Source organism: Abramis brama, assembly GCF_963993115.1.
Source record: "Abramis brama genome assembly, chromosome: 1".
NCBI lineage: Eukaryota > Metazoa > Chordata > Actinopteri > Cypriniformes > Leuciscidae > Abramis > Abramis brama.
In genome coordinates this window covers 32,264,959-32,325,906 of record NC_139963.1, presented here as the reverse complement: position 1 = coordinate 32,325,906, position 60,948 = coordinate 32,264,959, and the positions used below count along the sequence as shown (strand labels likewise).

The following is a 60,948-nucleotide window of genomic DNA, read 5'->3' as shown; positions in this document are numbered from 1 at the left end:
AGTGCTTCAGTACATTATGAGGATTGAGAAACATCAGATACCGCTGCCCGAGGCTAAAGCAACATCCTCCTACCGGCTGAAAATCTTTAGTGATTGGATAACAGCAGTGTGATAATGCTAAGTGACCATTTCAATATACAACAGTAAGAGTAATTTATAACAGTGGAGAAGTTAAACGCGGATCGTTAGGATTTCAGATGGTTCAGCCTCTGCCTGAAGCAAGCCATAGGTCTTCTCTCATTAATACTCGTCTCGAGTGACATGCAATATTTCTGTTAGGCATTTTGTAAATGCACCCTAATGACATTATTATTTCAACATTGACTGTAGCGGGGTTAAGTTACACACAGATAAGCCCCTGCAGTCTGCCACTGTTACATTATTAGAAACGTCTTCAAATGGGCTCCTACACTTTCATTAGTGTATCTTAAGTGCTTTTCATCATTAAGTGTGTATCATTATTTGGCCTTTTACTGAAAATATGATCTTGTCTAGTTTGACATGAACGAGTCAGCTCTGCATTCACATGCTTTATTGCAGGAGAACTGCACGATCAGAATGAACAATCCTCTCCAGGAGCTGAGATACCAATCAGAAAAAAAGAGGCGAATGCTGCTCCGTGAGCCAGTGAATCAATACCAACCATCTTAGAAAGGACTGCATGGGGGAGCGAGCGAAAGACTAATGGAGGAGGACAAGCCTGAGAGAGGAAGAGTAAAGAGATTAATGGAAAAGAGGATTTCCCTTGAAAATGAATCAAAGTCAGCCATTGAAACAGAAGGTCAAAGGTAATGGGATTAATGGAGATAATTAACCCAACTCTTTTTTAAATTAACTCCTTTTAAAAGGCAGCAAGAATATTATTGGTTAGTTACAAAGAAACCATATGCTCACCAATCAAAAATACAGTAAAAACAGTAATATTGTGAAATATTATTACAATTCAAAAGAACTGTTTTCTACTTTAATATATTTGAAGTATATAAGTACATGTATATATTTATTTTTGTAACTTATTTTTTGATGCTACTTAAAAGAAATTTGACAAAGAGATATATTTTTCATCAGTTTATTTAGTGTTGTGCTATTCTGTCATATAAAACAAGGTCAGCATGTTTTAATGTATTTGCAGTCAACCAGTCACACTTATTTGCACAACTTTAGCAGTGAAGTAACAGACTACAATATAATGTTGCTTACTTCCATAAATACATTATAATAATGATTCCCACTCACATTTTTTACTTTTCAATTCTTATCAACAGCTGATTCTTGCAAGCATGATCACTGGGGTCATTTGTGAGATACAGCATTAAATTTAACATGCTCATAAAGAAGTCTGTGCTTTCTATGTTGTGTTGCTTTCCTTTCCTTTAACAGAAATGTCCAGGTCTTTTTGTATACCATCTAATTCATTGCTCTCATTCTCCATCACCACAGCTTTCCACGATTCCTGATGAAGCTTTTCATTCCTTTCAGTTATCTGGGGAGACGGGGGGGCTGTTGCCACCAGAGCAGGAGGAAGATGTTTGAACTCCTCCTCATTTATATCAAAATCCTTCATTTTATGATCAAGCACCCACCAGCGTCCCACAAAGCCCACATCCAGCACACGTTTGGGCAGCTCTGTCCAGGGCACAGAGATTGCTGAACAACATGCCTCATACAGGCTGGACTCAGAGTTGTAGTCTGTGTAATAAGTCAAAGAGGCAATGCCCAGACTGGCATAGCGCAGCTTGCCCTCGTTTCGCAGTTTCACGAGGGTCTGGACGTGTCCATCTGAGGTGCCACTGCGTATCCATGGTGACAAGAGAGCCAGGCGGTTGGAGGTTTCTAGCAGGCTGGTCTCAAAGGAACCATCATCAGGGTTGGTGTAATAGCAGGCGTACATTCCTCCTAGAAGACCCAGGTATACTGAAGCTTTGAGGGGTCGATCCCGAGCACCCAAAACTGCCTCGCGACAAGCTTCCTTATAATCGCTTAAAAGACTACGGCACCATGCACCTGAAAACAGTGAAGAAAATAGCAGATCTTGATTAACATTCAGTTAATAAAATTGTTCTATTGACACATTATACATAAAATAATGCAATTAAAAAAATTATACATGTAATACGGAAGCATCTTCTTCTTAGTATCATTATAACAGACAGAGTTAGAAAAATAGTTTTCTCTCTGGTTTTTAATGCCATTCCATCTCCTATGGTTGTTCATGGCGAGCCAGGTTTTGTTATTCAAAAAAATAACAAAAGATGTTTAAGAATTTTTTTTTTCTTTCTAAAAACCTTAAGACTACATTTGGATTTACTTGGTTAAAAACCTTTTCGAAAGTATCAACAGATTCCCCAGAAGTATTACAGCCCAGCAAAATAAGTTAAATCGACATTAGATTCTGACAGGATGAACACTGGTGATTTTTCTCCTGATAGTTAAGAATTATGTGTGAGCCTTGAGTGTCCTGTCCGTCATCGTGTAAATGACTTGATTCCAACAATTAGGCTATTGCAATGGAATATATGTTTAATACAAATACAGTTGTATATCTGTAGATACAATTAACACGCCTGCACTTCAGCAAATTCAGAGAACTAAAAGAAATGTACAAATGACTCACGTGACTGACCACCTACAGGCAATATGAACATGAATTATCTTTCAACTTATGTATGAAGCAAAAATAATAAGCGTGTCTTAGTCCTACCTGCGCGACTGTTTATCAGTCTTTGCCATCGTGTGCCCTTGGTTGTCACTGTGGCTGCTGTGGAGCACCATCTCTTCAGCAGCCACGAGGCGGCCATGTTAGCAAATGAACTCACAAACTGTCACAGTTCACAGTTCACGGTGGATATAGCACAGGAAGAGCTTTCAGAATACAGTTTCCAAACAGTCTCGACGCAGCAACGGTGGCGAAGTTGAAACTGAAGAGCCAAAATGGCGAGACGCACGGTACGTGAAATGTTATTAGTCCGGTGGGGAAACACAAAATGTCCTTTTCCGTTCCACCATAAAAAACTAAAAACAATAAAACAAAAAGAGGGGAAGGGGTATTATTTGTCAGTATGTTTTGTTTAAATAATGTTTTTAAAGCGTTTTTTTTCCTTATATTTTGTCCTTATATTAACTGAGTTATTGCTCAGTTTCTTTCATAAAAAATAAATAAAGAGGTCTTTAATTTTGAATATCTGGCTTTATTCAAATTAAAAATCTGTCTTTATTAATAAATATGTTTGTCAAAAGTATTTAATTATTACATAACAGTCAGAAACTTTAATTTATTTGATCAAAATAGTCAACAATGAAAAAAAAAAATAGGACAGAGGTTTTATTTAATCAAAACCCTTTTGGTCTTAGATGTAATACAACGTGCCTTGACGGTCCCTCATTCTGTGCCATCAATATACTGGAAAAAATATGAACAGGTTAAAAAAAAAACCAGTTTTAATTCCGGCTTTGTTCCGGTCACGTGGTCGTGTTTTGACGCACCGGAACCCTGCAGGTGACGTGGAATATGGGGACGATAACGTTAAATCCCTGCTTATTAAGACGGTATCAAATCTATTCTGGCTTCAATCGAATCGGTCAATGATTTTTTTAAATATCAGTTGATCAAAGTATACTGTTAAATAGCATCCGCGCTGACGTAACACTTTTTTTTTTTTTTTTTACCTGCTAGCTTTAAACAATCTAAATAACGTTAGTTGAAGTTGCCAGAAGGAGTCAGCGTTGGCATAACGTTACGGCAGGATTAACGTTACCATATTGTAGCAGCCAGGTGAGTGAATTAGTGTAAATCTGATCTGATTTTAGTACTGACGGCTGTCGAATGATTTTGTTATGTTTATTCTCTTTTTCCCTCGCAGATATTATTCTAATGAGAACTCCCTGAGAGACCTGTAATCTCCAGTCATGACTAGCCCAGATGATTTAAAGTTTCAGGGTAAGTTCATCTGCCTCTGATATGTGCCACCTTGTTCTTGTCTCTGTCTCTCTGCTTTAATCTTCGTTCTGCTCGTTTCCAGAGTTTGATGAAGCCGCAGATCTCCTGTCTTCAAATCCTGGAGCCTCAACCCTCAGCATCTCCAGCCCAGCTGCTGCAGCCTCCTCTGAAGAGGTGAAAGTTGACCTGTCAGACGATGAAGACAACCAGCAAGAGAGTTCAGAGGTGAGCTGCAGGACAAAACGGCAAATAAGCCAAGGGCACACGAGTAGCTGATTGCTTCACATGCCTCTTAGTTAGGATCAATGGTAAAGCCAGTTTGTTCATTATTCCCACAGTTGCTTGGAGGTGAAAAACAAACTGGTGGTTTTTGGACGTTTGAATACTATCAGTCGTTCTTCAATGTAGATACATTGCAGGTACGTTGTTTTCTTACTTCTGGCTTTCTTTATAACCCTTGTATTATATTAAAAATCTGGGTATGATCATTATATGTGGGTCAAATTGACCCTAACTGGATTCAGTATGATTTACCAAAAATCACACTATGGGGTTAAAACAGTAAACCTTTAACATTTAACCACACATTAAAAAAATAAAAATAAACATCTGATTTAAAAAATAAAATAAAAAATTCCCACAAACTGTAGCCTATAATATTTTAGTATTGTAACTATTTTTTTAAAACTATTTAAAAAACATTTTAAAATGTAGAAAAGGACTTATTCTGTGCTAACAGTAGAAGTATGGCACTAGCAATGCCAAGATCATGGGGTCGATTCCCAGAAAAATGCATATGCATGAACTGATATGCATCAACGCAGTGAAAGTTTCTTCAGATAAAAGTATCTGCCAAATACGTGAATGTAAATATAAGGGGAGTTGAGAAACTGACATAACAAAATGCATCAAAAATAAGTTTTTTTTTCTTTGTTCTTGTGCAAACATTCCAAATTAACCTGCAACATAATACAGTAGTACTAGTAACTATACATTTTAGTCTTGATATCTCATATCTTGATATTTTAAACTAAGGGAGATCCTGGTTGCTTGGTCATGTACTTGGAGCTACCACATTCAAGTGTGAACATCAACAACTCGGGTGCCCTAGTTATTGTATGTGCTGTTGTTATCTTTATTATTGTAGGTGCTGGATAGGATAAAGGGCTCAGTTATGCCTTTACCAGGACGGAATTTCGTCAAACACCACATTAGAAGTAACCCTGACCTATATGGTAATGTACCATATTATTTTTAACCACTTTACAACACACCCAAACAATTTCTTTATATTTGAGTGTATTTTTGCTTTGCTGGATTCTCAGACAGTTGATTTTTTTTCTTTTTTTTCCCTTGCTCTCTGTCAGGTCCTTTCTGGATCTGTGCGACTCTAGTGTTCTCAGTGGCCATCAGCGGAAATCTCTCCGAATTTCTTAGTAAGATGGGAAACACAGATTATCACTACAGACCTGAATTCCACAGAGGTGAGAGGGCAGTAGGGATGGGAATTTGTAGAGAATGATTCTGCTTCTGATTTGACCTAACAATATACTTTACAAATATATAAAAAAATAAAATAAAAAAAAAGAACTTATTGCTAACATTTGTTTTTATTTTATATACATTAACTACACACTTATATGAACCTCCAATCAGATTTTAGGTTCAGTGAACCCACAACTAATTTGAGTCTTTTCAAGTCATGTAGCGGTTTTGTTTCTGTCATTCGCTTCTGAATATACTAAAGGTTTTCTTCTGTTTTAGTCTCGATTGCAGCAGTTACCGTGTTCCTCTATGCATGGCTGGTGCCTCTAGGAGTTTGGGGCTTCCTAACGTGGCGTCAAAGCGTTGAGAGACAGATCAGCGGTTACACGTTTTTAGAGACTGTGTGTGTCTACGGTTACTCTCTCTTCATTTATATCCCTACCTCGGTAAGTTTGAGATCATGTTCAAAAACACACAATCAAACTTCATCATGTTAGACCCAATAAGTCATGATCTCTGTTTTTTAGATATTATGGACCATTCCCTTCAACTGGCTCCAGTGGCTGTTGATTGTCATTGCCATGGTGATCTCTGGCTCTGTGTTGGTCTTGACATTCTGGCCGGCTGTTCGCGATGATACAAAACTAACGGCTTTCGCTACCATGGCGGTTATAGTGTCACTTCATGCTCTTCTGGCTGTCGGCTGCAAGGTGAGAGCAACTCATCAACTGAATATTCCAGGTCAAATACACCTTAAAAGTATTTAGCTACATCACAGAAAATATTTTTTTTGGTGCAACTACTGGTTATTCATTGAAAGATTGCAGATTATTTGAAACAGTCTGATAGCACAGGGAATAAACATTTGAATATATGCTTTGTGCTTTCTTTCAAGTCTGTTACTTTTTACAAATCAAAGGATTGAGTCCATATTATTTTCTGTGATATTTGACAACAGATGCTGTTATTAGAAGGTCAAGTGATTTATAATCTGGCATACACTACTATTCAAAAGTTTGGGGTTAGTATTTTATTTTTTAAGAAATTAGTATAAATTCTTTTTAGCAAGGACCCATTAAATGGATCAAATGACAGTAAAGACATTTATAATGGTACAAAAAATTGTTTCAGATTTGATATAAGAAATATTTCTTGAGCATCAAATCATCATATTAGAATGATTTCTGAAGGATCATGTGACACTGAAGATTGGATTAATGATGCTGAAAATTCACCTTTGCATCACAGGAATACATTTCAATATAAAATTTTGATCAAATAAATGTAGCCTTGGTGAGCATAAGAGTTCTTCTGTTAAAAACATTCAAATATATTACCGACCCCAAGCTTTTGAACGGTTGTGTGTCCTTTGAGAATGACTGAAATACATATGAAAACATACATGAAAAACATAAACTCCCCTTTCAATTGTACATGAAGTGTCATTTATGATTTCTTCTGGTACAATTACACCATCCATTATGACAAACGCTCAGCTTTAGTATTTAATACATTTTCTTCTCTTGTTTTAGCTCTACTTTTTCCAAGTGGCAATGCACACGGGACCATCACACTCCGGAGAACAGATTACCCCAGCCTCAAATCACACATCACTTACCTCGGGAAAACCTCAATGACCAACTGAACTCAAGCGTCTTTAGATTCAAAGGACATGGAGAATGCAATGAAGTATGCAATGAAGTATGAGTTCTTATAAGTGCAAAGTGTTTCTAGTCTGTAACTAACCCAGCAGATACAATAACCTCCCTCAGATCACAAGTAAACTGATTTACTGATGACTTTAGTTTGTACTATTTTTCTTGAATACATATAGTGACCTGCCTGATATTATTTTCCTTGAGTGTTATGGTCACTTATGTCAATTTTTGTGTTTCTTTTATTCAATATGAAGTAATTTAAAAGTGATCATGCATTACTGTGAACTGATTTGAGGTTTGCCTTATAACCCCTGACTGCTTTATTTCCTTTCAAGGCTACTTTCTCTATTTTTTCTGTAAATTGAGAGAGGAAATACATGTATTAAGTATTTAATTTTGCTTTCCTGGGCAGTTTTCGGTTTGATGACACTGTGGAATAAATAATTTTTGTCAGGGTGGACCTTTTCATTTTGAGCTTGTTTGGTATGCATGGATATTCAACCAGAATATCCATTACTCTCTGTCATTAACTCACCTCATGACTTTCCAAACACATATGACTTTCTTTTTTCTGTGGAACATAGACTATATTTTGAAGAATGTTGAAGTTTGGTAACCAAACTTTTTTCACATTGTGTGAAAAACAAAACAAAAAAACAAGACATTTCTCAAGATATATTTTATGCTCCACAGAAGAAACTCGTAGTTTTGAAATGACAACAGGATGAGCCAAAGACAGAACTATACTTTTCAGAAAGAAGATAAAGGAATAGTTCACCCAGAAATAGTTCAGATCATTCCCAAACCCTCATGTTGCTCCAAACCCGTATGACTTTCTAACAAACTAATCCAATCTACTCTTTTTCATACAACAAATATGGACAAAGACCAATGGCTGACAAGCAGAAAGGGCATAAAAGCACCTTAAAATTAGTATTCTGAAAAAAATACAATAGCTTTGTGTGATAGACAAATCCATGTAGTTTTAATTACATAGAAAAGAGCAGCTTAAACAGGCTGCAAAATTTCTTTTTTTGCGTTTCATGAAAGACAAAGCTAGAAAGTCATAAGTGTTGAACAACATGAGATATTAACACTTTACAATAATGCTTTGTGTTAATACAATAGCTAGCATGAACTAACAATTAACTCTTTTGAAGCTTTTATCTTGGTTAATATTAATTTCTACATATTTCTACAACATTTCAAGTTGTAGGCTACGAATGAACAATATATTACCAAAAAACAAATGAATTGACAATGAACAATAGTATATGTATAAACTGACATTAACCTTGATTAATAAATACTGTAAAAATTGTTAGTTCATAATAGTTCAAATGTATATTAACAAACAGAACATCAATGTAAAATGTACTGAATTTATTTAATTTTTAATCTGTTTAAGATCTTCTTCACTGGAAAGCAGAAAATTAATCTTTAGCCATCTACAACCTATCCAGATCACGTGATTCCTCAAACCATCAAGTCTGATTTTATACTTTTTTTTTGCACACTCATCCATAAAACATAACAAATGCTACTGTAAGCAGCCACACGTAGGGACTTCTCCATCAACATTTAATTTGCTCCTTTTTTTGTCTGTTGCTTTTTTTGTGAAAGAAAACTGAAACAAAACGTTAATTCTACAAACTAACAGACATGGTTGTTTTCATCTCATGAAAGTTGCTATTTCAAACCAAATGAACAGAAAAAAAAATTGACTGGAAGCGGTGCATACGACTTCAGAGTCTTTGATGGGGTTTTCGTCATATCCCCGGTGTGGGAGGGGAAGGAGGGAGAGAGAGGAGGAAATGAGGAGGAAAGTTATAGCTAGTCGGGCGTCACTTGATCTCCTCCTTTCCTCAACGAGTCTCACAACACACAGAAGTTGACAAAATAAAGGTTCAAGGGATGTAAACTAGGATACTGCCATTCCAAACAGTTGTCCTGCTGCAGCGGTCAGTGTGTGTCCACGGACCTCACGGTTTATATCATTTATCCTTCCGTCTTCTTCCCCCAGTTGCCGACTGTCCGTCCCAGCACTCCGCCGTCCTCCTTGGCTGGTAGTGGAGGGTTTGTTGCTGGTCTTTTTATTCCTGAAACCTTTTATGTCCTTAAAATTGACTGAGAATGAATCCGTCAATTTATAAGTCAGATTTGCTTCGTGTTGGAGTCGGGGGGGCGACAGAAGCGGTCTCGATAAAACCACGCTCAGAATTCACCTCAGGGAACACCAAGCAAAATACATAAATCTGGGACTGCACTACGTTAAAACAGTCAGAAATGGAATGAAAAGTAAGACGATCTCTATCTACGCTATGTTTGTCTACAGGCAGGATCCAGCGGTACTGTGCTAGTAGTCGTAATGAACTCTGCGAGCCTACAGCACGTGTCAATCTCTTCAGGTGAGCGATGAAAGGTTGTGAACATTTTAGGTGAGTCGAGGCGGCTGTCAAAAGCCCATGCTGAGAGAATCGAGATGTGATGGCCAGTCGATGGAAATGTAAAAAAGCCAACAGTGAAGAGTAGGTTCAACGTAGCTGGGCTTGGGCTTGGAACAGTAGCAAGATCCTGTAATAGATCTCCAATTCATATCAATAGTCAGTCGATGATGGCGTATGTGCGGCTAAAAAAAAGTGGGAGTTCATGAAGGAAGGGGGAACATGTGCAGATTTGTAAAGCGTTTATATATTTTTAAAAAAAACGTGTCCCGGCGACAGCGTTTCTCGGACCGAGTCCTTTCTGTTGAGTCTTGAGTCTCTGGTTTGTGCTTTTTCAGCATGCTTACAGACAAGTGCTGCCTCCTAGTGGCTGGTGTGGAGCAGGCGCTGCGTGCGGCTGGGGAGGGGAAGAGTAACAATGACACACCTCAGACGTGTTGAACTGGCCGAATGCCTGCGCACAGGGTCGTGGGACGGATATGTAAGAATAAAACACCAGTGAGATAAAGAAAGAGTTTAGAATATATATATACGTATACATGTATATCTATATATAGAGATAGCGAGAGAGAAAGAGAGAGAATATAAAGTGATGGTCAGAAACTGGTGCACTGGTTTTGGTATTCTGAATTTGGCTGTGGTTGATCTTCAGGGGTGGGGGGTTGGGGGAATTGGACATGCAGAGGCCATCCCTTGGCCTTAGCTCCCGTAGTGCATGGTGTTGCTGGGGATGGCCATAGGAGATGCCATGGAGATAGCTGGGCCGCCCATGGTGAACTGGTTGGTGACGGGGTAATGAGGACTGCTGCTGCTGGGACCCTGCTGGGCAGTTGTGGCCCCTGAGAAGAGATAAAAGCAATAAGCAACATTGCATCCTTTGCATTTATGAACACTTGGCGTCCAAGATGTTAAAGTCCAAAGTCGGCTTGCTGCGATAGTCGGTGTTACCGGTAACGTGTCTGCTTAATGCAGCGTGAGCCGAACGAGACTTGCAGACCAGATCAGCGGCAGGAGACAGATTTGATTTATCACGAGTGAGGAGCTGACTGACAAGACGATGGCAGAAGATTTGGTTTCAAAGAGAAGCGCTTATTTGGCAATATTTTGGATTTAAATCCAATGCTAATAGGGAACCTGCAAAGGATTAGTTGTGTTTTTCATTAAGAATAATAATAATGAACCCACCATTCAAACAATTGCTGCAAACAATTTTGGTGCCAATTCAAAAAATGCGCAAGGACATACGGTGCGTGTCCACTGGGGCACAGCGAGCGAGTGTTTTCAGTTCATTACAAGCGGCAACTTTCGTGTCTCTCTCTTGAAACCAACACGCAAGTGACTTAAACTGCAATTCATCGACTGGCCACTAGAGACTGGATGCAAAAGAGAGTCAATCCCATGTTAATATGCCCAACTTTACAGCAGAAAAAAATATGTTTACAGCCTGGTGCAAAAAGTGGTTTTGGTCTATATAGCTAATTTTGCCCTTTATGACAACTGTGAGGGTGGTGAATTTTTTTATAACTCATCCGTTTAAATTATATTAAGCCTTAAAGTTCTGCATAATTAAGGCCGTGGTCACTTGGGTGACTTGTCGCTGCTGTCACTACTAGCCGTTTGTTTGCTGTCTGTTAGCCGTCACACGTCAACTCCGCTAATTCCAGCTGCTGAACTTTGCATCTCTGCCATGTTTGTGCTTTTTTCAGGATTATTAATTCATACAATTTAATACACGCATTATACCTTCGTCCACGCCTTTGGATTCCGTCGTTGTCGAGTATCGAGAGAACAACAGCGCTGTTTTTCAGTTGTTTTCCTCTGTGAACATGCACTAATGGATGTCTGACAATTTCGTTGCTTTTGTTTAATTTTTAGATTTAAAAACGTCTATAGATATAGAGGCTACACTCGTTCTGCGGTACCGTTGCTCTCACGGAACAGACAGACTATAAATGCTTATTAACTTTTAAGATGAAATCCCACAGGTGCTTCCTCCGTCCATGCAATTAATGCACATCCTTGAATGAGCGTGGATTTCGAGTGCATTTCCTTGAACTTCTTGGGTTATATCTATGGTTTGACCCATATGAGGGGCGGCCAAAATCAGAATTTAAAATGGACTGAATAAAGCTCTCTACGAACTATACTTTGGACTTAAGAGATCAAATCAAAGATCAAATCACCACTAGGGATGTGCAAAACTACCTTTTTTACTAGTTAACTAATTATTTACGAAAAAAAAAAAAAAAATCCAAAATGAAAATTCTGTCATCATTCACTCATCAGTCATTCCAAACCCACACGGCAAACGTTCATCTTTAGTCGAACACAAATGAAGATATTTGTAATATTCTTTCATCATCACAGGAGATCAAACCAATGAGGTTTCTTCTCAAGCATGAAACATCAACATCTCGCACATCAAGCGATGATTAATGTTCATATTTTAATAATAACACAAATGAAATCTGTTCATTATATAAAGCGTGTCATGTCTCTTTAGAAGACTTTGATTAAACCGCTCAATTCATATAGATTACTTTTACAATGTCTATGTAATTAACTGTGAAATTTTTGGTCACATGGACTTTCAATGAATGGACAAAAATATCTTCATTTGTGTTCTGAAAATGAACAACAGTCTTATTTTTTGTTTGATACAACATGGTGAGTAAATTACAGAATTATCCTTTCTGGGTGAACTATCACTTTAACCTGTAAAAGTGCAGGTCTTGTTTAACTCTGTGAGGACATTAAGAGAAGCGACACTCACCCTGGACGATTCCGGTGCTCATTATAGAGCCCATTCTGGAGTGAGTGTGGTTCACAATCCCCGTGTTCACTGATGGGGAAAAAGACAAGACACCTCTCTTCAATTTACACACAAGGAAAATGTGATTAACAAGAAACACATGAACACTTGACGGGAAGCTGACGGAGACTAACTGTACTGTAGTATAGAAAATCTTAAACTTTAGTATGGTTGTGTAGAAAACCTTTCAATAACAATTAAATTAAATTTATTGTCCTGTAAAGGGTTTTAGAAGACATACATAATATAAGCATGTAATGCATAGCTTACATTGAAGGGGTCATATAATACATTTATTTTTTTCCCTGATGTCCAATCTGTTTTCTGCACCAACGCTGTTTTAATGGCCATATTCAACCCTCTCCCAACCTTTATTATATACTAAGCTTTACATTACATAATAATCTTGTCTCAAATGATCAAGTTAAAGATCAAAATATGATCCTTCATAAAGTGGCCCCTTTTATATCACAAATTTTAATTTTTTTTTATTTTATCTCAGCCTTTGGTTCATAAAGGGATAGTTCACCCAAAAATTAAAAATCTGTCATTTACTCACCCTCATATTGTTCCAAACCTGCATGAATTATTTTCATCCTCAGAATATAGCTGAATATATTTTTAATATTCACTCATCATTTTTGTCCATCCACTAAGTTTTTGGTTGTGTGCAAAAAGACTCCTGGAACCAGCTAATCAAGCTCTTACCAGGCATACTACAAACATCCAGGCAGGTGTGTTGAGGCAAGCTAAACTCTGCAGGACAGTGGCCTTCCATGAGCAGGTTTGGAGACCCCTGCTTTATATAATGAACAGATTTAATTTAGGCTTTCATTCATATATAAACACTGATTGATCAACACGCATAGAGCGCATCAAATATGGTCAACACAGAAGCTCAAACTTGCTTGGTGCGTGAGAACCAATGAGGTCTGAGCTTCTGGATTACTTTTACCATGTCTTTCTGTAGAGTGGATTTGATGATGAGAGAAGATTACAAATATCTTTATTTGTGTTTCAAAGATTAACTAAAATTAAGGATTTGGAGAGACAGAATTTTCATTTTTGGGTGAATGGTCTCTTTAATTGAACCACACCAGAGAACATTTCACTCCACATGTGTGTTTATGTGTGAGTGTGTGTGTGTAAATATCCATACGTGCATGCGTGTCTGTACCAAGGGGGATGAGATTGTTGTGGGAGACTGTTGTTCCGCTGCCGCCGATGACAGTGCTGAGATCATAAGCTGTGGGCATCCCTGAGAGAGACAGCAAAATTTGAGTGACATTACTCCAGTTATGCAAAAGCAGTTGGATGGGAGGAATCGTGGCCAACTGCTGTAAATGTGAAAAGAAGTCAAGAATGATTGTGTAAGAGCTACCTGACACAGCCATGCCTTGGCTCATGCTATAGGTTCCCCCAGTGTTCCACATGTTCTCTGAGGGGGAGGAATAGTGTGACCCTGGAGGTGGGGTGGGTGTTGTGCCCGTGTACCTGCAGAACACAGCATAGCGTAAGCAACACACGTTTCAGACATCCTCTTATCGGTTTCCAAAGCGATGCGTCCTCTCACCGGAAGAAGGGGTTCTTGAGATCAAGTAGATTACTGGACTTGGAGCCTGTCTGGTCCACTTGAGCAACAATACTAATGTCATAGCTTTGTCTGTGAGGAAGTGGAAACAAATGAGGGAGTTAACCACCTAACGTTAACGACCTGAGGGTTAACACAAAGAATTGAGTGTGCTCACCTCTTGTTGGCGATTAAAAGTGCAGTGCCTGACATTGTGTCCCCTGCCTTGGCAAAGAGAGGCGACTGCAGCAGACAGCGCACCTGGTACCAGTGAGTGAGGGGTTCGGTTGGGGCCGTAGAGAGCCACACAGTCATCCTGTACACAGAGAGACAGCACAAGTCACAATACTGGGATTACAAAACATTAAAAAAATATATATATATCCCCCTCACATACAAATTTCAATTTCAAAATCACAAACATGATCATTGAATTAATGATTTAATGGAAAGAGAGGTGACTCAAGTGTGAAATCACTGTGAAGAGAATGTTTCGGAACATACGCTGATCCAATGAATGCGACATCAAACCAAAAAGCCAGCCCATGTACAAGCCCTGAATGCATCATGTGGAATTTGAAGGGGATTTCTATCCTGGGAAGAGCAAGAAAAGAACATATTAAAACATTTGACAGGCCAACACGCTTCTTTTATACCATATTTTAAAATAAAAAGGCTGCATTTAAATGCAATAAAATTATGCATTTGGTGGACCCATACTTGTAAAGATCGTCTTCTTTAGCTTCTAAAAAGTTGACCGTATATTTCACTGATTTGGCCATAAGGATCCTGATATCAAAAGTGTCCTGGAAGAAATGAGAGAATAAATGAGAGGTGGCAAGACATCCCAATATAACACTCAGATCAAACAGGACGACATGCTGTGAGGCCTCTTGTCAAGGACTGAGCCACAGTAAATCAGACTCAGTCCTAGCTCAGAGGGCTCTCCCGCCACAGCCTGAACTCTGGAGGATACTACAACAGCGCCCCCTAGAGCCAGACCACAGCAGGTCACTGTCCCAGCAGTGCAACACCATTACAGACACAACAAATGCCTGAACAGCTGACTATTGCTGGATATAAACCATATGCACAGACTTTAAACTACAATTATCATGTATGGAAATCAGTGGACTGAAAACAGAGCACACAATCGACAAGTTAAATTGGCCTCTCAAGGGCACGAAAGTGGAAATAGCTCTGATGGATTTCAAAACACTGAAAATCAACAACTAGAATTGCATGCGTTCTTGTTCACAAAGACATGCTTCATAAACCTTCCTTGATGGATAGAAATTTATTGCATACCCCCTGACCACAGGCAAACAGCGAGCTGTACTTCCATACATACTTCCCAGTGTCCTACATGAAACTACCATTGAATACATTTTCCTAATCCATGAAGCATGGTGCCTTTCTCCATTTCCTAGAAACATCCTCACTGTTCTCATTTGGGCTCAAGTACGTAACTCAATCCTGTCCGTATTTACCCTCAGGCCCTCTATAGCCAGCAAGGAGACAAATCTCCAGTTACCTTCATACTTCATACACTATTTATCAGTATAATCTTTCCTCTGAAGGCACAAACACAAGCTAATGTGTTTTTATGGCTTTCTGCTTCAAGAACTTTCCAAACCGTGGCTAACTCTAAAAAGCTAGCATGTACTTATGAATTAACTAGCATACACTCAATCTGCAAGTCATTCCCTCCCATTTCTCACCACAATAGGCTGTCTGAAGTATTCATCAACTGCAGCTCCTCTCAGCGCAGACAAATCCACCCCATGGAAAGATGGCTGGTACCTGAAAGACAGGAAATTTAAGTTTTTCAAGTATAAACAAAAGAAATCTTCCAGTTATGTTGAAGTCTTAGTCATCTGCTACTATCTGTTTATTTACACTTTGAGACTATCATTTGACATCTGATACATGCTTATTTACTCACACTCATAGTACATTTTGTGTCTTAACTCCCTCCCCACCCAATGTCTTATCCTCTTTTTAGAAAGCTCACCAGAAATTGGCCTTCGTAAACTGCTCCATGTAAAGCTGCTCATCTGTGAAAGGAGCGAGGTGAACGTCTCCAATGGTTGGAAACATTTTGCCTGTATAGAGAACAGAGGTGTGATATGTACAAATATTGATGAAATAGTAGGGGGTCTAACGGTATATGCATTCATCCTGAAAATTTCTGGTAAGGGTCTTACGGTGCGGCATGTATGTGTACCAAACAAATACAGTGTTGTTTTAACCACTGCACATGCAGAAGTTCTCTGTGTTGGCAATGTAATTTTAAAATGTTGAGTTTACCCCCAAAACAGGACAATATAGTTTATTTTCGATATACAGTGATGTTGCGAACACATCTGAAAAATAACGAAGGACACAGTGAGCTACTGCCAGTTAAGTGCACGATACAAGCGGTCTTAAACATGAGACGTACTTTATATTAAGCGCTTCAAACTAAATCATAAACCTGCGTGGTTTGCCCTACTGTCAGATGCATGCGTTTAATGCGATTGAGATTGTATACTTACTAGTAAATGTTTCAAATTAATGCAAGTATTTCCATTTTGCAAGTGAGTCTATGTTTAACTCAGCAGACTTTAATAAATTCTGGCGTACGTATGTGTGTCAAATGTAAGCACTTCAAACCCACCCAATTACAACCGCACCATAAACTGCAGTGTGTGTTGCTGCCATTTGTTCAGTAAACCACTGATTAATGATAATAAGAAAAACTTGTTATTTTTCCACGCGTTGTACCGAAAGCATACCTAACCGTCATTGTGTACCGTTACACAGCCTTATGACCTAAGCACATGTTAATCTTTTGTTGATTGGTTCTTTTTACTGAATAACCCTTTTTCTCTTACCGCTAGGCTTGAGGAATTTCTTGGCATGTAGATAGCTCTCCAGCATCCTTTCGTTGAACAACATGTAGCCCATGGGTTCAGAGATAATAATGTCCACCTGCTCGGGTAGGGACACTTCCTCCACTTTCCCAGGAATCACCACAACACGCTCTGACAACCTATTGCTGTTCACAAGAACCTGTGGACGCACAATTATTAGCACTACTATCACAACTTAGAATGACTTTCGATAAGTCAAGGTCAAAGGCAATCTTATAACCTCCTAGGGTTCTAACTTGTATCGATATTGGCTTTGGCATGATGGTATTTTTTTGGACACATTTTGGTATTAATACTAAATTATTTTTTTGTCATGCATTACCTTTTTCAGGAGGAGTAAAAATGACTCTATATTACTCAATACTTGAAATAAAGAAGTCATGAAATAAATACTACAATTTAAAACTTTGGGGTCAGTAAGAATTTTTGGAAAGAAATCAATAGCAACGATGCATTAAATAGATAAAATAATAAAATAAACAGTAAAGACAATGTTACAAAATATTTTTCTTTCAAAAAAAAAAAAAAATCACTTGCTATTCATCAAAGAATCCTTAAATGTATCATGGTTTCCACAAAAATATCAGGTATTTACTGGTTTCAACATTGATTAGAAATGCTTCTTGAGCAGCAAATCATCATATCAGAATGATTGATGAAGGATCATGATGTGATACTGAATACTGGAGTAATGATGCTGAAAATTCAGCTTTGTCAAGAGACTTATTTTTGTAAACTTTTGAATGGTAGTGTTTGTTAGTGATTGAGGATTCTGTATATCATACCTCTGCATGTTGAGCCATGGTGCTGGCCTCCACAGCATAAACTTTACGGGCACCAGCCTGAGCTGCGAAAAATGATAGAATTCCAGAGCCACAACCTACATCCAGCACCACCTGAGACAAGGACGACACAAGAGGGAGGAATGAGAACAAGAATCAATGCATTCAGATCATAATGCATTCAGAGAAGCATTCACAAAGGAATAACCTTTTTATTAAATGGAGTGTTTTACATAATTGTAATAAGTTAACTGTTCCAGTTTCAGATATTTAGGTCTGGATAACATTAAATCTAAAAGTCAAGGTCATAAATATTCAAAAGCCAATTTTTTTTCAAAAGAGAACAAGAAATGCTACGGTAAGCTCAGAGAAAGCATTTCTGAAACTACTCAACTCCATGCCAAGTCCTTTTAAAGTAGTAATTAATTGAATTTTCCTTGATCTTTTGACAAAAATATCCTTTAAGTTTCAGAATTCAGAAAATATCCTTGTTAGCTCAAAAACAGCTTTTATTGAAACCAAGCTCTTGTTCCGAATTTGGTCACATAGTGATATAAGAGTGTGACTAAAGACCGCCTCTGCAGAAGAAAATCAATGCCTACTTCTACATCACATTGTTGGCCCCGCTCACAGGTGCGTTAGTTAAATTAGAAGGAGAGAAGAGAGATACAGGACTAAAAATAACATCACCTTCCAAAGGATCCTAATACTAGGAAAGTGGTTATTTATTATGTGAATGTGTCTGTCTCAGTAGAGCATTATTTGTTTGTTCGGAACATTTCACCGTGGATTCTTTAGTAAATCAATTGCAATTTCAGTGCTGGCTTTGCAAACAGACTTTTACTGCAAGATATGAACCCAACAGAAATGCGACAAGTAACTGACCGTGTTAAATTCTAATGCCTGATCTGTGACAAGTGATTTCTAATTATGTAATGATTAATGTACAGTCAGACGTTCTTTATTGTCTTAAAACCGCTTATTGCCGTTTATGCGTCAGTAAATCAAGCCAATGACTAAACGATCAATTTCACATTGTTTCTCTTAGTAACATGAAAACAATGTTATTTTAATTGTGAGTAAATTATATACAGAAAGTGATCAAAGAACGCTCAATCACAGCACAAGTTTATCAGTGACTGGTTCTGGACTCTCACCAGAACACCCGTTATAATCAATGACGCTGCCTACGCTGCACAATGAATCTCTTACTGTATTCACATCGTGTTTACACTGTTAGTTATGATGAAAGCATTGGTGAGAGTGCAGAAATAGAGTTGCAATGATGAGATCACTGCATTCACACGCTCAACAGACTGTCTATCATCGGCTAATGCTTGTTGCTGCAATCTTTCATGCGATGGGAGTAGATCTAAATATAATGCTGTAATCAACACTTTTCACAATTAGTTAATCTTGACAGCTGTAATAGTAAAAACGTAGTAAAAAGATTTTGAGAGAGTTCCACATGTAATATTTATTTCATATGCAAAGATGAAAATCGTAAGTGGGCATTTAAACTAAAGTCTCACTGCAGACACACCCCTTTCCAACAGGATGGTCAAATCAGAAGTGCTTAAGTATAAAATGGGCTTTTATTTCTAAATTATGACAATATTTGGTCTAAAAATCATATTAGGAGGGTGCCCATCTGATGACTCCAATGATATTCCTACCCTTCCCTTGTACCACTCAAATCTCACTGCTGACATTAGGTATGCCAACTTTCCACAGGGATTGAAACATCAAGTCCTATTAGCTCTATCTATATACTAACATTATAACTGCACCTCAGGACACATTATATTTATAAAAAGAAAAAAGTTCATGACCCCTCCCTTTAACAGTACAAAGAGAGAAATAACAGTACTTTATCCTTGAAGTCTGTATGATTCTGGAGGATGGCTCGTTGATATGTTCCAGTTCGCACGTAATCCTGCATCATGTTTTGTTGCTGAGAGAGGTAGCCATAAAACTGAGAGAGAATAAAAATGAAAGACATCCAGAACATGTCACTTCTGTCGATGATGGACCATTAGAATACAAAAGAACATTAGAGATTAAATGGTAGTCTGGATTCCTGTTATAACTCATTTAAAATGATCTCTTAAGGTTTTAAGATGAGTAAGAACAGGTACATCAAATGTCGCCTTTGCATATGCATGTCAATTTGTGGCAAAACAAACCTGAAAATACTGTACAGCTGAGGACTCCTCCGTCCTCTCACTGAAGACCGAACGTTCGCCCCTGTGTCCACGGCAATTCTTCAGGAGGTTATAGAATGACGAGAAATCTGGCAAACAAAACAACAGTGGACACATTAGGAGATTACATGCTTCATTGCACCATCTCTTTATTCAGGTTTGCCTATAATCATTTAAATGAGTTTGTACACTATGAGTGACTGCAGCTGTGCTTGTCTGAATGTCTCAGCGAACTGATAAATCACCGTAAAGGGTGATGCGCTTGTAAAAGGAGGTGAACTTTACCTGCTGGAGATGCAAACTGCAGGAGGACACTGTTACAGCCCAGAGTAATGATGAAGGACTGCTTCCCAACACGACTGCATTCGGTCTCCCTTGATACTGAACACTTAAAGACACATGTCTCCTCATCTGTGGAGAAAAGCAATTACACGGATATTAATATTCATGTATGATAATCAATTTATACTAATTAATATAAAACAAACAGAAAGTCCTGCCCAAAAAAGATCAATGTTTGATATTCATTGAAGAAAAACAGAATAAATGATTTGACAAATGATATTTAAGAGAGAGGCACAAATTCTTCATAAACAAACAATTGTGTTCCATAGGGAAAAAAAGAAAGTCATACAGGTTAAAAGGTTTGGAACAACATGAAGGAGAGTAAATGACAGAATGTTCGCTTTTTGGGTGAACCATCGCTTTAAGATGGGTCAGTAGAAAGTTCAACAACAACAGCAACATTAATTTCAGCTTTATTTGAACTACACTAGCTCCTTAAAGGTTACTACTGCAACCTAAACAAAAATGAAGCCAAGCAAACCAAATTAGTCCTGTTCAAAGACACCCTGGCCTTCTAATCACTGCAGCAGTAATCGGTAATGCCAGGATGAGGGATTTTGTCATTTATTTCCCCAGCTGTTGTAAGATTAGGTCAGGCTGTCCACAGACAGGTTAGGCTAGTATTAATTTATATAATTGAGTTTAAAACAAGTACAGTCTCTCTCTCTACAGTCATTTAAGAAAATACCTCTGAAATACCTCAGGGCACTGAAGCCATGAAAATCTAAGCATTAGAACAGGAGTGGTTCTTGGCATCCACTGTTCATAACGAACATCCTAAAAGACTGTTTACAACAAGCTAAAGACACAACAGGTGTACCACAGTGAAAGTGAAAGAAACAAAGTGCTATAAAAACATGAATTAACAAGTCACAAGAGTGTGGAAGAGAGGAATTACTTCCTTAAAGTTGTACTCAACATGTTTTATTGGCTAAAAGTACAGTACAATAGTATCAGTTTATAAGGCCATTTTATTTTCCCAACCCACTTATTCTGTTTGGAATGATGAATTTCACACAATTTGTTTTGTTTAAGCTTTGTAAAGCACTGGCTAAAAGTACAACACAAATACATTATCATCATTATTAACCCATTCAATTGCACATTCACAACAACATGGACCATGTGACGTCAACATGGCAGCTAAGGGGGCGACCCGCTCCATGCATAATAAATGACTCGTATTCAATAATTATCCATCTCACACCAGTGTAAATCATTTTTATATTTCCACAAAATGTTAATTTCTTTGTGAAATGCAAAAAGAAAACCTTCAGCACATTACCATCTCTTTATACGCATTAATGAATAAATATTTATATATATGCATGCATAAAACGCGCAAGATATCCCTCTATCATATGCATTTCTCTGAATAAACTTGGGCTTTCGACGAAAAAAATGCTGAGGGGATGAATTTGGAGATTAGTGGCATGCATTTGGAGCTCGAAGAATCCAAACTTTTAAATAAGAAATCTATGGGCTGTGGGTCACGCATCTGTTTAAGTAAGACATTCATCTCATCCACGGGACATCGGCAGCATGAGGCTCCAAACAAAAGCCCTGAGAACTGAATGAACAGGCGGGACACTGGAGAAAAGGAGGCGGGGGACCCGCTATTGTTCCCCGCAGAACAAAGATGAATGGCCAAACGGTGCTGCCGTAAGAAACCTCCGCGTAATTTTACATTACTTTCGCAATGTTTTCTGCACTTTGTGAAAGAGAATCCGGACTGTTTCATGGTCCAGTATAGTAAAAGTAGAGAGGTGGCGCAGAACTGCGCAATCAATCAAGTAAACTCACAGCATCCATTCAGCCCAGCATCCAACCAGGTTAAAACAATTTCAATAAACACATCAAATGTTTACATAAAGAAAACCAACGCAAATAATAACCAAAGAGGTTTCTGAAGCGTGATAGTATGACTCAAGGTTTAACTCGGACTGCGGCTAACTTTGTAGGCGCCAATCCACATTATCCAAATCTTTCCTTACTACCAGCTAATAATGTCTGGAAGAAAGCCTGAATGCCCAGGACATACATCTGGGAAAAACCTCAAGCACAGGACATGCATTTATATTGTATACTGTAGAAACGCACTCAGTGCTGAATTCCTGAATCTCGTGCGTATTAGCTGGGTAGCTGCTAACTATAAGCAGCTTAACACAATACGAAGTGTTTACGGATGCTAACATGCTACGATCAACGTGGTTTGTGGCATACATGTTACAACCGAAGCCCTGGCTCCAGCAACTTTACATGTTTTCGAGAGCATACACGGGCACGAGAGCCGCATCTGAGGTCACAACAACTCAAAAGCAGCCTGTCCCTGTGATCAGGGGTTGCAACACACGCACATGCCGCACGCACATCACTCTCATTAAGCTAAGCTAGGATACACCGCTCAGCTGAGGCCGGATGCAAAGAGTTTAAAGCCAGCATCTACTCACTGTTCGAGAGGCTTATGAGAGCCGCGTCCTGGTTGGTTTTGATCTCTAGTCGCAGAGGCTGCTGCTCTGAATGTCGCTGTATGTCTCCATTGGCGTCTCCGATGGAGAGGAGGCGCACGCCTGGGAACACGGACACCGCCATCTTCGATCTGGGGAGAGTCATACAGGCAGCTCGCAGCGGCTCAGATCTCCCCTGGAGGAGTCAATGGTCAAGATACTAGGCCTGACTTACTACTGCCTCCACATGGCCACATCTTTTTTTTCTTTTTCTTTTTTTTCCAGCTGTAGTTTAATTTAAGACATTATATGGGTTACTAAGAAAAAAAGCAGGAGAGAATTACTAATAAACATGATACAGGAAATGTGTGGCATAAACCTGCTTTATTGTACAGTATGTGAAAACGATGATATCTCTTTTAAAGTAGGACACCACAGGTGAATATGGTAACAAAAATCAAAACAAACAAAAATATTAATCAGTCCATAATAATACAGTTTTGAATTACATGTTTTGTGAAATTTTATGTTTCAATATGCAAATGAGACTATGTAATTTGCATACCTTTCCACAGAAATCTGAACAGTAAATAAAGCCAGGATAAAAATACTTTTGTTAACATATTAGTGATAAATGTTTCTACAGAGGGGATTTTGGAAATCTTATTTTTTAATGACACCAGAAATAAATAAGGAATAAATTTAGGAATAAAATGCTATAAATCAGGAGGATATGTACAAACCCCTCTCTTCGTAATAAAGTTTGTTGTATGTTTGCTACTGAATTGGAGATATACTGTTATAGGTTTTATTCATATTTTAAATGATCTTTTGTTTTTATATTTTCTCTTTTAAATGTTACTATAATTTACTATTTTGTGCTTTTGACTTATTTGTTTAAATATTTCTATATAGATTTCTTTTTATTTAAATTTTTTCAAAATTATTTAAATTCCAGTTACTTGTTTTAGTGCTTCAAATTCAAGGCAGCATCTCTATTATTCGTTTCATTTAATATTTATATTTTGTCAGCTTTATTTCAATTAATTGTTTTATTATTAGTTAACAATGTTGTAAAAAAAAAAAACGGTTGTAGTTGCTTTTAAAACCATAGAAAATTAAAATGTGATCTTGTTCAAACAGTTCAGACTCATTTTTATTTAATTTTTTGAACGACATCTTGATTCAGTTTTTATAAATAAAAAAAAAGTATAGTATATAGTTAAGTATGTCTTAGTGCACACAAATCGAATGTTGCTCATTTAGGCACGGTCACACTTAAAAGGCAAGACATACATGAGGTAAACAGACTGAAAAAGTTAACAACACAGGGCAGCAGAAAAACCCATGTACAAATGCCATTTGCATGAATGTCCAGTGGTTGACTGATAAAGACAGTACAGATAAATTTGCATGCAAGGGCATAAAGTATATGCAAAAACAGGCCAGCTGATATGCTGCTCACAGTCAGTGGTGTTCAATTCATAGACTAAAGGTGCAACAGACAGACAGCACTCTTTCATGAGCAAATATCAGTAGAAAAAAAAGATAATTCTCCACTTGAGTCTCTTGTGTAAACACTGTTTAACATTTATGAAACTTCAAAATGATGCAGAAACCATTACCCACCAGAAAATACATTTGACCAAAAAGTAGTACCTCACTCAGAAATTATTAAAGAAAAGTGAATATATATCAGAAACAGCATCGATCTTTATCAAAAAAGAACCTGAGATTCAAGACATCTCTCTCCTTCAATGATTAATACAATTACCTTACACAAGTTTATTGGCAATGACCGCCCATGTATAAGCCTAATCGTATCAATAAACAAATAAAGAGATTCAGTATTTCATCATAGACCGAACACATTACAACAAGAAAGATTTTTTTTTTTTTTTTATGGCTGGTATTCAAATTGACTTGGCTACACAGTAAGAAATGTATTGCATATTTTTACATACATGCCATCACTTTTCCAATGGACTGTTTGACCAACTGAGCACTTTAATTTCCTCCTGAAACCACCTACTAATGTAAGTTTTGCACTAGTATGTCCTTAATTAACAGTATACAAATTAACACTTTTAAACCACCCTTCAGGGGTTTTCTTCATAAATCACATTATTGAACGTGCAAGACTTCAAGTCTCAATGCAGCTTACAATTTAAACAATTTAGTGTAATAGTGCTGATCCAGCTCTCAGCTCTGGGTAAAGGGGAACTGAGGGTAGTGTAGTGAAAGAGGAATGTTCAGTTTCTCCAGATTCTTCACGACTCCTTTAGAGGGAAGAGAGAGATAGACGTTCATATTCCTGCTTACATTCCGGTTAAACAGGAAATGTACAGAAAATAAAAAAAGTAACACTGAGCTGATTGTTGGTACCTCAGAAGAGCGCACATGATTTGGGGGGTCGGAAAGGGTTGTCGCTGGATGGTACCCCCATGAGGAGAGGGTCCTTCTGGGCATTTTGCAAGCAGAAAGTCTTCAGATCTGCCGCAGCTTGAGAAACCTAGGAGGAAGGAAATATTAAATAAAACATAGACAGACAGAAACACCTTCTCCATCAGTGGTTTTATTTTTTATCATTCTCAACATTAATTCCAAAGACATCCAAACTACCTTGTGAATCTGATGAGAGAATACCATGAGTGTGCCAAACTGTCTTTCTACTTTGGACAGTCTAAAATATAAAACATAGTCTGGGTTGTTTAACACTTTTTTTGTTTACTAATTCCATATGTGTTTCAAAGTTTGGATGTCTTCATCAATTACCATGCTGTATGAAATGTGCTATATAAATGCCTTGCCTTGAGTGTTAATGTACAATGAAGAAAATAATCAAAAATAAAGAAAAAACACTGAAGGAGAAGGTGTCCAAACCTTTGGTTGGTACTGGATATACGCATATATGTAGATAAAAGTGGTTTGTGGAGCAATAAAGGCTTAACTGGCCATCACATTTTCCTAAATCACGCGGTCAGGAGTTACAGAGTTTATTTGATTCATGATAAATTTAATAATAACACAAAGCCTTGTGTTGTTTTTAGAATAGTGTGCTTTGGGGCCAGTGGTAACTAATATAGATTTGGATTATTCCGGCCAACAAATGTGAGATTGTGTCACACACTCACAATCAACAAAGAGCTCCACTGTGCGATGCGCGCGACACCTCAACAAACACACAGCAGTGTCGCGCGCGCGCGCTATTGCCTGAAGTGAGTGGAGAGAGAGTTAAATCAAACACGACTGTGCACGAGAAATAGGTTGGAGCCTTTTAAGTTGAACTGTGATTATTATACACTTTACAAGCGTTTAAAAATATTACTGTTAGGTGACAACGTTTGATTACATCCGATTAAAAGCAAATAAGAAACCGAAGGTAATTGCACAACCAGCCATTACGGTAGAAGCTGGCAAAAAACTAAAATATGTATTATCAAATACTTTGTGGTATTATGCTTCATTTGTATTAAGATGTTGTAAAAGCTCTCACAAGGATCAAGAAATGTTTAAAAACAGAACAATAAATACACAAAGTAGCAGGATGTTCGGACAGGATCGACAGGTCTGTCAAGTCACACCCTGTTAGCAAAGATTCCCAATCTTTTGGGCTTTTTATTTTTTTTATTCTCACTCACCTTAATTCTGCGGATTCCGGCTTCGAATCGCAGCTGCTTGACGGTTTTCTGAAGGCTCATCACACCGCTTGCGCTGTTGTTCGACATGTCTCCTGACAGATCGGGGAAAGTTTGCAACAAATGTCAAGACGAGTGACTTGACTTTGGGACTAACAACAACTGACTCAACTGCGCCTCTATCTTCGAAACCGACGCTGCGACTGCGCATGAGGACAGATAACAAACTATCAAGAAATAGGTTAAATAATTAACCCGAATACCCGTTGACTTGTGTTGTTTTATGAGCTCATCATATTTCCTATTTTCTACCCACAACCCACTTTTTCTACATTTCATTTATTTGTATGTTTATATTACACTTTTTTTTTCTCGTGGGGACGTTAGCTGTCTCTGCACTTGTAATTTTAGGTTTCACTGGCTAAGACAAACGAATGAAAACGTGGGTTAAGTGGGTAAATGCATTATTAATATTAATATTGAAACGCTTTAAAGTTACTTTACACAAAAGGAAAGATTATGAATAGTCTTTCTACAGTGAATTGCGCCATCTTGCGTTCGCGTCTAGTTTCACCATGTGGATCCGCTTCACCAGAGCCCTTTTCCAAGAGGAGCCTCCAAAGTCAACTAAACACATTTCCTGTTCAGTTTGAATGGAAGCAACGGTCATGGTAGCAGAAACTAACATGATTAAAACATAACATACAACATGATATAAAATCCCCCCCCCCCCCCCCCCCCAAAAAAAAAAAAAAAAAAATTAAAATCTAATTTCTCAGGAAAAAGTTTCATGCCTCCTTCAAACTCTTTATTATGCCTTATATTCACCAATATGAATGTGGCTCATTTTAAATTAGTCTGCATATTTTATACTATATACTGTGTTTGTGTGGGAAAAGCTTGTCATATAGCCTATGGATTATATTCGCTATTTGTTTTACTTCTGATACAATTTTCCATATCCACCCAAAAAATCTTTGTGTATATACACAATTGCAAAACAAAGATAGACAAGGCATCAGCAGACGTTATAGTCACACTTTCTCGACTTCACCAGATCTCTCTTCAATGAGAGAGTCTCTGGCTTCACTATCAAGCTGCTGAATATATCACATCCGGGTCAATAGGGGTCGCGTGAGGGTTGCTCAATAAAAACATGCTGTTACGTGTGAGTATTAAACCGCCTTCTGTAAATTAAGAATTCATTTTTAAAAAATGTGTCTCAGTATGTGAAACAGCTCTTACCTTACTATAGTAGCAATGACATTTATGATAAACACGCTATTGTACAAATATTATTTTGCCAGCAGGATTGCTTTATGTAAAACTACTTGGTGTCTGTAAGTTTATGACTTAAATGTTTCGCTCGTTTTCACAAAATTTGCGTTTTTTAATTGACACGTAATGTCAGCATTAAGTTGATTTGTGCTCTGTTGAGCGTTCCAGTTATGTCAGGCTCGACACTAAAATGTCCAACGACCTTGGATACATGATGTTGACACTCTTTTCGGCCACTGATCATCACCACAATAACTGTTGTCTTTCCAGAGGGTCTTACATTGTGGTGTTTCTGCACTCAAAGTCAACCGGTCCATTCATCTGAGTGCGCCATGGAGAAGTCCACTTATACCTATAGTTGTGGAGCAGACGGTAAGAGCACATTAGAAGCACGTTAATTACTTGCCTTATGCTGATCATATAGTATCAAGACGTTACCTTTAGAGCCACTATCTGTAAATTGAACGGTTAACTTATTAAAGATGTAGCTTTTCAGTGTTGCAGGAACTTGACAGCTAGTCTTTCGTCTGTTTCAGGGACGAGGAGAGCGAGCCTATGACATCTACTCAAGGCTGCTTAGAGAGAGGATCATATGTGTTATGGGTCCAGTACGTTCAAATGCAAGGAAAAACACACAATGATCTAAAATGATTTCCAAAAAGCCTTTTCCAGTTGTTTCCTACCTGTTTTTCTGTCCTTTTCTTCATCTAGATCGATGACACTGTAGCTTCGCTGGTTATCGCTCAACTGCTCTTTCTTCAGTCAGAGAGCAACAATAAGCCTATTCACATGTACATCAACAGTCCTGGTGAGAGACACATAAGTGCACTGACAGAAAAATAAATTAAGCAGCTTCGTACTCTGATTATCAGGTTTATTCATTAGCATGGTCTAAATCTGTCCAGTCAAACATTTTCTGATGAGATTCCTTGATTCCTGTTTGGGAATTCACAGTCACAACAATATAGTACTGTAAATGAGATGGCAAATTGTGGATCAGAAATTACATTTTTATTTATACACTACTATGTGCTGTATGTAGACAACACTTGAAAATGTGTATCTCAATTTCCATTCATTCACTTCAGTGTGACATCTTTACAGTGTCATAATGAGCACACGAAAAACAATTCTGAAATAGACAGAATAAGTAATCTAACAAAAGTGAATCCATTTTTTTTAGTGTTTGAAGCAGCATGTTTTGTCTCCGTCTTGCAGGTGGTGTGGTTACGGCTGGACTTGCGATCTATGACACCATGCAGTACATCTTAAATCCCATCTCTACCTGGTGTGTGGGCCAGGCTGCCAGCATGGGCAGTCTCCTTCTGGCCGCAGGAACCGCAGGCATGAGGCATTCCCTGCCCAATGCCCGAATCATGGTGCACCAACCCTCTGGAGGGGCAAGGGTAATAATGGGGGATTAAAAGAAGAAAAAAGAGGGGTCTGCTTTCATAACTTTGCCGAAAACTTTAACGCCACTATTTATAATTTCAGGGACAAGCAACCGATATTGCCATCCAGGCAGAGGAGATTCTCAAACTGAAAAGACAGATCAACTACATCTATTCCAAACACACAGGGCAGAAATTGGAGATTATAGGTAATGTTGCTGTTACAAACCTTGCATTAATACTATAATAATAGCTTTATTTTATATTGGGTTATTGTGTCGCTTCCTGACATCGTCAAGTTTTGTTGTCCCCGCTTAGAGGGCGTGATGGAGAGAGACCGGTACATGAGCCCGATGGAAGCACAGGATTTCGGGATTATCGACAAGGTCCTGGTTCATCCACCACAGGCTGGGCAAGACGAGCCAGAACTTGTTCAAAAAGAACCCACTAGCCCTGCAAGCGCCTCCACCTCCCCTCAGCCTCAAGCCTCTGAGCCGGGCCAGTCCGGCAGCAACCCTCCCTCCTCATACAAACCTGAACCCTGAAATAGACTCCCAGCAGGAGCGAGTCAACTGCTGCATCGCTGGTTCAGCGTTTCTTCTGGCAGATGTTTGAGGGGACAGTCACCAGCTCACACATCATATCTGAACCCTGTGACCTGCCTTTTGTATCTCTCATTTTATTAAGTCTCACTAAGTCTAGTCCTGAGACACAGTACTAGAGTCTGGACATTACAGATACAAGTGTGATGACACTCAGTCTGCCCTCAGTTTTGTATTCTGCAAATATAGCAAAAATGAGGTTTGTTGCAAACAAACTAGATGGGAACACAAGATTACAGTACATGGCTTGATGTCTGTATATTATTTGGCCAGAGTATTACCATGTCACACAATAAAATACTTTGGATTATAAATGTGCCCCTCAGTTTAATATAATCCCTGTCAAAATTATTTGAAGCAAGAGTGTTTGTAAATTTTATTCAAATAAAATTTGGGATAAATTAGGATGATTTTCCTGTCTTTTTCTAACTTTGTAATATTACTTAACTTGAAAGAGTACAAACGGCTCATGAAATCAGAATAGTTTACCAGAGTTAAGTCACCTTTATTTATATAGCACTTTATACAATACAGATACAGTTTCAAAGCTGCTTTACAGTGATTACAGGAAAATGTTTCATTGATGCAAACAGTTCATTTCTGCTGTAAAGAAGCTCTAAAGAAAGTAGTGTCATTCCTCAGCAGAAGTCAGTTCAGTGTTGATTCAGTTCTGTTGTGAAGATCATGAATTATTTAGTTTATTTAATCTATAAATCAGTTCTGAAGAAAACAGTGTTGTCATTGTCCAACTCAATTCAGTTCTCATACAACAGCAACAGTGCAGTCAGATCAATAATATTGCTGAATATTAAGAGGGACACTCATTCAAAACTTGGGGTTGGTGTGTGTATATATATATATATCAATTTTTTTGCATTACATTTTTTTAAGTGACAGTAAAGACTTTTACATTGTTTCAAACTATTTCAATTTCAAATAAATGCTGTTCTTTTGAACTTACTATTCATCAAAGAATCTTAAAAAAAAAAATCACGGTTTCTACAGAAAGTACACATATTAACATTGATAATAATGAGAAATGTTTGTTGAGCAGCAAATCAGCATATCAGAATGATTTCTGAAGGATCATGTGACACTGAAGACTGGAGTAATGATTTGTTATAATATTTCACATTTTTACTGTATTTTTTATCAAATGAATTACAACCTTGGTAAAAAATAAGAGACTTAAATTGAAAAACATAAAAACAATTATTACAGACCCCAAACTTTTCAACCATGTCAAATGTCAATGAAACATGTGTGTGATGTAATTTTCTAATGAATTAATGGCAACATAAACCAAATTCCCAAAAGTAAAACAAAACCAAGAAACATGAACAAATGCAATCACGCACGTATAAATCCCCATGTTTCCTGAGGGTAAACATGTTTGACAGACTTTATTTTTGTACTCAACCTTTCAGATGAAAATGACACATCAAGTATACAACTCATAAACTATAAATGCTTCTTCTATATATTCACCAATAGAAAACCCTAAACTTTATAGCAAAATATGTAGCAGTATATGATACTAAATTACCTCATTAAGTATCCAAGCATAATGCTATCCATGTCCCTTTTTTACTACAGTATTTAATTACAAATATGGATGATCCATTTCATTAAATTTCCCTAGACTGGATTTTGTTTAATCCACAGATGTGAATAAACACATAAAAGTAGTGTATTAGAACAATGGTAGTTAAAATAAACTAATTATTATCAAGTAAATGGCCTCTTTCTCACCACAGAAGCATCCCGAAGAAGCAACTTATCTCAATGCTGACCTCTGGTGGTGTTTTGAATAACATCACAATTAAAAACCGAAAGACAAAGGTTTATGAGGCAGGCCAAACGCACGGTGACGAGACTCACTGTAACCAAACATTGGTGAAAGCCAAGGCATATGTTTTTGGCTCCCTGGTTGCAATCTGTCAGCATCAGACACATAACAGCCCTCACATAACAGAGCATGATGCCCAGCCCTTCTTCTTGGCAGTGGTGGCCCAGCGCAGCCAGCTGAGATTGCTTTCAGTATAGGGGGGGTAGCGCAGCACATTGACGCGCTCCAGCCCCCAGCCCCTCAGCATGCAGCCACGCTTGTGACTGAATGTCTCAAAGCTCCAGCGACCGTGGTAGTTGCCCATCCCACTGGCACCTGGGCCAAACACAAACAAAAAGTCAGATTTTGCCTTCACTCACCTGAAGAAATGCACTGCAGTTGTTATTACATTAAATAAATGCATTTCGACTTACCCACTCCGCCAAAGGGTAAACCAGGAAGGGTCATGTGAGCTATTCCATCATTGGAACAGAAGCCTCCACTGCTGGTCCTCTCCAGAACTGTATTAACAACCTTAACAAAAATATAGATATGCATCAATTCATAGATTCATAGCTCACTTCACACTTTACTGTGTTAATCTAGTTAATGACTTTTGTTCTTTCCTTCCTTACTTGAGACTCATCAGAGAAGGCGTAAAGTGCCAGGGGCTTTTCCCTCTCGTTCATGAAATTGATTCCTTCATCGAGAGACTTGATGGTCAGAATGGGGAGAATGGGGCCAAAAATCTCCTCCTGCATTAAAGCATCCGACTCCTTTACATCCACGACCACAGTAGGGGCTGAGATAGTCCACGGAAAAGTAAAAGAGAGAGAATTCAGAATGTATTAATAGCTTAGCTGCCTTTTTATGTGAATGTATACTGCACATTTTAGGAAATTCAGTAGGTCATCCGAGAAAATGCACACTACATACTGCAGAGGTAGTAAGAGTAGTATATAAGTATGATACAATACACTGAACTTCAAAAGGATTTAAAAAAAAGTATTATACAGAAGTCTTACCCAGGCTGCATTTATTTGATAAAAAATACAGTAAAAACAGTAATCTTGAGAATAATATTGATTTTACAATAAAATATATATTTATCACTAATATATTAAATATATATTTATGTTTATCACAATTAATCACATCTAACATAAGTTTGTTTATATATGTGCGCATATATATATATATATATATATATGTCTATGTGTATATACATATATATATATATATATATATATATATATATATGTGTGTGTGTGTGCGCGCGCGTCGCACACGCGCGTATTTATTTAATATATATATGCGCACATATATTATATAAACAAAAACTTTAATGTTAGATGCGATTAATCGTGATTAATACACACACACACACACACACACACATATATATATATATATATATATATAAATAAATAAATGTAATTTATTTATTCCTGTAATGGAATAAGTGAGTTGGTACTTATGATAATTTCTTATATTATCATCAAAATCCATTGTGCTGCTTAATATTTTGTGGAAACGGTGGTATATATTTTTTTCTATATTCTTTGAATGATTGATTTTTTTTTTTTTTTTTTGAAATCGTATGTAATAATAAATGCCTTTGCCCTTTTGATCAATTGCAAAAAGTATTAGTTTCTTAAAAATAAATCTCTTTTTGTCTATACACTTTACTTACCAAAGTACTTGGTCTCTTTGACACTCTCTCCTCCAATCACTACCTTTCCCTCAGACTTTTTTAGCAGCTCAACCAGTCGGTTCCAGTGCCTGTCTGTCACAATACGTCCCATGTCTGGGCTTTGCTGGGGCTCAGATCCATAAAAGCTCTCCAGAGCCTCCTTTATAAAAGGTAACAGCATTTCTCTCGTCTCAGCGGTGCATAAAACATAGTCTGGAGCCACACAGCTCTGTCCAGCATTGAAAAACTTGGCCCACACCAGCCTCTTAGCAGCAGCTTTCATGTCTAGCCGGCCATATATTAAACAAGGGCACTTGCCACCCAGCTCCAGAGTAACTGGGGTGAGGTGAACCACTGCGGCCTGCAGGATGCAACGAGCCACTGACTGCGAGCCTGGAGGAGAAAAGACATGAGATGTTGAAGCAAATATGGAAAGGTGACAGCTTTTCTTGAATCGGTCATTGATAACAATGAAAACTCAAACCTGTGTAGAAGATATGATCAAATCTATTCTCCAGCAATGTCTTGGTCTCTTCAGCTCCACCACAAATGACTGCATAACACTCCTACAAGACAAAACACACACGGCACACATTACAGACCTTATCATGAACACAGTAGCACCATGAGGCCAAGAAGTGTGAAGTTAGATGATATGGGTGTTTGCCAAAGATTACCTGGGACAGGTACTTAGGAATGAGTTCAGCAATAAGTTTTTCGGTTGCTTGACTTATTTCTGATGGCTTCAGAATCGCACAGTTACCTAATAAAAAAGATATTACTATTAAACATGTTGCAGATGTGATATAAGGTGTTGTTTGTGATTTTTTTCAATGGAAGTCACCATGAAATCAAAATGGGCATTTCTTATTTTTTATGAAATATTGCAGTGTTTATTACAAATGATTAATCTATGCACATCATTATTTTTTTATTCATGAGCCCTTGTAATCTTTAATCAAAATTACTTCTTCTCCCTTGACATCTCTTCTCTGATGACGTGTTTATTGGCGTGAGTGCAGGACAACCTGTCACTCACATGACATCACCGCAATAGCAAAACCACAACGACCATACAATCAACTCCATACTTTTTTTCTTGTTCAAAAAGTCATTTCACGATATATGTCACAGTAGGGAAGAAAAGACTATCGCCATTTTCTGTTTCATGCCCACTTTAATGCAACTTTCAAAATACAAAATAATAATAATAATAATAATTTGATAATTAAGCTTCACAATTATAGGTAAAAGTATAATAATAATGACCCAAAGTCATCACCTTTTGGTGAATTTCACCATTTTGAAGCCAAAATAAGTCATTTTGCTAACGTGATTCATGCAGATCACAGGGTTTTTGCTTATGGGTGGTTAAGAAAATTGTACAAAATATTATTCTATCAACACAACACAACTGAAGATTTTTAGCATTTAATGATATTTGTGTTATATATCCATTTTAATTTCAGCCTTTTGAGAAAACAAAACATGTTAGAGTATCTCAAAATCTGCTTCCAAACACAGAGATAAGGTGCAGTTAGCCTTGCGTTGTGTCCAATGCTGATGGCTAAAATTCATTTGCTTCTATAAGCTACAGATGTAGAAGACTAAATCGATGCAGGAGGACTGAATCGATAACAACAGTAAAGGTGATTATAATAATGCATGTTCTCGCTTTGCTTCATAATTTAAAATTGGCAGATATAATTGGGTCTGAAGACATTGCAGTAATTATTACAGTGAAAACTTAAGTAAATTTTAGAAGAAATAATAATTGTTCTTTTTATTAGGGGTTGGGTTTACCCATACATCTCAAACTGTGTTATCAAAAAGTAAATTCGGTTGTTTTCCATACATTAAATTGCAGGGCGATGACTGGCAGTCGAGATCAGTTGCAATTTAGCTTGGTTCATTATGCAGTTTATAGTATAATAGGATTTGAACCCAACTCCAATGCATACTATAAAATTACACCACTAGACTATCATGACCGTGGCCATATAACAGAAAAATATATAGATGGTACCTGCAGCGATTGCACCAATCAAAGGTGACAAAATTAGCTGAAGAGGATAGTTCCATGCTCCAATAATCAAAACGACACCTAATGGCTCCCTGCGGACAAAACAGTCATCCAGCTTTGTTGCCTGAAACACAAATGAAATAGGGAGAGGCAACAAATTAAAGTATTTTCAGGGAGATCAACCTCACATCTGCATTGACTAGACTTTTGGAAGGTTTCCATTAAACAATATTTGTTGGAGCATTTTAATATTTAGCAAGTGTTATAGCTCAAATATCAGTGTACGTGAAATTGTATTATTATCTTACCAAGTTTGTGCCCACATAAGAGTCCTGCATCCAGGTTTGCAGGTTGCTGATGGTGCAGCAAAGGTCATTCACCACTATGTCAATCTCTGACAGCACTGCCTCAAACTTGGGCTGCAGGACAGACAAGATTAAAGCATCATTTGTGTGTCGAATTTAAAAGTACTTGCGTGTGAACCAGTGCATGTTTATACCTTAGCAAGGTCTTTATGCATTGCCTCCAATATCTGTGTTTCATTGTCTTCAAAAAGTGACATCATGGCCTCCAGTTGAGTCAAACGGAACTGGACCGGACGGGTCACACCAGAGCGGAAAGCACCCCGCACCCTCTCCAGCACCTGTTTCTGGCTCTCCATAGTGAGAACACCTGTGCTGGAAATGGGGTTACAGAGGATGTCAAAAATTTGTGTGTACACAATATTTAGAATGTGAAACTTTCTAGATAAAGTGCAAAAACCGTCTTGGATCTGTATGTGTGCTCAGTGGGTTTCTCCATGGGGATGATATGTAAGGGGCTCTAAAAACCAAATCCTCCATTTAGCCACATTTGTATTTTTTTTTTTTTTCTGCTTAAAACTGAAATCATACAAATGTGTTATTTCCCTACTACCTGACACAAATGTAAACCTGCAATAGCAGCTGTTTACAAATCATTACCCAGCAATCACAAACGATTGTGATTAGTCATGCTGACCAGCACTGAGAAAAGTAACAGGAACAAAGTAACAACACCGTTGACGTCAAGTGGTTGTCTGTCTGGACAATGATTGAATAACAGCACTGCGATACTTCGATCTGAAATACGTGGTGGGCATTTAAAATAGGCGAATTATTATTTAGACATTACGCACCTCACAAATGTAAAACAACTTCCGGGCCGCGAAGCCTCGCCCATTTCGTTTCATTTAGATTATTCTACAGTTATCTCCAGATTCTTTCGCTGTTAGCTACCTCACATATTTAATAGAAGGGGTTGTTTTGTAATCAAAATCCTACAACACAACACAGTGAGAGATGCAGACAGACGTCTCTAATATATGTCGCTTATAATAATTTGTCTCTCAGCTCTGCACAGTATGTTTGCACATCGCTTATTACTTTTTACTCATCACCAAAGCCACAACAATGCAATAGGCTATAAAACGGAAAATAGAGAAGAGCCTTAAACAACAACATGCTACAAAACATGTATGATAAATCGGAAGCACTTTACAAGATCGCCCAAGTGTGACAAACTATACATACGATGAATAATATTACCTTTAATGAAATAAACTTACCTTTCTCAGAAAATAACTCTTACTGGTAGGCTACAACCCAGTGTTTTTCACTAACACGTGAAGACTATTTCCGGGTGTTCGAGTTTCATTCAAAAATTCAAGTTTGTCGAGTTTGGCATCTTAGTCATATACTGAAGCCCGAAAAACCTGCTGTTTATCCTTAACTTTGTAATCATACTAACACTTCAACACACACACACACACACACACACACACACACACAATAGCAGCGCGATTAATTGTTGTCGCGTATGTGTAAAGATCAACAACATGCAGCAGTTAGAGAAGTGCTCAACACACGTTGGGCAAACTTTTGGACGCCTTTGTAATATAAAAAGGGAGTTAATGTGGAACTAAACCTAAAATAACAGTTTATTAAAACAGTTTTTTTTTTTTTTTAAATAGGCCTATTTTTCAGACGGGAAATGTAATCTTGCACTGACTGTTGATGTAGCTATTTTTGATCACACTAATATAGCCTATATGTTAATGCATAGTATTATATTTGCACATAATAATCAACATTATCAGGCTTCGAAGCCTATATTAGACTTATTTTTTTTAAAGCTGGCTTGTGCATATAGGCTAAGTAAGATTAAATCAAATGTAGGCCTAACAATAAGGTAGCCAATTCATTGTTTGTGGGAATGTGATCAGAATTCTTGAAAGGAAGTGAGTAATGTGATCACTAGTCGCTATAAATTATCCATGGGTAATCTTTCAAATCAATATCAAAAAGGATATTCAGATAGCCTATTAATTTAAGTGTATTTTTATTTTATTTTTTATTTGTTTTAAATGTGTACAAGCTAAATGGCTGTTATAAGCATACACTTTAAGGGTAAAGAAAATTGTAAAGTGTAAGCCCCTTTTTATGATTTTTAATGATAATTTATGATTTTAACTGTTTGACCAGTGTATGTTTAGATAATTCAGTCCCTGCTATATTGGAAATTAATAGTGATTTTTACATTTGTTGCATTTTGCATATCTTTCTGTGTGTGGTTTTTATTTTATTTTATTTTTTACTATTTTATTTAATGTTTTTTTAAATGCATTTTTATGATTTTCATGTTTTTTTTACAGATTATTTTTTAATGCACATTCTTTTAAAATTCATGAAAATATGTACTAATACCCCCCACCCCCCACATAAACACAATGTTATTAAAAAGAGCTAATGCACAGGTGCATGGCACAGCTGTTGATGTTTTGACTAACAAAATGAGTCGGTTTAACGCTTGAAAGGTTCACTAGTTTTAAGGGTGTTTCAGTGAGCTGTAATAAGCTTTGGCCATATATTCTCTTGGGTAGACATGGTTTCGGGACTTGCCCCAGAGAATTTGACTCCTTCGAGTGGGTTGAAACTAGTTTCTTTCTTTTTGCATTATCATATGGTTGTGTTTGTGTCATTTTCATAAAATAATATGCCTTCTCTTTCAGGTTAAATTTCACATTAAAAACTTTTTAATATTATGATATATTAAGTAGCTATAAATGCTGATCTTTTTATACTTTAAAGGTTTGAAAGTTAGTCAGTTGAAAATCTAAATTCCTATACACAATATCTACCGCATTTTGGACATTTAAAGACCAGAAAGATTTAATCTTTTTAAATTGTATTTGACTTGTAATGTAAATCTACAAAATTTAGCTTAAAAAACCTTAAAATGTAATTTATTGGGTCAGTGAATAGTTTGACAAAAAGGGAAAACTCCTTGTTACTTTTAAATGATGGTCATAGGGTGGATGAAGCTGTTTGCTCGCTAAAGGCCAACTATATTTTTCGGTTTCTTTCTTTCTTATTTTATCTCCAATAAATTGTCATCACACAATGATAACTTGTCAGTCCCTAAATGGCTGTTGGTGTCTTAAATCTGGTTTGAAAAAGTGGCTTCCACTTTTGGAGATTTAAGCAGGCAAATAAGAATGAACAGCTTTTTAAATTGAAGAATTGAACAGCTACTATAAAATGATGCCATGTGAAATCAATATTCATAAAAGTATTTAGAATGTAAAAATGATATTAGAAATAAATGTCAGCATTTTGATATTAACTGCATACTCTCAATAATTGTACAATTCATACAATTCAACAAAATGTAGTCTAAATATTTTGAAACAGCCATTTGTCTTTTTTAAATCTGCGTGACGTCACCACCCTACAATTGACTTGGATATATATGATCAGTCCTCCGTTGCATCTCATATGAGGTCTCTTCTTTGACTCAATCATGTCTAACAACCTGCTTTACCTTCTGCTTTTACTGGCCTTTGCAAGTGTGTGTCGTAATGTGAACCCTTATACCATCTCATATTGTACAGTAGAAATTGTTGTGTTCTTATTTCTGTTTTATTTTTCAATAGGAGTGAAAGGTCAGAATATGGAGTCCATTTCTTCCGAATCAGTGGTAAAGCCTGGAGAAACTCTGAGTCTTTCCTGTAGAGGATCAGGATTTACTTTCGGAAGCTACCACATGCACTGGGTCAGACAGCAACCTGGGAAAGCTCTGATTTGGATGGGCCGTGTCTATACTAATGGACAAGGACATGACTATGCCAAAAGTTTTGAGGGACGAATAGAAATTACTAGAGACAATTCAAAAAGCATGGTCTATCTGAAACTGTCTGGACTGACAGAAGAGGACTTGGCTGTGTATTTCTGTGCAAGACAAGCACAGTGTCATGAACCTGTGTGCAAATAATACTAAAACTGTCAAAACACACATACGGTGTAAATCTGCAGTTATCATTTGTGTCAGTAGGTTGCAGTAGAATCCAAATAAAGTCGACAAGAAAAGTGACTCACAGTCACAGAATATTTTCTTTTAAACACCTTCTCAGACATTCTATCAACATCTTGATACATTTTTATGGTTCTTTCACTGGATAAAGTTCAGTTTACAAACATTCTAATTCATATTATATTAGGTTTGGTCTTTTAAGTGAATGAAAACAAAATATATAGATTATATATTTAGATATAGATTAGATATATCTATAGATATAGATATTTAGATTATATATTATAGATATATAGAGAAAAAATTTCATACCAATCAAATAATGAAATTTAGAAATGTAATCAATGTTAAGTTGCCCTTCATAAATTGGATTCTGGTTATCATCTTTGTAACCATGGCTAATGGTCATCTCAGTGATCTTCCATCATATCCTCATTATGCAAATTCTAAATCCATTATGATACAAGTATTTTTATGCTGCTGACTGAGTTGAGTGATGCTAGAAGTCTCATCAAATGGAGATGAAGATGAAGAATATACTCTTAATACTAATCTTGTTCAAGTTATGAGTTATTAAAGGATATACATATATATATATATACACACACACACACACACACACACACACACACACACACACACACACACACACACACACACACACATATATATATATGTATATACATATACTGTTTAATAAAAAAATAAAAAAACTACCCTACTTTCCCTTACAGGCATGCAATGTCAAAATATGGAGTCCATTGAAAGCACGGTTCAGAAAAAGCCTGGAGAAACTCTGACTCTGTCCTGTAGAGGATCTGGGTTCAGCTTTGACTGCTGTACTATGCACTGGATCAGACAACAAGCTGGAAAACCTCTTGTGTGGATGGGCCTGGGCTACAGTTCGGGAAGTGGACACAAGGCAGAATCCTTTAAGGAAAGACTTGAAATCAGCAGAGATGATTCGAAAAGCATGATGTATCTGAAACTGTCCGGACTGACAGAAGAGGACTCAGCTGTGTACTTCTGTGCAAAACAAGCACTGTGACACTAACGTATGTGAAAATCATACAAAAACTGGTTTAGAAAGACATGACACACTTATAGTCTAAAACTGCAGTTCTCAATTTTGTCAGTAGGTTGCAGTGCAATACAAGAAGTAAAGTCGTCCACAGTGACTCACAGTCACAGAAATGGTTTTTTAACTTCTCAAAACTTTATCAGGCACTATTAGCAATCAAGATACATTGCTTATGGTTCATCTTCACTGGATAAACACTTTTATTTTATTATTTTTTCTCCTTTAAGTGCACTTAAATATTTGGAATTTTTAGAGGACATTTTCTCTCTCTCTCAAAAAAAAAGAAAAAGAAAATTTGTGACAGGGGTTTTATGACAGCCATGCACCATTTAAATTATTATATCTTGACAGTGGTTTGAAACATGATTATTAGCCTGTATGTCATTAGACAGCAAGCATATACTTTCCATTTTCATTCCGTGTAATAAAATCAATGTTTTCAGGCCACAATGAATGATTAAATGATTCTAGCCTACTGATTTTTATTAATAAATTATTGTTTTGACATAATTTAACTAAAGAAAAAAAGCAACAACTAATACATGTGTTTATGTAAATTTTTTGCTTCAGATATAACCAGTGGACACGAGTCAGTTCATCTGATCTCTAGAGGAAGGGAAGAACTGTTCCTTTTCATTCAATCTATCACGTCACCATGTTCTCTGCAGTTTTAGTCTTGCTTCTGGCAAGTGTAAACTGTAAGTTTTTTGAACATACAATTTTCTTGCAGATTTAGATGAAGCTTGTTAATAATCATTTAACAGGTATTGATTCATATGAACTCACTCAGCCTGAGTCTCTGACTGTCCGTCCTGATGCCACTCTAACTATCAGCTGTAAAGTCTCCTATTCAGTTACTAGCTATAGGACAGGCTGGATTCGTCAGCCTGCAGGAAAAGCTCTGGAATGGATCGGAGTGATCTCGAGTGATGGAAGCTTATACTACAAGGATTCACTGAAAAGCAAGTTCAGCATCACCAGAGACACCTCCAGTAACACAATAACACTGCAGGGAAATAATATGCAAGCTCAAGACACAGCTGTGTATTATTGTGCCAGTGAATCACAGTGACAGACGCCAACAGCCTCCCTGTACAAAAACATCATCATATCACAAATAAAGGCATTTAATATATTAAAATTCATTACAACAATTCTATCCTCAAAAAACATATTATACTCGTTCATAAAAGTGTGAGATGTTGTGGTTCTCCTTACATTTTGTATTACAACCATGATGACTAGATTAAACTCAAGACACAGCTGTGTATTATTGTGCCAGAGAATCACAGTGACAGACGCCAACAGCCTCCCTGTACAAAAACTTACATTAGGGTATTGTTGTAAACTTTTTCAGCAAAACCAGGAGACGTTTGGGATATGTTCAAGAAGTTATATTCTTTAGTGAGGACGTTGCTGCATTTCTTCCAAACAGTCTGACTTACTTAACTTTACATGGTTTCTTATAGGCATTTCAGTGGGCTGTCCTTAATGGTGTTGACCATGCACACAGCCTTAGTTAGGGATGACCACTAAATCTAATCATCTAAAGACAATAGAGGCAAATGCCCCCAACTGAGATAATGGTACCCCCCCCCCCCCCCCCCCCCCCAAATGGTATAAACAACAAATGGTCACGAGACCTATAAGACTATGTAACATTCACACACAGTTCAACTCTTAGTTGGAAGATCAAAGACTAACAAAACCCCTGACTATTACAATGTTTAGACAGCTGACTTACAGCTGACTTCTGATCAGTAAATTGATGCCATCATGTTCACCTTGAATGCCCAATACAGTGTAATTTACCTTAGTTTTTCATGTGATGTTATGTAAGGAAGTAGGATCAGCAGATCTAAAACATATTCTTAAATTTGAATCCTTCAGTCCCCTCTTTGAGAGTTCTTAAAAACTCTCACAAAAATACAAATTTAGACACTTAAAAGTTCATTCTTGTAACTTGAAAAAGTTACAGGCACAAGCATGATCTGTGTTGTTCATCTGTAATTGCATGCTGACACAGAAACAAAACATGCAATTTAGGGTCCGTGAATTTTCTGCGTTGTGTATTTTTCATTTTCTTTGGTGATAGTTCGTTCAGCAGTGGGTCTGGTTGTCTTCTTGAGGTTGGGGCTTCATACGCAGATGAGACGGTCGTTGCATATGGATCTCGGAAAAGCCATCAAGTTTTATCTGCACACTGTAAGACAGAAAACAGAAAAACAGAGAGCAGTATTTCTTCAAAACACTACGGTTGTAGCAGTTTAAACACTATGGTTCTATCGTTTTCAGAGTCTACTGTTGTCGTTTCATTCTTTCCCTATTTCTTAATTTATTTGACACCTATGGACCAGTGAGGTAAGGATGGACTAAATCGGGAAAGGCCTATGAGGTAGTGTCTTCACCCTGGGTTCACCCCCGAAGCCTGTTGCGTTCAGTTCTTCCCAGGGCACCTCACTTGTCCGTGTCCTATTCTGTCCCTGTGTTGTGTGCACACTGTACAGTGTGTGAGAAAATTGGCACATTTCCATTCTCCAGTGAAACATCAGTCCTAATAAACATCATTAACAGAGGATGGTTGTCTGACTGCAATATTCTGTGGCATAACATTTAAGGCTGTGAGTATACTGAATGTCCCCCAAACAAAGGCTGAGACAGTCACTTTCCTTTTGTTCTATTAAACAAAAATAAGTCTTTCATCTTTGTTGTAAGTTACTGGGGAAATTAAGCACTCACAGCCTAAATGGTTAACACCGTATCAAGTTGCCCCACGAGTTTAACGAGGAGGGGAGGGGCTGCTTCAGAATATCAAGCAGGCTAAGCAGAAGCTGATTAACCTTGTTAACTTCTTTAAAGTTCTTTTTGTTTTTCCTACATTCTTTTCCAAAATGTCCGTGCTTGCCACAGTAAGAACAACTGGCTTCTCTAGGACTTTTGCGTTTCTTTGGCTTCTCTGAGTTGACCTTAACAGAAACTGCTGCAATTCTTACTCTCTCTTTGACATCAGAGTCTCTTTCCCAAGTAACTAAACTGTCCAAGTTGTCTTCCAGGGTTCTCGTACACCATGTGATGTTTAAGTAAGGCAACGCCTTTCTGTGTTCTGGCAAAAGACAATGAAACCATGTGCGAACCAAAGGGCCATTATCACCTAACACCTTCTCTGGCGTGTCTGCAATTCCACTGTACACTGCAGCTACCTGACAGAATCGTTCTGTGTACTCACAAACAGTTTCACCCTTCTTTTGTACACAATTAGTAATTTTCGACCAATCGATTTTGGGTCCTAAGATATTCTTTAGGATTTTCAAAACACCTTCACTCAAATCGCCTTTACTGACATGTTGCAGTTCAGAATTGTTTACAGCACTTTCAAAATCATTGAATTCTGACTCTATTATTATATTATCTGGGTGATTTCAGCTAGAGTCATATCATAGAGCCGCATCTTTTTGGACAACTCTCTCCTAAACTCAGAAAAATTTCTTTGCACTGATGGCAAACTTTCAGCAATTCTCTCGATATCTTTAGGACCTAAAGATGTTTTGACTGCTTGTGGCTGCAATATGGGGGTTGCAAATGAAACTGTATCAACACCTTTTCCCTGAGGCTTTTGTCTAGCTACGCACACTTCAACTGCATTTACATCTGCATTGACCTTGTCCTCTATACTATCAAAAGACTGTAAATCAGGATAGCTTTCATCTGACTGTTGGTCTTCTAAATCACATTTGGTTGAGGCTTTGTTATGGCCCACCTTTGTCTTGAGACAGGACATGTGAGTCTGCAATTGTTCGTTCTGATCGTTTAACGTGGCAATACAACAAGCTTGTTCTTGTGCAATGGATAAGCTAAATTCTCTGTGACAACAGATAACCATTGATTGACCATACTTTGTCTGCCTCAATGCCAAATTTCTTTGTTAAATTCAATCTGACTAAATTCAGTCACGATGGAGTCCATGTGCTCTGATAACAAAGACTTGAATTCACTATCTGTCCAAAAAGGTGTAATCTGTCTAGTACTTTTCCTAAACATTTTGTGAATTTCTGTTACCACAAACAAACACTAAAAAAACTTCTCTCTACTGTCTTGCAAACAGAGGGTACAATCTTATTAGCACATGAGGCTAAATCTTCTCTAGCTTACAAAGGTCTTCTTCTAGCAAGAGCATACAAACAATATTAACATGTAACTGTTAATCTTCCTTGCCAACAACAGAGGGTAAATTTAATCTCTAAAAGAAAAACTTTTTTAGAGGCTCATCTTTAGTTAACCAAACTCTACAGCTGTTTGTTAACTACTTCTCTGAACGGCGCAGAGGAAAAACACATTTTTACTGGTCTGCATTGGTTCTTTGAATGGAGTGAAACTCACCGAATCGTTGGTTGTACAGAAAAATTTCGTCTGGAACTCAGTCAGCTTTGTTGAGATCTTTGAGCTTGAAGTTTCAAGATTCAGTCTGGAACTCAGTCAGGCATTGAGATCTTTTTGGAGCTTGAAGTTTTCAATCTGGAGGAAGCTGGAAAGATTCAGTCTGGCAATCTTTGTCAGATCTTTTGTTGAGCTTGAAGTTTCAAGATTCAGTTCTTTGAGCTTAAAATTCTTTGAGTTTCCTTTGTCTCCATCCGGGTCACGGCACCATCTGTTGTAAACTTTTTCAGCAAAACCAGGAGACGTTTGGGATACGTTCAAGAAGTTATATTCTTTATTGAGGACGTTGCTGCATTTCTTCCAAACAGTCTGACTTACTTAACTTTACATGGTTTCTTATAGGCATTTCAGTGGGCTGTCCTTAATGGTGTTGACCATGCACACAGCCTTAGTTAGGGATGACCACTAAATCTAATCATCTAAAGACAATAGAGGCAAATGCCCCCAACTGAGATAATGGTACACCCCCCCCCAACTCTTAGTTGGAAGTTGTGGTACACCCCCCCCCAACTCTTAGTTGGTTCAACTCTTAGTTGGAAGATCAAAGACTAACAAAACCCCTGACTATTACAATGTTTAGACAGCTGACTTACAGCTGACTTCTGATCAGTAAATTGATGCCATCATGTTCACCTTGAATGCCCAATACAGTGTAATTTACCTTAGTTTTTCATGTGATGTTATGTAAGGAAGTAGGATCAGCAGATCTAAAACATATTCTTAAATTTGAATCCTTCAGTATTCATCATGTTTTTCATTAACAACAGATAACAGATTTACAGAACAAGAGATTTACAGATAAAGTATTATATGTTTCAATAGGAAGTCATTAAAATCAATAATCTCTTCTATCTGTCACATTGGCTTTGCTTTTTTTGCCTAAGCCAGACTCAAAGGAAAATTTAGATGATTTTTATGGCTCTGCCTTTTGGTCAATAAAGTTCTGTATTGATGGCTTGTTTTCACAGTGTGTTAGAGTTTTTAGACACTGTTTCATCACCACAGATTTATGTCAGTCAATGAACTAAAATCTTTCTGTGTGATATGAGTCGCTTACAACAGTATTGATCAAAATTGATCTTCAACATTGTTTTTAGTGATTTTAAAATTGCAATGCTGTTTTATTTAAAAAATGTATAGACTTACTATTCTTGTAATTTCATATTTTATAATATTCATATCTGAATTTTATATTATAATTAATAGCAATTACATTAAAATCCATTAAATAATTTAAAATTAAAAGTAATGACTTTGTTCTCTAATAATAGAAAAATAACGGGATGTTTATACAGATCTCAAACATTAAAATCTAAATCTGGACCAAACACATGTCAGCCTTTCATACCACCAGTTCTTTGATTTGAATATATGCAAATCACCTTCCCACTTTAAATGTGTCAATGTCTTGTTCAATGATCTAACCAGACATCTGAACTCTAGGAACAAAGTCTGTCTTTCTGCTTTAAACTTAACATACACCATGTTTAAAAAGTTTCTTGTATATGTAATTCTGGCAGTTTTACCATGTAAGTCACTGCATAGAATAATCATTATGAGTGCAACAATTTAACATGATAACATCTACATAAATTTAATATTGTTTCTTTTTCCACAGGTATTGAATGTCAGACATTCACTCAGTCTGACACAGTGGTTAAAAAACCGGGAGAGTCTCATAAACTTACATGTACAATAACTGGATTTACATTCAGCAGTCTCTATCTTCATTGGATCAGACAGAGCCCTGGGAAAGGTCTGGAGTGGATTGCATACATCAGCACATCCAGTTCTTATATCTACTATTCCCAGTCAGTCCAGGGAAGGTTCACAGTGTCCAGAGATGACTCCAGCAGTAAACTGTATCTACAGATGAACAGCCTCAAGACTGAAGACACTGCTGTGTATTACTGTGCTAGAGAGTCACTGTGAATGAGTTCAAGGTCAAAGCAATACAAAAACCACTTCCTCATTCACATACACAGATGAGGAATATTGACTTTATCAGTTGCATTGCATAGAAATATTAAATTAAAAACTCATTCAGTCCTGCCCCTATTTTGTGTTTGTAGAATTCTTCTGGTCTGAAATGCTCATGGATGCTTTTTACTGAATCAGAATCACAGTGGCTACTGTACGCTTCCCTTAGTCATCAAAAAACAAACATGGTCATATAATGACAAACTTAACAACACAAACAATGTTATCAGCACAGCTGTGAGTAGTCATCACAGATGTGATTATAGGCCTATTCAGAACAAAGGCACAATTATGATATTGCTTTTAATACAATAGTTTGATAAACACTAAGTTAATGCAACCCAGTCTCACGGCAGTAGGAGTGGTAACACTACACAAATTGATATGTGCAAAAGCATGCATTATAGCATAACGGGTTTATTCTTACCTATTTCTGTGGTGGAATTCAAATGTAACTTGCAGAATGTGTCTCTGAAAAAAAACTCACTATAATGCACAGACAAGCGGAGTGATACAAACAATGAAAAGTCGCAATCCTGTTGGGCTTCATCCCTGGAAAGAATTTGAGGGCGGAACTAACTGTTGCATAAAACATATACAGTATATAATGATTCATTCTTCGTAGACTTTAAAATAAGAACATTCTGTACGGACTCTTTTTGAAAGGGCAAAATTGTCAGACTAAGAACATTTTCAGTCTGAGTAAACATCAACAGCTTTAAAATATAGATTAAAACCTAAGTTAAATGAATTGCCTATTGAGACCAGTAACCAGTTGAAGTGCAGATACAACTATCAAACAACATATCTAATCAGATTTTCTGTGCAAGCAGACGAAAAGAAAATGTGTTTGAGGAAATATACGTTTCATCCAAATCTAAAGTCAAATATGATTAAATCAAATCAGTTTAATGAGAAAAGCATTGTTGTTTACGTCTTGCACAACTAAATGGCTGTGTGCAAATCTTCCTCTTTGTACAAAAGTGGAGTGTGTGTGTCTGTGAGTCATCAGGGGAAGTCAGATTACATTTACTTAAGCACCAAATCATGATCTTCTCATCAGCTCTTTTACTGTTGGCAGCAGCTGTGAGCTTCACTGATGGTTTATTTAAAGCACTAAATTAATGTCTTGACATACAAAATGTTTTGAGGCACAACTAATAATAACACATTAATCCATTGTTATTTTCAGGTGGTGTTTACTGTGTCGAGATCACTCAACCTCCATCTTTGGTTGTGAAACCTCAAGAGTCATTCTCCATCTGCAGGATTTCAGAATCAAGCTATTGCATTCACTGGATTCGTCAACCCACTGGAAAAGCACTGGAATGGCTGGGATATCTTTGCAGTAGTGGTAGCAGTAATATTAAATATTAAATATTAAATATTAAAGACAAGATCAGTTTCACACAGGACACGTCCAAAAACACAGTGTTTCTAGGGAAGGTATTTTCAGACTGAAGACACAGCTGTATTACTGTCCAAGACAGACAAAGTGACATTAATCAGATATACCATCCATCCATCCATCCATCCATCCATCATCCAATAATGCTTTAAGATATAAAATACATTTAGGCAACATGTAAATTTTTTTTACATTCATTTAAAATTCATTTGGCCCCATCATCATTCCACAATTACATATTATATATATTACAAATTTCTGAACAAAGGTAACAAGCAATGAAAGACTGGGGGAGGAGTTTATGCAAAACTGTAATGCATATTTCCCATAAGTGCTTTGTACCAGTGGAGTGTGTCTGAGTTCACTGACTGTATGTGGTTCCTGTAGAGGAGCAGCAATAATCAGCAATGACAACAATAATCAGTTCAATCCTGATATTTCTGTTTTTACATGGTCTGTAACTCATTCATAAATAATAATTTATGAATGCATATTTAATTTTAGCAAGTTTACATTTAGCTGACTCTTAAGGTTTTTTCTCTCTCTTCCACAGATATTCACTGTCAGACCTTCACTCAGTCTCAGGCTGAGGTAAAAAGACCTGGTGAATCTTTTCGGCTGGTCTGTACTGCCTCTGGATTTACATTCAGCAGCTACTATGCTGCTGTGGTGAGACAGGGTCACGGTAAAGGACTGGAGTGGATTGCATATATTGGTACATCCAGTTCTCCTATCTACTATTCCCAGTCCGTCCAGGGAAGGTTCACAGTGTCCAGAGATGACTCCAGCAGTAAACTGTATCTACAGATGAACAGCCTCAAGACTGAAGACACTGCTGTGTATTACTGTGCTAGAGCGTCACTGTGAATGAGTTCAGGGTCAAAGCAATACAAAAACCACTTCCTTTCCTGTTGACTACACTTATGATCCAGATGTACTGTTGTATTTCCAAGAGGTGGCGCTCTTGCCACGCAGTCTTGGGTTAACTGTTTCGAGCATCACTCACTAAGCATTTGTTTTAGCTTGATTAACCATTAACTTCATTTTCGCTTGATGTTTGTATCTGTAAAGTACTAAAAATATGTGTTGTATTTATGTCTGAGAGCAGCTTTTCTACTTACTGAACATAACCTGACCTAAGAATATATTTATTGCTGGTATGTGACCAAATTTAAGGCATTCAGTGTATATTCCAGGATACACCTAGAAGTATAATGAACCAGAAAGGCCTATTTTAGCATAGAATAAAGACCAGAACACAAGAAAGGCTACATTCAGTAAAAATAAATAAATGTGTTTTATCTATCTCTTAGCAAGGTACATTTTTAGTGAGACTAATAAAAACATGTATCAATTTAAATAATTATAATAATTACTATTATTGAAACAACAGATCTATATGGAGACAAGAGAGTGTCTATAAAAAAAGACACACTTACTGATGCGTTCAGGAAACATCTGTGTTTGGTTATTGCCTCTAAGAAAATAAGTGAATTTGCATTTATAGGGCCGTTTTATACACCCAGCGCAATGCAGCGCCAGGTGCGACAAGTGTTTTTTTTGCTAGTTTCAGCCTGACGCAGTTATTTTCACATCTTGCGCCACGTTATTTAAATAGCAAATGCATTTGCACCCAATTGTGCGCCCATGAGTGTGCTGGTCTGAAAACGAGGTGTGTTCAGGCGCAATGTTGGCGCGTTGCTATTTTGAGGCAACTGAAATAAACTGCGCCATTGACCAACTGATACCTGGTCTAAAGTCAATGGCCCAGTATTTTTTTTGTTATTTAAAGAGCGTGTTAGTAATGTGCGCCTATAGGTCCACAACGCGCGTACACTCTTCTTATTACACACACAGGGATGCGCAGCAGCACGCAAACTAGTCAAATATTAAAAATAAAAGAATTTCAATGTAAAAGATTAATATTGTGTACATAAAGATGGTGGAATCTGGCTTGTCACGTCGATGGTCTGCAGTTGCGCTTTAACCTCATACACGAGCAGATCATTTTGCTCTCTGGAGACGCGTTCAGTCTTTCCGCTTGCAAATTCTTCCATGTGAATAGTGAATCAGACATGGCGCGAGTGCAACTGGCTTTTAAAGCGAATGGGAAATTACACGGATTGTTTTTTTCACGTTACGTCCAAAACACACCCATTACTCATTAAGAGAATAGGGACAACCCTTTTAGACCATGCGCTGGGCACGCCGACCATTTTTCCTGTCGTTAAACTCAAAAGTGGATTCGGACACGCCTTAAGTGAACTTGCGCCCTGCGCTTTAGACATGCGCTTAGATCGTTAAAATAGGGCCCCATAGTTTCATAAGACTTGTTTAAACTCAACAATAATAATAAGTATGGTAACTATAAAAACACATTTTGTTAAAGTAGCTATCTAACATACTCACTCAAACAATAAATGGAAGACAGCACAATCAAGAAATGGTTATTTTAAAGTCCCCATGAAATCAAAATTGACCCTATTTACTTTGTTAGCGCATATTACTAGTCTTGTGGTGAACAATTAATCCGTGCAAGAAAATATTTAAAAAAAATTTTTTTTACCATGGTAATCTTTAATCAAAATCTGAAAATGCCCCTCCCCTCTGCATTGGAGGACCTTCTCTGATGACGTAGGTTTGAGGAATTGGTTTGGGCAACGCTTAACCACTCCCCTCAAACCGTTAGTCTGCTATGAGCAGAGATGGAGAGGAGGAGCGCTAGAGTAAAACCCTGCCCTCTGTTCAATATTCCTTTTCACTGGGAAATACGTCATAACACTGGAGAAAAGTCGTTTGCAACTTCCGGTTCACGGGGACTTTAAGTCTTCTCAGCAAATTATATCAGAATCAAATTATGTGACCCTGGTGACAAATGATTTTAGAAAATATCATACTTTTTTTTTTTTAACTAAACTGATTGTGACATTTCAATAAAACTGGAGATGGTTTATTGCACCTCACTTGTATTTCTGCCTTCAGCCTCTCCATCTCCCTGCACTGAGGAGTTCTATATTGAGTTTAGGTTGATAACAGCTGTAACGACTGAGACAAATAAACAAATAATCTTTAAAACCCCTCACCAACCACAAAACATGGAGTCTGTGACAACCCCCAAAGGAACAGGCCTCTGGTTGCCATGGTTACATGACCTGAAAGACTGCAGATCCTTGTTCTAATAGGAAAGGAAAGACACAACACAGACTCTTCAGCATTTATTTATAGACGAACTGTTCTATGAATTAACATGCACCCCAGGACATTGTGTATATGATTATTATTATTATTATTATGTCTTGTATAGTTTCTCTTGCATTTGTGTTTATTTCATGCATGCATTATGAGAGAACTACTAGTTATTGTAACCCCACCTTTATCGTGTCTCCTATCTAATTAATGCTCATTTAACGACTCACACTTTAGTGGACATCACCTCCTCATAGAATGCATTGTGTGTTTGTTATATTAAATGGAGTATAAATGGACACAAACTGCAAGACCCGTTCTAACCATGCTCCATAAGGATTATAAACCTCCCAACAGCGGAATTTTCCCGCTTGGATACCGATACTAAATTTCTCCCAATAGTTTGATTTTTCTTACGGAAAAGAAATCTCTCCCAAATAATGCTGCAAACTATACAGGGAACCCTCACACTTGGTACACTATAGTATAAGAGTTTAAAATGAACAACAGAGCTATTATACTCAACTGCTATTTCCAAATATAATATTTAGACTCAAATAAAAGCTGAAATGTTTGTATACAACTCAGTTACAGATAAGGTCATGCCTTAACTGCAATTTCTAGTATTGCATCCTTCTCATGGGCATTTAATAATTTTTGACTTTTCAGTCTTAGTTAAATCTCTTTTTTTGGCTTATTTTATCTGTAAAAGAAAACGTGCCTAATAATTCTGCACACCTGAATTAAAGGCGTTTTTCATTTCCAGCCTTCATGAACAATTATATATCACTTATAAATTATTAAATACAAAATTAATAGTATAGTTATTAAGATTAGTATGGTTTGGAATTGGCTAAATGTGCCTGGGAATAAAATATGATCAGAAAATCGACGTGCCTAATAATTCTGCACGCACTGTATGTATAGAGAAATACAGATGGAAATCTGGCAACCCTGCAAACTACAGGTGATTCAAAGAATCAAATAAAGCCTGCATTAATGTCGCTATTTTTTTAACTGTTTAAGCGTTATTGTCATGTTAACTTCGACAGCCCTAAATTTAACACAAGAGATTTTCTTCACACACAGTATGAGTTGTAGTCTGACACGTTTTTCAGCCCCCTTTTGATTGACAGGATATAATCAGCACTGACTATCAGCTGTTTTCGAAAATAATAGCTTTAATTGGCCGATACTTCAGTGCATCTCTATTGAAAATTCCATCTTTCCCATTGGTCAAGCCAACCCTGAGAGGTGTGACTTTTCCCAGGCTTTAGCATCCACACAAGTTCCTACCTCTCTTCCTGCTTCTGCTGGTCACTATGCATGTGGGGGACCGGAAACACATCACACCATGTGTAATTTCCTCAACAGCTTATTTTACAACTTCAACACCATCGACTCACGGAACCATCAAATCAGGAACTTTGCGAAACTACTTCAATGGCAATGCAAGTACTGTACAATTAACTGCCTAAACAGGTTTAGTAATAAGCCATGAACCCTTCTACAAGGCTTTGAAAATAATAAGCTGATGGCTCTTTTCATAGTTGAATGAATCTTTTCCATTATAGTTCCCTGTTTCCATTTTCAGTTTCAGTCTGTCACTTACCACTTTACCCTTGTATGAGTGATTGTGTGTATGTGTTGTGTAGATTAGTTGTGTTCGTGATTTAGTTAAAACTTGTGCACAATACATATTTGGTTCTGATTCTCTGCTTGCCCCATGTCATAACGACTTCTGGTCTTGTTACATGCTCCAAGTGTAACAACAGAATGGAACAGACAGGTGAGTAAATGTAAAATGTGACGTTTATTTAAAGCAGAGGGTGGAGATGGCAGCGGGAACCAGGTGATGGTGACTGAAGATTGTAGATGGTGACTTAGCTGGCTGTTGACTGATGTTTGGTTTCTGTACAGATGGTGAAGAGTTGAGATGGCAGACGAACTGGATCTTGAAGACTTGATGAACGGCAGATGCAAGACAGGACATCGAAGTGGCGAACTATACAGTATATACTACAGGTGAGTATATACTGTACAGGTAGGAAGTCTGGATGTCTGTGCAGGACTGATGAGACCAGACCCTGAAGTGAAGGTGAAGCAGGGGCACGTTCAAGTTCAAAACGGTGCGCAACGTTTTGCTACGGTTTCTGGGTTGAACGTCATGTTTCCTGGAAACGGCGTGCACCGGTGTGCAACGGGTTTGAGATACGTTTTCTCTTGTTTGGTGGGTGTGTCAGAACTGCAGTCCAATCAGCAGCAACATGTATATAAAGCACACGGTATTAAAGTGAACTCGCACAATGGGTTCAAGGAAAGTAACTTACAAATGTGTTCGATGCAGCTCGGTATACGCAACAACTGAGGATATTAGAAGACATGTTTGTCGTAAGTTTAATTGTAAAAATATGGGATATCAACATAATGATGTAGTTGTTTATATTTTTAGCTTCATTGCAAGTGTATGACATTTGGTATAGAAATAAACAATGGTAATTAAGTGCTTTTCCTAAAAATGAGAAAGAAAATACAGGGTATTAAAACAGCATGAACTACAAATAAAGTATCTGTGAGGCTAAATAGATGTGTTTTAGTCTGAATTAGGTAAGATGTGTGCTTCCATTTCAGTTTCAGCAATCCCTTCACTCGATTGGGATGTTCTCTTTTGTTCTGGGCAGCAAGTGCAGTAACTGTAACATCGGGCATATTTTGTAGTATTAAACACATATTTATACCGACTTCATCAGGCTCCGAAAATTCTTCACAAAGAATGGCCTTCTCAGCTGCCATAGTTGCAACTCTTGCGTCATCAGAACAGTGTGTTCAACGCATCACCGTTTCTGTTTAAAAAACGTTGTGCAACGTTTTGTCGGGGCTGAACGCAGCCCAGGTATGTGTGTTGATGAAGGAGTGCAGGTGCAGGGAATCAGTATACAGGTGATGATCTGCAGCAGGTGTGGTGATGGCTGACTAAGTGCAGGTGAGGACCAGAAGGGATGCTGGGAAATGTAGTGCTGTCGTGTACTGAACTGGTGACTGGTGACTGTGACACTAAGCAATGTGCATGTTAAGAAAGAATTTTGTTTTCTATGGCCATGAAAAATACCCTTTTCTTAGAATTAATGAATAATCAAAAGTGTTCGCTGGACAAACTGATTAATTGATTGTAATATTAATTTAATTTAACTACATCAAGCAAATGCAATGTTGGTCTCCCAAATCGATCCATCAAAAAATTACAATATATTCAAAACTCAGCCGCAGATTATTGACATATACAACTGCTCGTCAACATATTTCCCTGGTACTCTATGACTTGCATTGGCTGCTTATACAAGCACGTATCGAATTCAAAACACTGGTTTCTAACATATAAAGATATTCATGGGACGGCCCCTGGCTATCTCTGCAGTTTAGTTACCTCTCATACTCCAGCTCGCTCTCTGCGCTCTTCTAAGTCATGTATCCTTCAGCAGCCTCGATATATATTAAAGTCTGGGTGGTCGAGCATTTTCGGTCTCAGCACCACGTCTATGGAATGCTCTACCATCTGGAATTAGAGACTCTCCAACATTGGACTGTTTTAAGAATTCTTTAAAGACACACCTTTTTAGAGCTGCTTATTGTAACTGAATGTGTTTGTTTTATTGTATTTTATTGTTGTTATTCTCTTTTTGTGTATTGTAGTGCTTTGAGTCTAAGAAAAGCGCATCAGAAATAAAATGTATTATTATTATTATTAAACATAGAAAACCAAAGTACAATGTATTGCCTATACTATAGAGTCTATAATCATTTGTAAGTGAAGGTACAAAATCAAACAACGTAATTAGATTTTCTGTGCAAGCAGATGCAAAGAAAATGTGTTCAGGGAATTGAAATGTCCATCCAAATCTAATGACAAATATGATGAAATCAAATCTGTTTAATTAGAAAAGCATTGTTTTTTACATCTTGTACGGCTAAATGGTTGTGTGCAAATCTTCCTTCTCTTTGTACAAAAGTGGAGTGTGTGTGTCTGTGGGTCATCAGGGGAAGTCAAATTACGTAAGGAATAATTGACGACAGGCCGTTGAATTATTAGAAAAATAATGCACACCCGAGGTGGTAATGCGGTCACGACGCGAAGCGGAGTGGCCGTTACACCTCGGGTGTGCATTATTTTTCTAATAATTCAACGGCCTGAAGTCAATTATTCCGCTTATACTACAGTTACCACACCTCGAAACATTGTTCAGATTATGTATTTCAAGACGTTTGTAAAGTTTTTGTCATTAAAACGCTCTTGTATGTAGGACTAATTTCTTACGCATCTAATCCAATGCCTCCGTTGCTAATTCCAAAACGTCATTTTAGAGTTAGTAACGGAGGTTTGAGCCACTGATAGCAGACTAATGCTGGGGACACACGACTAGCTGACACATTCTCTGACTGTTTTCATCGCAGCATATTTTAAACACCGACTTTGAACACAGACTGAACGCGCTGAACACGCGTTTGGGCATGATCAGTCATTTAAGTATCAAATTACATTCATAACCGGCCTTAAAGTGTGTCCCCGGCTTTATGCAGTTATTAATGCAGTTATTAGAGAGAGATGTTGCAATAATGAGACAGAAAAGCATGTGCGTCAGTATTATTATTTATTTATTAATTCAATTCGTTTTAATTAATTCGTTCATTCTTTTTTTCTATTATTGACAGATGACAGTAGACTAGCCAAATAAATGAAACACAAAGCCCTTTTAACGAGTAGGCCAATCAATAATTATTTATTTGTTATATTATCTGCAATAAAAATCCGTGCTGCAGGACTATCCATTTATTTAGCCTATATTCAGTTTAATTTTATATTGATTATAGATAGGACTAGGCCTATATACTTTATTTATTAAAATTAAACTGCATGTTTCCATTGATTGTGAAGCTAGACATTGAAAATTGCAGATCAAGCTCATGGGGCTAAATGTTTTTTTCTTGTTATGAATTGTATCCTATTTTCCGTTATTACCGTTAACTAGGCGAAGTGATATGGAACTGTAATGCGGTCAAGACCTGCCTGGAACTACTTTAGCTGTGCGTTTCCCTGAAAATAATGCACACCTTAGAACGTTCCTCAACCAATCAGATTCAAGCATTCAACAGCCCTGTAGTATAAATTTATTTAAGCACCAAATCATGATCTTCTCATCAGCTCTTCTACTGTTGGCAGCAGCTGCATCATGTGAGCTTCACTGATGGTTTATTTAAACTCTAAAGCACAAAATTAAGGTCTTTACATATAGCCTAAATGTTTTGAGACATAATTAATAATAACACATTCTTTCATTGTTATTTTAAGGTGGTGTTTACTGTTTCAAGCTCATTCAACCTCCATCTTTGGTTGTGAAACCTGAAGAGTCATTCTCCATCTCCTGCAGGATTTCAGAATCAAGCTATTGCATTCACTGGATACGTCAAAAAGCACTGGAATGGCTGGGATATCTTTGCATGGATGGTATCACTACTACAGACTCAGAAAAATCATTTTCACAAAGGACACGTCCAATGTGTTTCTACAGGGAAATAATTTTTAGACTAAAGACACAAGCTGTATTATTGTGCAAAATACACACTCTGACTGAACAAGACAGCTCTATACAAAAACTTGAATACATACATACTACTGCCATCCATCCAATTAAAATTAAAATTAAAAGGCAAATTTAGAATTAAAATTTAGGCAACATCTTGTCATACATTTCATAAACACAAATATAATTTTGCTTACTTAATTTATAATTCATAAATAGGTACAAACAAGCAATGCTAGACTGGAGGAGGAGTTCATGCAAAACTGTGATGTATATTTCCCATGACTTGCACTGTACCTTTGGAGTGTGTCGGTGTTCACTGACTGTGTGTAGAGGTGAATCAATCAGCAATGACAACCATAATCAATTCACTCCTGTTATTCCTATTTGTACATGGTCTGTAACTCATTCTTAAATAATAATTTATGAATGCTTATATATTTTTAGCAAGTTTTACATTTTGCTGTCCTCTCTCTTCCACAGATATTCAATGTCAGACCTTCACTCAGTCTCAGGCTGAGGTAAAAAGACCTGGTGAATCTTTTCGGCTGGTCTGTACCGCCTCTGGATTTACATTCAGCAGCTACCGGGCTGCTGTGGTGAGACAGGGTCACGGTAAAGGACTCGAGTGGATTGCATACATCAGCACATCCAGTTCGCCTATCTACTATTCCCAGTCCGTCCAGGGAAGGTTCACAGTGTCCAGAGATGACTCCAGCAGTAAACTGTATCTACAGATGAACAGCCTCAAGACTGAAGACACTGCTGTGTATTACTGTGCTAGAGAGTCACTGTGAATGAGTTCAGGGTCAAAGCAATACAAAAACCACTTCCTTTCCTGTTGACTTCACTTATGATCCAGATGTACTGTTGTATTTCCAAGCAGTGGCGCTCGACAAGCAGTCTTATCGGACTGTTTTGAGCACCACTAAATTAACTTTTGTTTTTTCTTTGCTTACTTTTTATGTATGGATTTTGTGTGTGTGTGTGTGTGTGTGTGTGTGTGTGTGTGTGTGTGTGTGTGTGTGTGTGTAAAATATATGCCTATTGCATTGATCAAAGATAATATTTGACAGATATTTTTCAAATGTATATATATTTTTCAAAAAGTAAAAAAAAAAAAAACTTTTATTTTTGTTTTGTTTTTACAAACACACAAACACAAGAATATATTTGAATGGTTAAGCTACCTTAAGACTGCTGATTTAGACCTGGTTTCACTGACATGCCTTAGTTCAGTTAGGACATTTGAGTAGCTTTTATAAACATACCTTATAAAAAAACATTACTGGTGTGCATCTTGAGATAAAACAATGGCAGTGACATATTTTAAGATATGTCAGTGCAAGTTGCTTTCTGTTAAAACAGCTCAAACATGAATTTTAGTCTGGGACTATAGGCTTAAGGCTTATCTGTGAAACCGGTGGGCAATATTTTAAGTAATGTAAGAATATATAATGTACTTCATCCATTATTCAAACACTTCTTTATGTAACTTGTCTGTCAGGAGTGTGGTGAAAGTATTGGTAAAATAATTATCCTGTAGACAACAGACTGTATCTAAAAATAACTTTTGAAGAATATTTTTTTTAACTACAGCAGATTTATTTACCAATGCTTTTATTACACTTGAGAGACACGTTTATACCTTAACAAAACTTTAAAACAAACAAACAAACAAACAGTCTTAGAAGTTAAAAAATGTCTTAAAGTGCTATAATGCATCTTTCCAGTTTTCTTCATGTTTATGTGGTCACAGATATTGTCATCTTTTGTGGAAAGCAATTATTATCTACCAAATAAATGACCAACCACAAGAGCTGTATGCAAATTCAATACTTGCTCTCTATATAAAAGAAGAGTAACTGCTTTGTGCATCAGTAGGAGTAATAAGGCTGCATTCACTTCAAATCATGATCCTCTCATCAGCTCTTACACTGCTGGCAGCAGCTGCATCCTGTGAGCTTCACTGATGGTTTATTTATACTAAGGGAATGAAATAAGCTTTATAACTGTTAACAGAAGTTTTGAGGCATAATTAATAACACATTCTTCCATTGTTATTTTCAGGTGGTGTTTACTGTGTCGAGCTCACTCAACCTCCATCTTTGGTTGTGAAACCTCAAGAGTCATTCTCCATCTCCTGCAGAATTTCAGTATCAAGCTATTGCATTCACTGGATACGTCAACCCACTGGAAAAGCACTGGAATGGCTGGGATATCTTTGCAGTGGTGGTAGCAGTGATATTAAAGACTCCATAAAAAACAAGATCAGTTTCACGCAGGACACGTCTTAAAACACAGTGTTTCTACAGGGAAAGAATTTTCAGGCTGAAGACACTGCTGTGTATTACTGTGCAAGAGATACACAGTGATTAAACGAGACACAGTTCTGAACAAAAACCTGAACACATTCATCAGATATACCATCCCTCATCACACATCCATCTATCCACACTTTTCATCAATCCAAAAAAATGCTTTAAAAATATCAAATAGCCATAATCATTTAACATTTATTAAACGTTCTGAAACATTTATGCAACAAATCAGTTTTTTGCTTCCTAGTACCATTATGCTCTTTCATTATGCATTATGGTCTTCATTATTTATAAATTTGTGTATACAAATTCCTGTTTTTCATACACATAGGTACAAACAAACATTGACAGACTGGAGGAGGAGTTCATGCAAAACTGTGATGTATATTTCTGTGTGTTCGTGTTCACTGACTGTATGTGGTTCCTGTAGACGAGAATCAAACAGCAATGACAACAATAATCAGTTCAATTTTTGTCCTGATATTACTACTTTTACATGGTTTGTTAATTTCTAAATAATAACAATAATATATGTAAAAACAATTTTAGAAAGCACACTACAACAGGTCATTATTTTATTTTTTTAATGTAGTTTTACATCTTTCTGACTTTTTAGTCTTTTTTCTCTCTCTTCCACAGATATTCACTGTCAGACCTTCACTCAGTCTCAGGCTGAGGTAAAAAGACCTGGTGAATCTTTTCGGCTGGTCTGTACCGCCTCTGGATATACATTCAGCAGCTACTGGGCTGCTGTGGTGAGACAGGGTCACGGTAAAGGACTGGAATGGGTTGCAACTATTGGCACATCCAATCAGATCTACTATTCCCAGTCCGTCCAGGGAAGGTTCACAGTGTCCAGAGATGACTCCAGCAGTAAACTGTATCTACAGATGAACAGCCTCAAGACTGAAGACACTGCTGTGTATTACTGTGCTAGAGAGTCACTGTGAATGAGTTCAGGGTCAAAGCAATACAAAAACCACTTCCTTTCCTGTTCCTGTTCCCCTTCACTTATGATCCAGATGTACTGTTGTATTTCCAAGAGGTGGCGCTCTTGCCACGCAGTCTTATTTGCCTTTTTTGAGCATCACTCAATGAACTTTTGTCTTCTTGACCAAGAAACAGACAGTACAATTTTGAAAGTCTGAGGAAACATGAATAATTGTTTATACAACAGCAGTCTTAGAGTAGCTTCATAATAAAAACGGTTCTCGACTTTGTGTGTCACATGTATGCTCTGTTTCAGTTTAGTTTCTGTATTCCCGTTTTCCTTTAGGGCCGTTTACACGACACCGGTTTCAACTAACAATACGACAACACGTTTTAAGGGCCATTTGAAAACGCGTTTGAAAGTGCAAGTCTTTGAAAATGATACAGTTATCATCTCAGTGTAAACTACAAAAACACAAATATGTGAAAACTGTGGCGCCATGCACATGTGTATTACGTGTTCAGTCTATAGGCGCGCGTAGTGTTTCTTTTCAAAGTGATCTCGCCAACTACTGGCCTGGCATAGCCCTACAGCGTATTTAGTTGTTTTCTTTAGTTCATTGTCTGGTATTGTAAACGTTTTTGATTTAC

The 60,948-nt window shown here is 37.3% G+C and overlaps 5 protein-coding genes, 1 long non-coding RNA gene and 1 gene segment (V, D, J or C); 4 read left to right on the top strand and 3 right to left on the bottom strand.

The window, feature by feature from the left end:
• Positions 1 to 1,053: 1,053 nt before the first annotated feature.
• Positions 1,054 to 2,852, bottom strand: timm29 (translocase of inner mitochondrial membrane 29). Its single transcript, XM_084129651.1, has 2 exons — positions 2,702 to 2,852; positions 1,054 to 2,004 (listed from the first exon to the last, which is right to left on the bottom strand). Exons 1-2 carry the CDS (start codon positions 2,796 to 2,798, stop codon positions 1,349 to 1,351), a joined length of 753 nt encoding a protein of 250 aa, XP_083985777.1. The 5' UTR covers positions 2,799 to 2,852; the 3' UTR covers positions 1,054 to 1,348.
• Positions 2,853 to 3,452: 600 nt separating this feature from the next.
• Positions 3,453 to 7,538, top strand: yipf2 (Yip1 domain family, member 2). Its single transcript, XM_084129630.1, has 10 exons — positions 3,453 to 3,546; positions 3,674 to 3,772; positions 3,861 to 3,937; positions 4,020 to 4,162; positions 4,276 to 4,356; positions 5,085 to 5,172; positions 5,305 to 5,421; positions 5,702 to 5,868; positions 5,950 to 6,132; positions 6,955 to 7,538. Exons 3-10 carry the CDS (start codon positions 3,907 to 3,909, stop codon positions 7,057 to 7,059), a joined length of 915 nt encoding a protein of 304 aa, XP_083985756.1. The 5' UTR covers positions 3,453 to 3,546; positions 3,674 to 3,772; positions 3,861 to 3,906; the 3' UTR covers positions 7,060 to 7,538.
• Positions 7,539 to 8,644: 1,106 nt separating this feature from the next.
• Positions 8,645 to 22,868, bottom strand: carm1 (coactivator-associated arginine methyltransferase 1). Of its 3 annotated transcripts, none has more exons than XM_084129528.1 (16): positions 22,603 to 22,865; positions 20,093 to 20,218; positions 19,790 to 19,896; positions 19,474 to 19,578; positions 17,607 to 17,717; positions 16,783 to 16,960; positions 15,921 to 16,011; positions 15,628 to 15,709; positions 14,627 to 14,712; positions 14,411 to 14,500; positions 14,085 to 14,222; positions 13,910 to 13,999; positions 13,718 to 13,830; positions 13,514 to 13,594; positions 12,298 to 12,366; positions 8,645 to 10,363 (listed from the first exon to the last, which is right to left on the bottom strand). In XM_084129528.1, exons 1-16 carry the CDS (start codon positions 22,763 to 22,765, stop codon positions 10,224 to 10,226), a joined length of 1,770 nt encoding a protein of 589 aa, XP_083985654.1. In that variant the 5' UTR covers positions 22,766 to 22,865; the 3' UTR covers positions 8,645 to 10,223. The 3 variants fall into 3 exon arrangements, with proteins under 3 accessions (XP_083985654.1, XP_083985653.1, XP_083985652.1); XM_084129527.1 differs by having other exon boundaries at positions 13,496 to 13,594; positions 22,603 to 22,864; XM_084129526.1 differs by having other exon boundaries at positions 13,514 to 13,830; positions 22,603 to 22,868.
• A 4,424-nt stretch (positions 22,869 to 27,292) lies between these two features.
• Positions 27,293 to 29,822, top strand: clpp (caseinolytic mitochondrial matrix peptidase proteolytic subunit). Its single transcript, XM_084129640.1, has 7 exons — positions 27,293 to 27,405; positions 27,786 to 27,887; positions 28,052 to 28,123; positions 28,227 to 28,323; positions 28,734 to 28,921; positions 29,010 to 29,115; positions 29,225 to 29,822. Exons 1-7 carry the CDS (start codon positions 27,394 to 27,396, stop codon positions 29,449 to 29,451), a joined length of 804 nt encoding a protein of 267 aa, XP_083985766.1. The 5' UTR covers positions 27,293 to 27,393; the 3' UTR covers positions 29,452 to 29,822.
• A 167-nt stretch (positions 29,823 to 29,989) lies between these two features.
• aldh3b1 (aldehyde dehydrogenase 3 family, member B1) lies at positions 29,990 to 36,918 on the bottom strand. 4 transcript variants are annotated; one of them, XM_084129590.1, is made up of 10 exons: positions 36,638 to 36,918; positions 35,552 to 35,729; positions 35,361 to 35,471; positions 35,056 to 35,176; positions 33,707 to 33,792; positions 33,514 to 33,595; positions 33,030 to 33,422; positions 31,972 to 32,138; positions 31,771 to 31,870; positions 29,990 to 31,672 (listed from the first exon to the last, which is right to left on the bottom strand). In XM_084129590.1, the coding sequence occupies exons 2-10, from the start codon at positions 35,711 to 35,713 to the stop codon at positions 31,473 to 31,475; spliced, it is 1,422 nt and encodes a 473-aa protein (XP_083985716.1). In that variant the 5' UTR covers positions 35,714 to 35,729; positions 36,638 to 36,918; the 3' UTR covers positions 29,990 to 31,472. The 4 variants fall into 4 exon arrangements, with proteins under 4 accessions (XP_083985716.1, XP_083985718.1, XP_083985719.1 ...); XM_084129592.1 differs by having other exon boundaries at positions 35,552 to 35,724; positions 36,638 to 36,763; XM_084129593.1 differs by lacking the exon at positions 36,638 to 36,918 and adding an exon at positions 36,209 to 36,227 and having other exon boundaries at positions 35,552 to 35,724.
• Positions 36,919 to 40,132: 3,214 nt separating this feature from the next.
• Positions 40,133 to 40,429, top strand: LOC311081171 (immunoglobulin heavy variable 3-43-like). The segment is given in 1 exon: positions 40,133 to 40,429.
• A 600-nt stretch (positions 40,430 to 41,029) lies between these two features.
• LOC311093990 lies at positions 41,030 to 41,520 on the top strand. Its single transcript, XR_014608509.1, has 2 exons — positions 41,030 to 41,160; positions 41,227 to 41,520. It is a non-coding gene; the product is annotated as an uncharacterized lncRNA (long non-coding RNA).
• Positions 41,521 to 60,948: the final 19,428 nt, after the last annotated feature.

What these genes read in the sequence shown, in the direction of transcription:
- carm1 (XM_084129526.1), bottom strand. Translation starts at nt 22,765, where the DNA reads ATGACTCTCCCCAGATCGAAGATGGCGGTGTCCGTGTTCCCAGGCGTG. An exon ending in GCAGTTTGCATCTCCAGCAG is followed by an intron (nt 19,897 to 20,092) that starts GTAAAGTTCACC and finishes TTTGTTTGCCAG; the next exon opens with ATTTCTCGTCATTCTATAAC. An exon ending in AAAGAAGACGATCTTTACAA is followed by an intron (nt 14,501 to 14,626) that starts GTATGGGTCCAC and finishes TGCTCTTCCCAG; the next exon opens with GATAGAAATCCCCTTCAAAT.
- clpp (XM_084129640.1), top strand. An exon ending in CATGTACATCAACAGTCCTG is followed by an intron (nt 28,324 to 28,733) that starts GTGAGAGACACA and finishes TCCGTCTTGCAG; the next exon opens with GTGGTGTGGTTACGGCTGGA. An exon ending in GCAGAAATTGGAGATTATAG is followed by an intron (nt 29,116 to 29,224) that starts GTAATGTTGCTG and finishes GTCCCCGCTTAG; the next exon opens with AGGGCGTGATGGAGAGAGAC.
- yipf2 (XM_084129630.1), top strand. Translation starts at nt 3,907, where the DNA reads ATGACTAGCCCAGATGATTTAAAGTTTCAGG. An exon ending in TCATTTATATCCCTACCTCG is followed by an intron (nt 5,869 to 5,949) that starts GTAAGTTTGAGA and finishes TCTGTTTTTTAG; the next exon opens with ATATTATGGACCATTCCCTT. An exon ending in TTCTGGCTGTCGGCTGCAAG is followed by an intron (nt 6,133 to 6,954) that starts GTGAGAGCAACT and finishes CTCTTGTTTTAG; the next exon opens with CTCTACTTTTTCCAAGTGGC.
- timm29 (XM_084129651.1), bottom strand. Translation starts at nt 2,798, where the DNA reads ATGGCCGCCTCGTGGCTGCTGAAGAGATGGTGCTCCACAGCAGCCACA. An exon ending in ACTGATAAACAGTCGCGCAG is followed by an intron (nt 2,005 to 2,701) that starts GTAGGACTAAGA and finishes CACTGTTTTCAG; the next exon opens with GTGCATGGTGCCGTAGTCTT.
- aldh3b1 (XM_084129590.1), bottom strand. Translation starts at nt 35,713, where the DNA reads ATGGAGAGCCAGAAACAGGTGCTGGAGAGGGTGCGGGGTGCTTTCCGC. An exon ending in GATTGGTGCAATCGCTGCAG is followed by an intron (nt 33,793 to 35,055) that starts GTACCATCTATA and finishes CTTTTTTATTAG; the next exon opens with GTAACTGTGCGATTCTGAAG. An exon ending in TTCCTAAGTACCTGTCCCAG is followed by an intron (nt 33,596 to 33,706) that starts GTAATCTTTGGC and finishes TTTGTCTTGTAG; the next exon opens with GAGTGTTATGCAGTCATTTG.